The sequence below is a fragment of the Bidens hawaiensis genome, unplaced genomic scaffold, assembly GCF_021521415.1.
Source record: "Bidens hawaiensis isolate Kalapana, Puna unplaced genomic scaffold, B.hawaiensis_p1.1 tig00033848_1, whole genome shotgun sequence".
Classification (NCBI taxonomy): domain Eukaryota; kingdom Viridiplantae; phylum Streptophyta; class Magnoliopsida; order Asterales; family Asteraceae; genus Bidens; species Bidens hawaiensis.
In genome coordinates, this window is record NW_027495825.1 from 29,748 (window position 1) to 101,836 (window position 72,089).

At 35.7% G+C, this 72,089-nt stretch overlaps 1 protein-coding gene across 1 annotated transcript; it reads right to left on the reverse strand.

Moving 5' to 3' along the window:
- Nucleotides 1-29,571: 29,571 nt before the first annotated feature.
- LOC143585446 (uncharacterized) lies at nt 29,572-42,778 on the reverse strand. Its single transcript, XM_077067234.1, has 7 exons — nt 42,615-42,778; nt 31,145-31,431; nt 30,778-30,888; nt 30,624-30,706; nt 30,230-30,349; nt 29,967-30,128; nt 29,572-29,913 (listed from the first exon to the last, which is right to left on the reverse strand). The coding sequence occupies exons 1-7, from the start codon at nt 42,776-42,778 to the stop codon at nt 29,572-29,574; spliced, it is 1,269 nt and encodes a 422-aa protein (XP_076923349.1).
- Nucleotides 42,779-72,089: the final 29,311 nt, after the last annotated feature.

The following is a 72,089-nucleotide window of genomic DNA, read 5'->3' on the forward strand; positions in this document are numbered from 1 at the left end:
GGCCCATCTCCTTGAAATTGTAGCAAGTCATTTTCTTTTTCCAACAGTCAGCAGCCGCATGACCCGTACGGTGCATGACTCACACACTTTGGGAGGCGGAGCAAAGTTGCATTGGCCTTTGTGATACCTCCTACAAGTCTTGCATTGCGTAGAATTTGAATTGAACCGATTTTGGTGTCGGTTTACGCCCTTGCCTTTGAAATTGGCACTTCCTCCGGCTTTCCCTTGAGCGGTTGTTGTCTTGTCTTCCTCTTTGTTACGAACCATGCCGCCCATCAAATAACCAGCCAACTCCATTGCAGAGTCAGCAGTTTGAGGTAGGTGAGACCTCACCATGTCGCGGATTTCCCGCGGCAGTCCCCAAATATATCTTGTGACTTTGCTGGACTCAGGGTTAACCAGCTGGGGAACAAGGCGACAGTACTCATGGAATTTAGTGTTGTAGTCTCGGAGGTTTGTCCCTACGACCTTGAGATTAAGGAATTTCGTTTGAATCTGGTCGGTCTCGTGCATGGGACAGAACTTTGCCGTTAACAAATCTTTAAACTCATTCCAACTCAAAGCATACACTACTTTGTGTATCTTTTTGTTTGTAGTAGCTTTGGAATCCATTAAAAATATGTGTATACTCGTGAACCATGTATGTCCAATTATATATGAACAATAAATTAAAATACCAGAAATATATTGTTATTTGTTTTCAGGCGGGAAGGAAATATTTGTTACTCCAAAGACACAAAGCTATAATCTAAGAAGCATAAAAGGCTTGAGCCAATTAAGACATTCAGGTATATTTTATTTTTTTATTTGTCTAATTATTATTTAAATCTTACTAATGCATGCATATATGGTTGTCTTACGGTCAACTAATAATTTGTGGGCATGGTTTTGTAAAATGAAGCACTAATGATACTGATTATGTTAGGCTTAAGACGTCTCATCTCGTTCCTATGTTTTCTTTCATGTAGAAAATGATTTCATATTAGCAGAATTAATATTTTTGGTGCAGTGGTTTGAGTTGCCTTGGGCATCATTTGGTGGTCCATTTCTAATCTTTTATCTTCTACTTAGGGACATTTTGGGACTATGGCTACAAAGATTTTTGGTAGAGCTATGAAGATGAAATGTAAATGAATTCAAAAGAAGTTGAAGAAGAAACATAAGCGTTTATAATTTTTATCAAATGTCAAATGCCTAAATTGTGATACCGGTAAAAAGGGATAGGTACTGATGTAATCTTATCTACGTAAACAAATTTCTAACATTCATACATTACCAGCTCATAGGAAATTTTCCAGTTGCAACGCTCACCGTGTAATTTTCAAACAGTTATACAGCAAAACAACAATTGTGGTATATCATTGTCACCGTCGCATCGCGTGGGTTTCCCACTACTATATATATATATATATTAATTAGGTATTCCAACAACTTTCCATAATATTAATAAGTAATAAAAAATATTATTATTCAAAATTTAAACATTCCTTATCCAATACATTGAATTATTTTAAATAAGAATCACTACATTCACTTTATACAACTTTAAATATTCTAATATTCTGCTAATTCAGAATAATCACTGTTATTTGAACAATGACTTTAATGTTAGTATGTCTGTCATTTTTGAAATGAATTACATGTAAGGTCCCGTTACCAGTGCCTCATATTTGGACGTTTGATTTACTCATCAATATAGTTCTATTTATCAGAGTTAATAAAAACATACGCGGAATATAAAAATTTCATAAACATTGCATAATAAATTCATAACATGTCTTAAAACATTCACTTTGTCTTTCCAAATTCAAAACATAACTTATAAAATATAGCAGATTTTCAGATGCCAGACTCTTATTCTTCTGCCATGTGTCCCGCTCACGCCAGCTGTCGCATCCTACTCACCTGCGTGCATACTAACGCCCTGTTCTTGAGTTTTTTAACCAAGGAAATAAAAGGAAAGGAGAGGGAAGGATAAGAAAGTGAATGGAAGGGAAGGAAACTTTTTTAATTTAGGTGTGTTCTTGAGTTGGAAGAAAATTAAATGAAAGGAAATGATAACTATGTTCTTAAGTTGGATGGAAAGAAAAAGAAAATAACACTTTTACAATTTTACCCCTCAATCCCTCATCCTTAATAACACTTTTGGTAGATTCGGGTATTTGATTGGAAGTCAATTTGGGGGCTGGATTGGTGGTAGAATGGGGTTAATGGTGTATGGTATTGTTAATGGTGTTCATTTCTTGCTTCATTTTGGTCAACCTGTGGATAATGTATGAGAAAAGGTTGACTTTTTACAAGGTGGTCAAACAGAGGAGAGTGCAGGGGCTGCAGTTCTTGATTTGTGGAGTTTAGTAATTGAAAACCCCTAGTTCTGTTCTTTAACCAATCTATTAATTTGGTTCTATAATGGTGGACTAATCTGGCTCTTTCTATCCAAAAACTAAGTAGGTATTCTAACAAATAATAAAGAGAGAGCGAGAGTTATTAGACATTCGGTACCCAGATTGAAGAATGGAATAGAAAAAAATATAAACTTACCGAAAGGATTCGAGAAAAGCTGCGAGAACTGGTGGAACAAGACAAGAAGATTATGGGTGTTCTTGACCTAATAAGCAATGAAGAAGACGAAGGAACGGCAGAAGAAGATGAGTTGATTATGAGTAATATTGTAATTAGGTTTGTTATCCTTAGGTAATCAGCCCAAAAATGGGAGGATAATTTATTAGAAAAATACACCAATTTAATCCCTTCTAACTCCTCTTAATCCTTTCATTTCCATCCTAAAAAAAATTCAAAAACACTCATTTTTTAATTATCCTTAGTTTTCCTTTCCTTTCTCTCCTTTAAAAAAACTCAAGAACATGGCGTAAAAGTCAGCTTCGCTGAGTGAGTTCTAGTTAATCATACATCATACAATACATTCACTTACCTTCAATCATGCATCCGAAGATACATAATAATTACTTTACTATTTACTTTTATTTCATACTTTCATACATACGTACATACTTTATTAAGTTCATACTTTATATTTACTGTCCATTCTATCTCAGATATTATTAGGGTCTGATCCCTTCTGTTTCTATCTCAGATATTATTAGGGTCTGATCCCTCTTTCCTTTGTCTATCTCAGATATTATTAGGGTCTTATCCCTTTCTTGTCTATCTCAGATATTATTAGGGTCTGATCCCTCTTTACTTCTCTATCTCATATATTATTAGGGTCTGATCCCTTATTTCTTCATCTTCGTACATATTGTCTTTACATACCCATAACATGCATATACTTCTTTTTATCATTCATACATACTCATATGTTATACGTATAACTCACATACACATTCAACTATCATATACATACCTCCCTTGCCAATACGTGCAATATCCGAAGATCGTTCACGTACCGACAAGCTTTCATTCACATAAATAAATAACATATAAATCATACATGGCATACACTTACCATTTAAGGTAAGTGTATTAACTATCACCTCGAGTATGCACACAACCCCGAAAACATAACAAGGAAATGGGGCTAGAAACTCACCTGAATGCGGTTACGTTCACCGTTAATCGTAATCCCTTTCTTGAGCTGTGCACGGCTAACTGTATAATATTTACATGTATCAATTAACTATTACTACTCATATCATATTTCTATCTTTATATAACCCACAACGAACGGGGGTCCAGGGGCAGCGCCCCTGGCAGCGGGGTTCTAGGGGCGTCAGCCCCTAGCGGGGTCCAAGGCGCAGAGCCCCTAGCTGGGGTTAAGCTGCCAAGTCAGCTTGGAAAAATTTTATTTTTATTAACTGTCTTATCACATTTTCCATTAACATTTTAAATTATTTTCTAAGTTGGGCTTGCTTAGTTTTGATGAGTTATGGACTTAAAGTTTGTGGACTCAGTAAGGTCAGGGCCCAAACTGTCCATTAAAGCACTTAGGCCCACTAGGATCAGGCCCAAACAGAAAATTGGGTCAGCCGAGAACTCTAAGCAGAGAACCCTGTTGACCGAGAACCCAAGTTTGACCGAAATCCATGTTTGACCGAGAACTCTGACCGAGAACTCTTGGTGACCGAGAACTCTTGGTGGCCGAGAACTCAGGTCTGATATTCCCGGATCATATTTTCCAACCCTTTCTTAGCTCTGGTAATTAGCTGATGATCCATAACAAGATTTTGACACCTTCTTCTACCCTTTTTATCCTTTTTAACACCCGCCATTAACCTTGCATCAAAATCTAACCCGTTTATCTATAAAGTTCGGACCTTTATGGTGTTAAAAATGTTATAGGCTAGATCTAGGGTGTTCTTGATGAACCGTTCATAACCACGAGTCTATTACGTTCATTCTAATCATCAAGTTATCAACTTTATGTTTTATTTAGACCCGATCTAGTCTAGGGTTAAGTTTCATGACAAAACGTTCATAAAAATGTAACCTTTATTCATGGAGAACATACCTTTTGATGTTTCTAGGTTTCGACTAGCTTTAGTTATGAACCTTGACCTTGTATTTAGCTTGTATCCCAAAGATCTATCAATTAAAGGTTTGATTTTGATCTCGGTTTCTTGTTCTTGCTTGCGGCTGAATGGAAGGGTTTACGTGTGTGTTTTTATGGTGTAGAGAGAATAAGATGGATAAGTTGGATGGAAATGAAAAGATTTAGGGTTTAAGGGGTATTTATACTCCCTTAAGCCCATGGACCTAAGGCCCATCTTTCCTTTTTATTCATGATTAATCCATCTAATTAGCTTACTTATCTTACCATCCTTTATTATTACTTTATTTACTATCTTAAGTAAACTTGTCCATCATAAGAGATAATATATAAAATATTATTTATTGAAATTTTGGGATGTTACATTACATCTATACTATTTAATAAATAAAGATTTTTATAATGCCACATGTCATCACTATGTTGATACTTACAAAATTTCCACTCATCTCTCTCATATTAAATACATTTATCTTTTTAATATTTCATTTTCAATCTATACATACTATTAAAGCAATGATCAATTTCCACATGTCACCATTCTATGGTGTCCACATAGGACGTCACCTCATTGCTATGTCACCCATTACCTTTCTTAAGCATTCCAACTCATCCATTAACCTATATTTAAACCATAACATTTCTTAATTTTTTACCCCTAATCAACTTTTTCTCTCTTTTTATATTTTAGCCGGATCTCCTTTCTCCTATTCATATATTCCGACGAATATGGATGTAGATTTGTATTAATTTTCTGATAAGTATATATATTATAATAAACTTCCGATCTTGATCTATCTATTTCTGGCAACATAATTTTTTTTTTCCGGTTATTGTTTCCTCTAACCTTTTTATCTTTATTCATATTGTTAACTGATTTTATTAAAATCAGTTTAGGTTATAAATCATAAACGGCGATGAAGGTTATAAGTGGACGTATTATTTTTTTCGGTAAGTATTTCCGGTAATATTTTCTGTTGAGTTTTTCCGGCTATGTGTTACACCTTTAACAATCGTTGCTTTTGATTATTTCAGGTTATCTACCCGATTTATTTGCTCAAGTTTTCTTTTTAGTTTGTTAATCAAAATCTTATATTCCATTTTTTCGTTTTTCTGGTAAGTTTTTCCGGTTAGGTTTTCCTGATATTTGTTTTACCTATAACAATGGTTGCATAATATCAACATTAATATTCTACTTTATAATTTCAGGTGAGTGTCACGGCTTATACAATCTATTTTCCGGTGACACCTTTAATTTTCCTGTTTCCGGTAACACCTTTAATTTTTTCCGGTTACTAGTTATAATTAAAATAATCCATAATATCAATATTAATATTCGTTTTTATTATTTCAGGTAAATGTCCGACTCATATAATCTAATTCCCGATTGATCATGAGTTTATAGTATGTATAGATTTTAATTTTAATATTGATGTATATTTCATTTTTGAATATTCATGTATATTCATTTTAAATTTTGTTAAATAAAAGATAATATTATTGTCTATAGTAGATCCAAGATTAGTTTATCTGTATTTTTTTTTCCGGCGTGTGTTAATCTATTGTCCCAAAAATTTTTATTAGTTTGACTTTCCTTATTTTTTTAAATAACCAAATTATCATGAATATTGTAATTTATATACTTTAATTATCCCATTAACACATTTGATATACTTTGACTTTCCTTAATTTATAAACAAACAGATTTTTGATTTAATTTGAATTTTTTCTAAATAAATACTTGATAGTCAAAGTGAATAAGTTTATTTGGTATTCGAAAATATTCAAGTTAATATTAAACTTAATTTTAATGTTTTTTGACCATCAAGTAAATAAGTTAATTTGTTATATTTTTGGTACAAGTTAATATAAAAATAATTATCCATAATTTACATAATAATAAGTTTAATAAAATTGATAAAAAAATTAATTTCGTGTTTTGATACATTTAAAAACAATATATTATAATTACAGATTTATTTATAATTTCTAATAATATTAAAGTTTACATAAATAAGTTATTAATAAGTACATAATCTATAATCTATAAATAAGTAAATAAGTAATAAGGAAATAAATAAATAATTAGACGATTTAAGGTAAGTTCTAACACATTTGAATTATTTGAAAAGTAAATAAGGAAATAAGTAATTATTAAAACGAATAAGTCATTTGAATATTAAAGTATCCATATATTTTGGTTATATGTTGACTAAATTGATTTTCGAAACTATTGAAGTTAATATTAAAGTAAATAATGTAATTATTTTTATATTAACAATAAATTAATTGTCAAAGTTTAAAATGGAATATTGTTACTTCAAAGATTAAAGTTAATAAGTTAATGTTAAGTAAATAAGGAAATAAGTAAATATTCAAACGAATTAAAGACAAATAGTTAGATGTTTTATTGATGATGTTATTTATTGATGTTGTTATGTAAAATCAAAAATTTACATAATACGGAGTAAAAACGGCATGATTTCTCGGTAATATTATAACTACTATATGTTTGTTATAGTACAATATATTATAATTACTCATTTATTTATCATTTCTAATTATATTAAAGTTTACATAAATAAGTTTTAAATTTATACTACATAATCTATAAATAAGTAAATAAGTAATAAGGAAATAAATAAATAATTAGACGATTTAAGGTAACTTCTAACACATTTGAATTATTTGAAAAATAATTAAGGAAATACGTAAATAATTAAACGAATAAGTCGTTTGAATATTAAAGTATCCATATATTTTGGTTATATGTTGACAAAATTGATTTTCGAAACTATTGAAGTTAATATTAAAGTAAATAAGTTAATTTTTTTATATTTACAATAAATTAATTATCAAAGTTTAAAATTGTATATTGTTAGTTCAAATATTAAAGCTAATATTAAAGCTATTAAAGTAAATAAGTAAATAATTAAACGAATTAAGGTAAGTCGTTTGAATATTAAATTGATTTTAATATATGTTGACAAAATTGATTTTCGAAACTATTAAAGTTAATATTAAAGTAAATAAGGTAATTGTTTTTATATTAAACAATTACCGAATTTTATAGTTGAACTTTGACTATAATTTAAAAAACCGAATTTTAATAGGTTAAGAATTTGAATATTTTTATCAATATGACTTGACTCTAATTTTGGTAAATGTATACGTTATTATAAATTTTATAATAATAATTAATAATAATAATTTAATTTCAAATGATGCACTTACCGTTTAATTAATAATCATGATGTAATACCTTATAATTCGTCTAAAATAATCCGTTCTTATACATATAACATTTACAACTCATTTAAATTCAAAACATATATGTATATTTTACGTTTTCTATAATTCCCGCTCATGTATTACACGGGTCAGTCACTAGGTTATTTAATTCAAAAGTGGATTTTTTTAAGATGGAAATTTACTAACTATATATATATATATATATATATATATATATATATATTCTAGTCTGATATTTGTTAGAAATATTTCAAATTTGTAGCAACCAAGCAAGTCCAAGAGACTTACAATACACAGTTGACCATTCATTTCAATTTTTATAGATAGTCATCAACCATATTCAAACACATTATCTACTAATTTATGTTTTAAATTGTATTTTAATCACCATGTTTATTATCTAAAAGGATAATACTTTTCTTGACCTAATATAAGTTTTGACTTCAAATCATTTCTTAAGTTGACAACCATTAATTTACATTAAATATTATATTCTTAAACACATAAAAATAAGGCATAAAATTATTTAAACATAATTGTCAAACAAATAGTGGTTGCTAAAAAATAAGACTCGTTTTCTCTTCAATTTATACATTTTTTTTCCGTAAAATAACTATTAATGAACATGGAATGTTTTCTTAATTTATTCATGTTATTCCCATAAGGAAAAAAGTTTATTAATTATTTATAATTTTAAAGTTGAAACAAAATTAAATTTCTATTTTCGTCACTGCTAAATTAGCATGTACGAGATATGAAGAAAAATTTAATCTCCTGAGTAAATGCAATTCTCTAAATGGGTAAAAAAAATATAGCTACAAAGAAAACGGGTTAAATGGGTACATACTGAAAGAAACATAAAGCTAAATAGCACAATCTATTAAAACAATACGAGATTATTATTATATGTATTCAATGATTATTTAACACAATTTATCTACAAAAGAGTTATAAAAAATTGAATGAGAAAGCTTTTCATATTTCCTGAATGATATATATTAGGAATCAACTATATGTCAACTATACTTGAATGAAAATTAATATGTTATTGAATATTGATTAAGACTTTATTTTAAAGATCAATTAATTATTGTATTATGAAAAACTAAATTTAGATTTTTGATTGTCATAACAATTTGTTTTGTAACATAATTTTATATTATACTTATAAAAAGAATTGTCTTAAATATTGTTCATCTTTTAACACATTTTAACATTGATGTGTAATAAATGTTTTAAATTGATGTGTAAATAAAAACGTGTACTATTTAGAGTAATAAGAATTACGGTTATTGGTGTGTAATAAATGTCTTACAGAGAGTTGTTCATCTTTTGAATCAACATTGAGATAGTAGTTTTGTTGAATCGACATTGTAAAATTGTTTTATTGATTTGGAGACTAATTTCCTTTGTTTGTTATTTATTGTACTAATGGTATACGTTATAAAATAATTTAACTTTTTATTTATTTTTGTTATTCTTTGTATGTTTCTATATATGATTCAATAAGTTATAATAGCTTATAATTCATGTAAAGTTATCATTTGTTTACAAGCACAACATTTGCATTTCATTAAATTTATATGATGTTATTTCTTTTTTCTATATTGGTTTGTTGGAGGACGGAAATTATGAAGATCATGTTGGTATAAGACTGTTAATATCTAATATTTTCATGACTTTTGTTATAAACTTAAGTTTGTTTAATTAGTAACTTTATATGTAGACAATGTTATTTTCTATATCTCCAGAATAGAGATATATGATATCTTTTTGTTTGTAAATTTTATGATATATTATGGTTGCTTATATACACGTTGTTATATATCAAATTTCAACCCGTGTGCAACATGATATATTATGGTTGTTTATATAAACATAATATTATAATATACTTATAAAAAGAAATGTCTTAAATATTGTTTATCTTTTAACACATTTTAACATTGATGTGTAATAAATGTCTTACAGAGAGTTCATCTTTTGAATCAACATTGAGATAGTAGTTTTGTTGAATCGACATTGTAAAATTGTTTTATTGATTTGGAGACTAATTTCCTTTGTTTGCTTATTATTTTACTAATGATATAAGTTATCAAATAATTTAACTTTTATTATCTTTGTTATTCTTTGTATGTTTTTATATATGATTCAATAAGTTATAATATTTTATAATTCATGTAAAATTATCATTTGTTTACAAGTACAACATTTGTATTTAATTAAATTTATATGATGTTACATATATATTATGATTTTAAATAAGTTCTACCGTGTGTAACACGGGTACTAATCTAGTTTTCAATAATTCCATCCTAATTTACAAGAATTAATACCATCATAAATATTTTAATTTGTTTAATATAAAATATATTGCATTAGTTATAAATATTAGATTTTTATAAGTAACCAATACGAAACGGGTGGATTTCTTTAACCGGTTAAAATATCAAACATTGTTCATGTCAAAACAGTTAAGATTAGAATGAGTTTTGGTCCATGAGTTGGTTTATAAAAGTAGTCATTTACAACTAAGTTTTGATATAGAAAATAACAAATAAATAATTTATGATTTATGAATTTTCTAACAACTTTTAATTTCTAAAATGCGTAATGTGTAATTTTTTTACCGTATAATATATCTTAATATATGTGATACATTTTTTTTTGTATTTCACATTATGTTATTATTAAAAAAAATATTTATTCTAACCCGTGTGCTACACGGGTAACTGACCTAATCATAATAATAATGTAATCAGTCAATACCACCTCACAACCACCATCTGCAACCCTAACCAACGCTTCACAACCATTTGCAACCATAGCCATCGCTTCACAACCATAACCAAAGCATGATATTAACAAATCAAATGACTTAAAAAAACAATTTATTTACAAAATCCAAAGCATATATAATAGCCTTGAGTTTTCAAAAATGTGTTCAAAACGTATGTGAACGATTTGTACTTGCAAAGAGCTGTTAACTAAATAACTAATCACAATGGTTTCTAGATGCAAAGATAAACAAGATACTGCAGTTGTTCCTTTTGTTCATTTCTTGACGACTAAAACGTTGTATTTTTTGAACTATATAGCAGTATGGTGGTTAGAACGGTGTCATGCTGGCTCTAATTGAGTTCAATTGACAATTTATAAGGGCCAGAATAAACATATCGATTCATTCATTAAGCTGCAAAATGTGTAGTTTTTCAGCTTTAAATGATCATAAATTCATAATAATAAAAAATATATCATGTAATAACATGCCTCATTTAGCAAAAAAAAAATATATAACCATGAAGAAAACACAACCTACCTGCGCCGAAAAAGATTGGCATTTGTGATTCTTGCATCTTTACTTCTGTCACACATTCGATTCCCAAATTGTTGAAAAATATACTCTAAAATATAATTATCAAGAAAAAAAAGGTGAAATGCTATCAGAAACCATGCCTATGAACAAAGAGGACATTCGTCATCACATGCCTGATTACAGTAGAAATAATAAATTAAAAACATGTACATTCCCAGAACAGTTGAAGCTAAGATCCCAACTTTACTCACAGATCAATCATTGTTGTCGTTGAAGAGCATTGAATTAATGAACTTGTAACTTAATACGAAGGGTAAATTGAGTTAAGTTAATGAGTTAAATATCAATGTACATGAGGTTTTGATTCTAAAATAAAACAAGTTGCATACACAAATTGACTTGCAATTAATATATTGTTTTTTAATCTGATGAATAGTGGTGTAAACGAGCTGTCAAAAGCGTGACTCGGGAACAAAAGCGGCCACTAATATTGCAGGCACACGACGTTCTAATGCAAACTGAAACTGATTTTCGTGTACATCTTTTGGAGCAACCAGCATCATGAGCACTTTCTTGTAAACAAATACCCACCAAAACTTGCTATGCCGCATCCAACATCTGATGCAGCACCTGTGTGGTTGCCAAATGAAATCTCAGACCATCTTCTAAGTTATTTATAATAAGAAAGATGAGTTCATCATGACATGATATTCGGAATAAACAACGTTACAAATATTAATATGTTATCTCCGGTTTTGCAAAAAGGCCACCGGAAAACCAAATCCATTCCATGAAATCATTAATAACTTGAACTATTTTCAACCAAACGAATCCGGCTGGATTGAAAATAGACGGGCCCATATGGATGACTGTGACAACATCATGCCACATACTTAAACATACGCTGCACTTTGCATGATCTGAAATCTGAATCTAGGGAAATCTATAGCATAATAAAAAAAAACATATATTCAATTTTCATCGCCATACAATAATGTGAAATGGCATTTAACATTTACCTTTAACACCTTCTAGGAAGACTCATTCATTGGCATCACATCAAATCTGTAACTCAAATAGCCTTTGAACATCAAGATCTATAAACAGAGTTATAATCGGAGGCTAAATTTTCATTTTTCCAAAATGCAACTAAAAATGAAATAGTATACCATCTGAAACAGGCCAGGAATGAGCTGATTTCCACACGTGATCATATTCGGTGGTCTTAACATTTGAGAATACTTTGGGTGCCTTTTGACCAATAACTTTCTGGATCCGCATTACTGCAACAAAGTGGTAACAATTAAATTACATTAACACAAAAATCCAAAGTTAAATTCCGATTCACAACAGAAATAACAAATTACTGAGAATAACCAAACACATGATTCAACAAAATAGAGAGTAAAACACATACCTGTGAAAAATTGAAGGGATTGTCGCTGCTGAGGCCACTGAATTCTCGCTATTTGTATACAATTGGAAGGGATAATGTAACGGAGAATCGAAGGGATAAAAATCGAAGGAGTAATTAATCTTCTAACTGATTGAATAGAGATAATTGAATAGGTCTCCGGAGATAATTGATTGAATATGGAGAATTTAATAGAACACCGGAGATGATCTGTAATGGATGATCTGTAATGGAAGTCACCGGCGATGAACCCTAATAAATTTACAGGCGTCTGATGTTGAAGATGAAGGTTGTAAATTAAATATGCATCAGCATAACCACACAGTTTGCCATTTATTATGTTTGTCTTAGTAAATTAACTATTCATCAGCATAACCACACACTTTTATATAAACGAAAACATAAAAAATCCTACGTGTCGTGATGTGGTCGCTCCTCCCTTTTTTAGAGTCGTCAGATTTGTTTAATTTTTAAATGGACATGCATTTGACCCGAACTCATGGATATGAGTCTTACCAAACCCAGATATTTCTTAAAAGGGTTATAACATCTCATTAAATAAAAAATTATTTTCACCAAATTATTGATATAAAAATCCTATAAAATAGGGCATGCTAAAAATTAATACTTTTTTATTTTAATTTTTTTTTGAGTCGTCAGATTTGCTTGATTTTTAAATGGAGACTTCTCATGCATTTGACCCGAATTCATGGATATGGGTCTTACCAAATCCAGATATTTCTTAAACGGGTTATAATATCTCATTAAATAAAAAATTATTTTCACCAAATTATTGATGTAAAAATCTTATAAAATAGAGCATGCTAAAAATTAATATTTTTTTATTTTAAAAAAAGATATATATATATATATATATATATATATATATATATTATTTAAATTAATGTAACAACCCCAAAAATAGGGCTAGATTTTTTTTAATTTAAAATGGGGGGGGGGGGAACTTATCATTGCATACCGAGAGAGATGTCGGTGGAAAAGTCGAAGCGAACGGTATGTGAATGGGCTTCGCCTGAACCGTGGAGATAACTTAAGGGATCGGCACAATGAATAGGTAGAACCCGATAGAGGTAGGGATAAAGAACAATAATACCGTGTTTTATAACATGGGCTTGGCTCAAGTTAATTGAATAAAACTGTAGGTCTCAAAACGACCAGACGAACGGTTTTGCTCTTGATACAAAGTGTCGAGACGGGTGCGATAAAACCGAGACTCTGTTAAAACAAACGAACCCGAACCCGACAACATCAAAATTATACAGACCATTCAATAATTATTGAATTTTACCAGGTATCCAAAATATATAATCAAACAACAAATGATATTTTATGTTACCATCCAGTTACTGGACCAAACAAAACGAGAACCGACTCGCAAAATTTGTGACATGCCGTATATAACCCACAATATATAAACCCATGGTTTATTCACAAAATCCTTCAAAAGGTCACATAAAAAAATAAGATATGAACATTACATAACTTGCATTATATGAAAATTGTCTTACAATATAACAATTAATACCTAATAAATAACATTAAAACTCCTACTTCCATTTTTTAATAAACACGGTAGCCTCTTTCTCCTTTCTGTCATATTTGAATTGTAAGACTTTGTAGAAATTTATTAAAAGAACAAAACAACTAAATGAAATAAAGATATTATAAGATCTCCAAATCTGATATCAATCCCTGCTCCCCTATCAAAACAGTCGACCAACTCTGCCATCATTCATGAATCACCAAACCTGCAGTTCCAATAAATTTTCATGCATCACTCTTCATCCAATCCCCTGCTGCTGCTGCAACTGGACTTCTCTTTTAATAATTCACTTTAATGTAACACCCCGACCAAAGGCGGATTATACATCGGGGCGCCACATATTGTTTCATTACTCGTGACACTATTGGTGTCAATATTTATTAATACACATTTTATCGCGCACGCGCAGCGGGGAAAATAAAGAACATAAATCAAACATAAATCAATATATTATAAATTATAACATTCAAACATCATTAACTTGTCCTGATACATTTTAATTCTAGGTCCAAAAGTAAAAACGTCCTACGTGTCCACAAGCTCCAAAACAGCTACTGCAAACCTGAACATGTGTTAAAATAAACGTCAAACACTTGCGTGTTGGTGAGAAATCAAGTTTAATACAATACATAGATAACAATAAATCTGCGCGCAACATGTGTATGTCTGGTTTTCAACAAGGGTGTAATCTGATCGGGACCAACTCTAAGAGACAAGACTGCCAGTGCTCACAATTGAGCTCACAAACAAGACTAACTGTGCAAGTGTAACAAAAGAGAAAATCATAAACGAATGTTCTCCCGTGTTCATCTAATGGTACCATGAAAACTGCGGAATAGACCGTCCATACGGTTAATGATCCACACATACAAATAAACAGCCAAGTCTACGTCCTCAACACATGGGATACTGCGCGACTAAAGTTCATAAACAGTTTAAGACTCAAGTTTTGTATGAACACATGAACATCCCAAAGCATTTAAAATAAAAAGGGATTAGATACGAGATAACTCACTTGATAAACGATGCGGTGTAAGATAAAGCAAGAACCAACTTTAAACAAGCACAAGTTAACCTATAAATAAGATTATTGTTTTAATGATCTGTTTTAAGTCTTGATTATAAGTTAGCATAATTAATAAGTAAATTATTATATATAATATATATATATTACCGGAAAAGCAGGGAAGAACAAGGAGGAAGACGGAGGCAAGAGAGGAGACGGCAGGAGGACAACGGCAGAGAGCAAAAAGGGAGGAAGAGATAATAAGAGAGATTAAGTGTTTTGTGTGTGAAGTGTTAGGAAAATATTATTATTACTTATAGAGAAACCCTAGGAGACATAAACCCTAGAAAAAGGGGAAAAGATCTCAAAAGTAAAAGAAAAGATATCAACGGTAAAAAGTTCTGAAAAGTAAAGATATCAAAAGATATGGCAGCTGCAGGGGGCAAGATAAAGCTGACAGGGAACAGTAAAAAGCATGGGCGGATCAGATAAAGGTACTGGTCAAGCATGGCAAAAGCAGATCTCAAAAGATTATGTCAGTCACTTTATCTGTCAACCAATGGGGTTGGTGCGCATGCTGCGCCGAAAGTAACTATTCAGACATTAGATGGGTTAGGTCAACGGCTCAAAAGATAAGACAACACAAAAGCAAACGGCTAGATTTAAACAGAAGATACAAGGGTTAAGCGCGGGAAGGCTGAGTGCGCGAGCGCGAAGGCTGGCACAACAATCCTTAGCGCACTGCGGGAAGAATCACAAATCCTTAGCGTGCTGCGTGAAGAACAAGAATTCTAAGCGCATCGCGGGAAGAACATACATTCTTAGCGCATTACGGGAAGAACATGCATTCTTAGCGCGCTGCGAGAAGAGTTCTCTTCACGCATCGCAGGAACAAGATGTCTTCACGCAGGCTTCCATGTAAGGAGTCTGGCGCGTGGAGCTGCAGACATCCTTAGGCGGGAAGAACCAAAGGACAAGCAAAGAGGAGGGAGACAAGGCTTAAGGGTGGGACGGCGACAAGAGGGAAAAGAAGGCGGAAAGAGAGAAGGAAGAGGGACGGGACGGCGGGAAGAAAGAGAGAGAGGCGGGAAGGAAAATATATATTATTATTAAAAGTAAAATATAAGTATAAATAAATATTTAATCATAAAAGAAAGAGATCGGGTCAGAGAAACGGGTACCTGGGTCGGGTCGGATCAGGGCAGATGTCACAGTCTCCCCTACTTTAAGAAATTTCGTCCCGAAATTTATCTCGAAGTAGGTTGCGCAGAGAACATGTGCGGGTACTTGATCTTCATTTGATCTTCCCTTTCCCATGTAAACTCGGCTCCGCGCTTGGACTCCCAGCGAACTTTCACGATAGGGATACGACTGCGCTTGGTTTGCTTAACCTCGCGATCCATAATCTCAACAGGCTTCTCAACGAAATGCATAGATTCATCAACTTGAACTTCATCGAGTGAAATGTGAAGGTTCTCGTCAGCTAAACACTTCTTGAGATTGGATACATGGAACGTTGGATGCACATTACTGAGCGCGGGCGGCAGGTCAAGTCTGTAGGCAACTTTTCCCACACGCGCGAGAATCTTGAATGGACCAACATAACGAGGAGCAAGCTTACCCTTCTTCCCAAAGCGGACAACACCTTTCCAGGGCGACACTTTGAGGAGAACAAGATCACCAACTTGAAATTCGAGAGGCTTTCGCCTACGATCTGCGTAACTCTTCTGTCGGCTTCTGGCAGTCAGCAGATGATCACGGATCTTGGCGATTTTATCGGTTGTCTCTTGAACAAGTTCGGGTCCTGTGATTTGAGTTTCACCCACTTCGCTCCAACAAATCGGGGAGCGGCACTTACGACCGTAAAGTGCTTCAAATGGGGCCATACCGATACTGGAATGATAGCTGTTGTTATAAGAAAACTCGATCAAAGGCAGGTGTGAATCCCAATTACCTCCAAAATCAAGAACACAAGATCGGAGCATGTCCTCAAGAGTTTGAATAGTTCGCTCAGACTGACCGTCAGTCTGAGGATGATATGCCGTACTCATGTCCAAGCGAGTTCCTAGCGCAGATTGGAGAGATTTCCAAAAGCGAGATATAAAACGGCCATCGCGATCGGATATGATGCTCAAAGGAGTACCATGGCGGCAGACGATTTCCTTGACATAAAGCTGCGCGAGTTGCTCAACACGGTAGTTTTCACGAATGGGCAGAAAGTGAGCAGATTTAGTCAATCGATCCACTATTACCCAGATGCTATCATGTTTGCTTGCTGTCAAAGGTAACTTGGTAATAAAGTCCATCGCTATACCTTCCCATTTCCACGTAGGAATTTCTGGTTGTTCGAGCAAACCAGATGGGCGTTGGTGTTCAGCTTTAACTTTAGAACAAGTCAGGCACTTAGCTACGAACACAGCAATATCCTTTTTCATACCGGGCCACCAATAAGTTATGCGCAAATCCTTGTACATCTTATCAGCGCCGGGATGAATAGAATACCGAGATTTGTGCGCTTCACTCAGGATATCAGCGCGAAGATTCTCATCAAAGGGAATCCAGATGCGATTGAGATAGCAGAGAATTCCACTCAGATTAGGGACAAAGTGCGCTTCCGCGCCACACGCTAACTCGGCGCGAAGGTTACCATTACTGATGGATGCGCGCTGCGCGTCACGAATACGCGATTCAAGGTTGCTTTGGATCGGCGCAAAGTGAAGCTGCGTGCGCGGCAAAATACAGTTAAGCTGGCAGGGTTTTCGGCTGAGCGCATCGGCTACCACATTAGCCTTACCAGGATGATACCGGATCTCACAATCGTAATCGCTGATGAGTTCGTTCCATCGGCGTTGTCTCATGTTAAGTTCCTTCTGATCAAAGATATGCTGAAGGCTTTTATGGTCAGTGTAGAGGATACACTTAGTACCATAAAGGTAGTGTCTCCAGATCTTCAAGGCAAAAACAACTGCACCAAGTTCGAGATCGTGAGTTGTATAATTCTTTTCATGAACCTTAAGTTGCCTTGATGCGTAAGCGATAACCTTGCCTCGTTGCATAAGAACACAACCGAGACCTTGGTTGGATGCATCGCAATACACGACAAAATCATCATTACCCTCAGGTAGCGCAAGAACAGGAGCTTCACACAACAAACGCTTGAGCGTTAGAAAGGCTTCTTCTTGCTTCGAGCCCCAAATATACGGTTTACCTTTGTGCGTCAGAGCTGTTAAAGGCAAAGCGATCTTCGAGAAGTTCGAAATGAATCGCCGGTAGTAACCAGCTAAGCCCAGAAAGGAACGGATCTCAGAAGGAGAGGATGGCGTAATCCAGTTCTTGATTGCTTCAATTTTGGATGGGTCGACATGAATACCCATCTTGTTTACAACGTGACCAAGAAACTGTACTTCATCAGACCAGAATTCACACTTGGAAAGCTTAGCATAGAGCTGCTCGGTTCGAAGCTTTTGCAACACCAACCGAAGATGTTGCTCGTGCTCGGCCTTGGTCTTAGAATACACCAGAACATCATCGATAAACACAATCACGAATTTATCCAAGAAAGGCCTACACACCCGATTCATTAGATCCATGAAAACGGCGGGTGCGTTGGTTAAACCGAAGGACATGACCAAGAATTCAAAATGGCCATAACGAGTTCGAAAAGCAGTCTTCGGAACATCTTCATCGCGGATGCGCAACTGGTGATAGCCAGAGCGGAGATCGATCTTCGAGAAACAAGAGGCACCTTGGAGTTGATCAAAGAGGTCGTCAATACGCGGTAAGGGATACCGGTTTTTAATGGTGAGTTTGTTCAACTCGCGGTAATCAATACACATGCGAAACGATCCATCTTTCTTTTTAACGAACAACACCGGAGCACCCCAGGGCGAAGAGCTAGGGCGGATGAATCCTTTAGCAGTCAACTCTTGAAGTTGGCTGGCCAATTCTTGCATCTCAGCGGGTGCAAGACGATAAGGAGATTTAGCCACGGGGGAAGCACCAGGGACAAGATCAATACGGAACTCGACTTCACGAGCGGGAGGGATACCAGGAAGATCATCAGGAAAAACTTCAGGGAAATCACGCACAACAGGGATATCGCGAAGCTTCTTTCCTTCATCGGGTTTAACCACATGGGCTAGAAATGCAATACACTTCTTCCGCATGAGTCTTTGGGCTTCGGCGCAAGACATAAGTTTAAGACCACTGGAGGGTTTTTCGCCGTAAATATGAAGATCACCATTTTCTCGAGGTATGCGAATCAATTTCTTGGCGCAAATAACTTCGGCGCGATTCTTCGAGAGCCAGTCCATACCAATGATAACATCAAAGCTTCCAAGAGGCATGGGGATGAGGTCGATTAGAAAATCGTTTTCGTTAAGGTTAAGCGTACAATCTTTAATCACTGAGTTTATTAAAACAGTTTCACCGTTAGCCAATTCAACTGAAAAATCTTCTTTTAAAATGTTGCGCGGTCGCGCAAGCTTCTGCTCGAAGGCGCGAGAGATAAAACTTCGATCGGCGCCAGTATCAAAAAGTACAGAAGCATAAAATCCGTTAAGTAAAAATGTACCATTAACTACGTCATTATTCGCTTGCGCTTGGTGCGCGGTTATGTTAAAAGCTCGTCCACGCGTCACTTGGTTCGAAATCTGGTTCACCGGATTCGCTTGTGTGATTTGAACTTGCAGTCTCGGGCACGCGTTCCGGAAATGACTGGGATCACCGCAGTTATAGCACGACCTGGGTCGTGGGTTTTGGTAGATTGATTGTGGGTTCTGCGGGTAGACTGGTGGTGTTGGCACAATTGGATTGGCGAGAAGGACTCTACAGTTCTCAGCAGTGTGACCAGTACGGCCACATCGGTTACAAAGTCGACACGGGGTTTGGGTTGGGTGGTGAAATCTACAGGTTGGGCAAAAGGGATGGTTTCCTGTGTAAGGTTTCTTAGTTGGCGGGGCAGGGAGTGCTGGATTGGTTAAGGCATAGTTATGGACTGCAGGAGGTGCTGGGTAGGTTGACAGTGGGTTAGGCGCGTAAACTGGGGGTTGGTATGCGGGTTGCTGGACAATGGGCGGGTTGGTAAGCGCATAGGCCTTGCGCCTGCGCTTGAGGTTGTTACGGTTTGAGGGTTCTGGTTTGGTTTCTGCGGGTTCAGGGACAGTTTTGGTGGTTTTGGTCTTCTCAGTTCCCCGCAGGAACAGGGTTCCTGCTCTGACATGGTTGTCGCTAAGCACAGCGGCCAACTCGATGGCGTCAGAGAGGGTAACTGGGTTTCTGGCCCATACAGAATCTTGAATTTCCATGGGGAGACCCCCAAGGAATTTCTCGATGGCTCGGCGTGAAGGGGTAACAAGGTGAGGGACCAGTAAGCTTAGCTCGTGGAAGCGCGTCGCGTACTCGCGCGCTTCACCGCTGTATTGCTTCAAGTTCCAGAATTCTTCCTCCAGGCGCTTAACTTCGTTGGGAGGGCAGAATTCTCGCGTAAGAATTTCCTTGAATTCCTCCCATGTCATGCTAGAAGCAGCCTCTGCGCCACGCGCATGAGCTACTCCATTCCACCATGTAAGCGCTCTGGATTCCAGGACACTGGAAGCATATAGGGTTCGTCTTTCTGAGGGGCATTGGGTGTGAAGGAAAGTGTTTTCTATCTTCTCGAGCCACTGGAGCATCACGGTGGCTCCTTCGAGACCTGTGAACTTTGGAGGGTTACCCGCATTAAAGGACTTAATGTTATAACTCGAGGTGTTGGTATTGTTTTGGCTCAAAGCTTGGGCTATTGCGGCGGCCATTTCCTGGGAACGTTGCTGTCTACGCATGCGCGAGGCTTCTCTTCTCTGAAATCGGCGAGATAGCGGAGGCATTCTATAAAAGTTTTAATTTTAGTTAATATCTTGGTTTTATCGCAAAGCATAACTTTATAAAGCTTGGTTTCACGGAGTTAGATGCTATCAAAAGTTAAAGTAAAATAAATGACCCAAAATGCAGACTTAATAAAGGTAACAAATTCGAATCAGAAATCGACAATTCATGTATCACCATGACTTTCCGAATTCCCAATTTAAAATATACGAGTAAACGAGTATTGGAGATTGACGATTCATGTATCACCATGACTTTCCAATCTTCAATATAAAATATACAAGAAAATGAGTATTGGAGGTTGACAATTCATGTATCACCATGACTTTTCAAGTCTCCAACCTCAGAACATAATCGTAAATGGAAATTGAAAATCAACTATTCATGTATCACCATGACTTTTCGGATTTTCAAATCCCACAAACGAATATGTAAGTAAAATCAATAAAAATCGAAATTCAACCAAAATCGAAATATCGCGAAATAAAACATAAAATCATATACTGCGCAAGTGCGAGCATATTCATAAATAACGAGTAATTAACAATAAGCGCGCAAACATGAGATTTCTCTCATGCGCGAGAAGGGACTCTTAGGTATTCTAGGCCGTTACGTCTAACCACCTATCCTAAAGTCAACGAGCTCTGATACCAATCTGTAACACCCCGACCAAAGGCGGATTATACATCGGGGCGCCACATATTGTTTCATTACTCGTGACACTATTGGTGTCAATATTTATTAATACACATTTTATCGCGCACGCGCAGCGGGGAAAATAAAGAACATAAATCAAACATAAATCAATATATTATAAATTATAACATTCAAACATCATTAACTTGTCCTGATACATTTTAATTCTAGGTCCAAAAGTAAAAACGTCCTACGTGTCCACAAGCTCCAAAACAGCTACTGCAAACCTGAACATGTGTTAAAATAAACGTCAAACACTTGCGTGTTGGTGAGAAATCAAGTTTAATACAATACATAGATAACAATAAATCTGCGCGCAACATGTGTATGTCTGGTTTTCAACAAGGGTGTAATCTGATCGGGACCAACTCTAAGAGACAAGACTGCCAGTGCTCACAATTGAGCTCACAAACAAGACTAACTGTGCAAGTGTAACAAAAGAGAAAATCATAAACGAATGTTCTCCCGTGTTCATCTAATGGTACCATGAAAACTGCGGAATAGACCGTCCATACGGTTAATGATCCACACATACAAATAAACAGCCAAGTCTACGTCCTCAACACATGGGATACTGCGCGACTAAAGTTCATAAACAGTTTAAGACTCAAGTTTTGTATGAACACATGAACATCCCAAAGCATTTAAAATAAAAAGGGATTAGATACGAGATAACTCACTTGATAAACGATGCGGTGTAAGATAAAGCAAGAACCAACTTTAAACAAGCACAAGTTAACCTATAAATAAGATTATTGTTTTAATGATCTGTTTTAAGTCTTGATTATAAGTTAGCATAATTAATAAGTAAATTATTATATATAATATATATATATTACCGGAAAAGCAGGGAAGAACAAGGAGGAAGACGGAGGCAAGAGAGGAGACGGCAGGAGGACAACGGCAGAGAGCAAAAAGGGAGGAAGAGATAATAAGAGAGATTAAGTGTTTTGTGTGTGAAGTGTTAGGAAAATATTATTATTACTTATAGAGAAACCCTAGGAGACATAAACCCTAGAAAAAGGGGAAAAGATCTCAAAAGTAAAAGAAAAGATATCAACGGTAAAAAGTTCTGAAAAGTAAAGATATCAAAAGATATGGCAGCTGCAGGGGGCAAGATAAAGCTGACAGGGAACAGTAAAAAGCATGGGCGGATCAGATAAAGGTACTGGTCAAGCATGGCAAAAGCAGATCTCAAAAGATTATGTCAGTCACTTTATCTGTCAACCAATGGGGTTGGTGCGCATGCTGCGCCGAAAGTAACTATTCAGACATTAGATGGGTTAGGTCAACGGCTCAAAAGATAAGACAACACAAAAGCAAACGGCTAGATTTAAACAGAAGATACAAGGGTTAAGCGCGGGAAGGCTGAGTGCGCGAGCGCGAAGGCTGGCACAACAATCCTTAGCGCACTGCGGGAAGAATCACAAATCCTTAGCGTGCTGCGTGAAGAACAAGAATTCTAAGCGCATCGCGGGAAGAACATACATTCTTAGCGCATTACGGGAAGAACATGCATTCTTAGCGCGCTGCGAGAAGAGTTCTCTTCACGCATCGCAGGAACAAGATGTCTTCACGCAGGCTTCCATGTAAGGAGTCTGGCGCGTGGAGCTGCAGACATCCTTAGGCGGGAAGAACCAAAGGACAAGCAAAGAGGAGGGAGACAAGGCTTAAGGGTGGGACGGCGACAAGAGGGAAAAGAAGGCGGAAAGAGAGAAGGAAGAGGGACGGGACGGCGGGAAGAAAGAGAGAGAGGCGGGAAGGAAAATATATATTATTATTAAAAGTAAAATATAAGTATAAATAAATATTTAATCATAAAAGAAAGAGATCGGGTCAGAGAAACGGGTACCTGGGTCGGGTCGGATCAGGGCAGATGTCACATTTAATGTCAATCACAACTCACTCACTATCATCTGCCAAATTGTTCTCTGCTTTATCTCTTGAAGAATCCAAATATGCAGTTCAAGAACAAGAAGCCTGGTAATTGGTTATCATCCAACCCAATCTATTTCCATTCCATTGTAATCCTTCTATTGATTCTAATGATGTTATAACGAAAATCCCAGCCCGAACCTTTTGTCCTTCTGTTCCCGGATTGATCACAGTTGCAGCAAGCCCAAAACCGTGAACCCTGTTCAATCGATCAAGGTATCTGTGACTATGTATTAATCTTTCTTTTTGTTTAAATCTAAGTGTTTTGAAACCCTGGTATTGTCCTAAAAATGAGCCGCCCTATACAAGAAAAATAATGTCCATGTACAGGCCATTAAATCGTTTTCAGAAACCGAACTCGTTACTAGTTATAAACTGATTTTATAATCATAAAACCCCAAACGAGGAACTCAGTTTTTAAAATCAAACAAACGAGATACAAAGTAGAACCATTTTTATCTTATAAAGTTACAGAAGTATATTAAGAGGTTGACCCGTTTGTAAAATCCATAACATACCAGAACCGGTGGTATCCATAACCAACCCGGAACCACCAAAACCTCCATTTTCATGTGTGAAACGATTTAAAAATGAATCCAAAGCCGTGAACTAAACCACCCAATTTTGTCAAGATTTCTAGAACTTGCAGAAAATATTACCGGGTTAATGATCTAAAATTATACCTTGTACAGCCCCTGTACCGTGGCTGGATTTATGGCCAACTGGTAATTCGTTTAAGTGTAAGCTAGCCTGGAAACGAACCCGACAAGTGATCTCATTAACTTCTGGAGATTAAACCTAATTTCCAGAAGTTAAACATAATTAATTAAGTCTTGAAACATGGTATAAACCAGCCCCAAAAGATATCACTGAAAACGGGTATTAAAAGTCTTTCGAACCGACACTTTGGTAACTTATTTTAATGAGAAGCAAGTCATGCAACCTAAATAACATTATGACATTTTGTTACAGCCCTAAACATAATATTTTGATGGTTTACAATCTGACCTGAAACTATTTTAAGGGAACGATCGCTTTAAAACCGAACTAGAACCCAAACGGGCCAAAACCGGGTCCGTTAGCGAAACTGTAGCTACGAACAATAAAACCCACGAGATGTCAAAACAACCTATTTTTATTTATTATAACATGTCCTAACTCGTTAGGTGACGAAAAGTGAGTTTTTGTTAAAAATATAACGAAAGGGCATTTTTGGAAACCGGTTATTTCTCAAAAACTGAAAGTATAAGATTGTGTTTTTCGAACAAAGGATTATGAGTTCAAATGGCTAGATAAAAGCTATAAATGTTTAAAGGGAAAATGTATTTACAAAATGGGCCTGTTGGCATGCTTAAACTCATTGTTTCATTTGAAACCGACAACGAGCCGGCTTTTAAAGACTAAAAGACTAGAGAAATATAAAATGGATATTTTTCCAGAAGTTATATAATTAAAATGATTTATTATAATGTTATAAACCATTTTCAATATTCAAAACACCCCCTTTTTGTTAAGAAATAGCGTTTAAACGCGAGCTATGGTAAAAACGACGTAACGCGAACGAAAGTTTTCATTTTTCTGAATTTTAACAGTAAGTATAAGTTAATAAAACCATGATTTTAGTTTTACTTATCATACAAAAACTATCTAAGCCTTTAACTTGGTTTTTGCCAAAAGAAACGTTAAACGAAGGTACGAGGACTAAAACCACACAACCCAAAATTTTCTGAAATGTCAAACCTGAAAAGAAATCGTTTTATGATATATATAATTATGGAAAATGAGAAGTTTCAATTACAAAAGTATTCGTTTAATTAAACTAATACATTTCGTTAAAAACCGACACACCAGTGATAACCGGTATTGTCAACGTTTGTAAACACATGACATGGTTGATTAAATAAAGAATAATTAAACTTTTGATATCAATGAAATGTATATAGCTTCTAGGGTCATATGGTAACCTGAAACCTAACCGAAAACCCGAACTTTCCAAAAATGGAAACTTTATCGAAACCCGACAAATGAACCAAGGTAACTAAAACTCTCGGAAGCTGAATTATATACCTAAACACAAAACATCAATCTTATTAAGTTATTTAAGTACAAACTTCCCATAAAAGGAAATTTTACTCATCAAAGAACCAAATGAAACACTTAGAATTAACTAGTAACACAATACCAATAGTGAATTTTACATTGTTCTTCGATAACTTATTGTTGATTAATATATATACTAGGCGTACGCATACTTGGTGATTTCTAGCATAGTGCAAGCTCATTGATTATCTTTCATATACATATTGCAGACTGAGGTGAGTTTCGTGCTGCCCTTTTTACTTAAACTTTTTGGGCTGGATACATGCTGGTTTTACTTATGGTGTGATGTTTATCAAGATGTGTTTTACTGCTAAATTTTTGTCCCAACTTTTACACAATCATTAGCCCGAGGGAATGGGCCGGAGGCTTGTATGGGTAGTACTATTTGGGAGACCCCCACGCACAGTGACCCTGTGTTGGGTAAAGCACACTGAGATCTGCGGATCGTTGCGGCATATAACCTACGTGTTTGACTATTGCTTTTAGCAGGGTGATACCGGGACGGTTTAACTTCTAGTATGAGTTGGGGATGCTTATGCTAGTTGCAGGTTTGATTGTGGACTTGATTGATGTGCACCATGCTTTATCCTTACATACACGCAAAGTTGCGCGCTTTTATAAATGAACTATTTTATGTGTATGTGAGCTAAACTCACGAACTCACCAACTTTTTAGTTGACACTTTTTAGCATGTATTCGGGTACTATGGGGATTAGCAATATGGATTAGCTTTGTAACGAGAATGCTTATGGATAGAGGCGTATACTGAACATGAACAATGAAGATTAGATGCCAAGAAGATTAGTATAACCAACCACGGGATTGTAGCAGTGTCAGAGAAGAGATGGTTGTGTAGTTACACATTGTCATAAATACTTGGTGCAAACGTTATAACATATTTTTATTAATAATATTCCGCTTCTTACACTTGGTACCAATTTGTCCTTAAAACTCCCGGGCCCCTTTTGGCAGGGTGTGACAATTAGAAAACTAATATCACCAAATATTTGATATAAAAATCCTATAAAGTGGTATATACAAAAAATTAATATCTGATTTATTTAAAAAAATATATATTATTTATAATTAAAAACCCAATTTTATAGTAAAAAAAGTAAACGTGTCTCGAGTCTTATCAAACTCATATATCTTTTAAACCGGGTTATAACATCTCATTTATTTATCATTGTGTTTTAGCCATTGTGCTCAGCATTCACTTAAGGTGTATAAAATAGTATTATGTTCATTGTGTATTACGTTTAACTCATCATGTTATATGTAGATTCCATTGTATTTTATGTTTCAGGTCATTGTATTATATGTACTTACCATTGTGTCTTATGTTTCAGGCCATTGTGTTATATGTATTCATTATTGTGTTTTACGTACTATAAAGTTACATAAAAGATAAGATTGTCTTTAAATTTAATTTAAACATAAAGAAATAAACAACAAATAAAAAGGAAATAATATTTTTTTGAAACCTTCTTCGATTACTCCTTAGTTATCAAAAGTAACATTTGAATAGATGATGTGTGCTGCGTTACTTTAAGGTTGAGATTAGATAAGCAACAAAATCTATATAAAAAAACCATAAAATATCATAAATATACAACCATATATCGTAGGATGACCCAACCAAAATAGTAGAGAATAACATTGTCTACATATAAAGTTAATAGTAACACAAACTTGAGAATATTATCAAAGTCACGAAAACAGTAGATATTAACAGTATTATACCAGCATGATCTTGAAAATTTCAGTCCTAAAAACAAAATCATCCTGCTTTACAACCTGAAAAAAACAAACAAACCATGGAACGTAATTAAGTATTAAACCAAAATGTTAATGTATGACTTTATATTAACATAAATATCTGCCGACTTATGTTGAACTAACCAGAAAATGTGAAAATGTAACAATTAGCATATAAATACAGACAATCATAAAATTTAGAAGAAAACATTTTAAAATAATAAAATTTAACATAAATTTATAACCAAAAACAAAACAAATGCATCAAAATAGTCATCAAAAATCAAAAAATATTGAAACTATCATATTAGAGAAACACACATATTAACCACTAAAACAAAAATTAAAAATAAAGATTGTCTTAATAGAAACTTAATACTAACACAAAATAAATATAAACATAAAAGGGATATTCCAAAAGAAGATCTAAACACGTGGAAGTTAAATTAACCAACCATCAACTTCTACCAAAATTCCACCAAAAAATGCAAACTGTCATCACAACCTAACAAACAAACAAAATAAATGATTATACCAGTTTATTGTACTTTTTGGAAGTTTTTATTTAAGAAGTAAATTAATAACATAAACAAACATAACAAAGTAAACAATATAGTAAAAATTTAGACTTATCAACTAAATAAGTAACCTATTGAATTTGTGTTACCTTAAATTTCATCTTCAGAATCCAAAGAGCTTGCAAGATCATCAAAATCGAATTCATAGTTTTGACACTCTAACAACCATTTAACCTTCTCACTGACTTCATTCTCCAAATCAAATTGCGTCCTTTCTTTTCTCACATTAACATGCTTAAAATGATCCAAATCTCTTAAAAGATAAAAATAATTGGATTGCAATATTGATTTAGGCTTAACAGTCTTTTGTTGCCCATTGATAACCACGTTATTTTGGAAAGAATAAAAAACCACTAAATAACATTCACCACAGGAATAAATTTTTGACCACTCACTAAAAGACATAACAGATTGAATATTATCCTTGTGGATTAAGGAGAGGTCGCTAAGAACAAACTCAAATTTATTCAAATTGGTTGAATATTTCCAGTTAACAATGGTTGCCATGGTTGAAGAAATTGAAAAAAAGATTGGTATTGATTGAAGAAGTTATGGTCTTTATATTGATCTTCCAAATTTATTTTATTAATCATCATTAGAAACGGCGGTTATATTGATTCAAGAAGATTCATGATTAACCCTATATTTTCAGACTATTTATGAACATGAAACCTTTTTTTTATCTAGTAAATTGATAATGTAGATAATGTATATCAATTATAACGGAGATAAAATATAATGTATGACCTGTTTAAAAGTTTTAAAACTTAAATTTCTAAAAAGATAAAACATATATAAGAAACATATAGAAAAATATACTATAATGAATGGAAAATTAACATACAAACATATACATGTAGTTAGACAAAATAAAATAATACAATCCTTATATTCATCAAAGTTAAAGGTAATTAAAACATACAAACCTACACCCAAAAGTAGTATTAAAACCTCATAGTAGGTTTCCAAATATTTCCTTATACACAACGTTTTTTGTTTCAGTAATCAGTTTGGATTCCTTATCTAACAAACAATTTTAATACCTTCTCAAGTCTTAACTCTAGACAAAGCAACATAAAGCTGGCCATGTGTAAAAACTGGGTCCTTTAAATATAATCCAACACGCGCTAACGATTGTCCTTGACTTTTATTTATATTCATTGCAAAAGAAACGGATATAGGAAATTGTCTCCTCTTTAACTTGAGTGGAAGCTTCTTATCATATGGTGTAAGACTTATTCTGCTAAGTAAAGTATGATATCCAATATTAGTACCAGAAACAACCTTCGCTTCAATGACGCGTTTGCCCAAACTAACAACTTGTAGTCAAGTTCCATTGCACAAACCTTTTTCCTGATTAATATTCCTAAGTAACATAATAGGAACTCCCACCTTAAGTAACAAACGATGGATTGGCATTCCAAACATCTGTATACCATTATGAAAATCAGGAGAGTACAACGTGGGATCAAAATCCTCTGATACACTTTCAACCTCGTCGATACTATCTGAACTTAAGTATTCCATTTCTTGACCCGGAAAATATGCTAACATACAATCACTAATCTCTTGAACCACCTAATTTAAGGGAGAAAGCAATGACGTTCTTGAAAGTAAGTAAGATCATTAAACCTTTCTAACATAGAAGGATAAACAAAGTCTACTAAATCAGACATATGATCAATGGAATGTTTTATTAGAAGATCATCTAGAATTGATATAGTTGCTTCACTATCATTCGGACCACCAAGATTACCTTCACCAATATCCAACAACCAATCAGCTAATTGCTTAATCTCTAAATTCTTTGACATTTGAGAACCAATAGTCAACCTCATGTTCTTAGTTAGTTTCAAAACCTTACACTTTGACCATATGTAGGAAGAACCAATTGTTGCATTCACATAATTGTTTCTTGTTCCATTCTGTACAACAGGTAAAATCTGTCTGAAATCATCACCTAGAACAACTACCTTACCTCCCACAATGATTCAGAAGTGTTGGCCAAATCACCTTTCATAACATCTTTTAGGGTTATGTCCAACGCTTCAAGTGCATGTTTATGAATCATGGAAGCTTCATCCCAAATTATTAATGATGATTTCTTCAATAAGTCAAAAACATCAGTATTTCCTTTAACCTGAGAATGTAAAATATTTAAAAAGTAAATTATATAATGTAATTAAAAAAGATAAAATTAACTTTAAATTAATCACTACCTAATGAAATTATAATAACTACCTGACATTGGGAGTCCTCGGTCAGATTGATTGGAATGAGGAATCTTGAATGAGTCGTTCTACCACCTACCAATAATAGAGATGCTATTCCACTTGAAGTAACATTAAGAACAATTTCTCCCTTAAACCAAATTGAGGCAGATAAAGTTTTCCTTAAGTATGTTTTGCCAGTACCGTCATAACCATACACGAAAAAAACACCACTTTTATTTTATGTTTCCATGAGTTAAATATTTCGTTGTAAACGCCTTTTTGTTCATCAGTTAGAGACATGTACAAATGTTTAAAATCATTTGTCAAAGCATCCGTATCATAAGATAGTTCTTCCATCATAAGAGGATTCAGTGAGGTAGATATAGATTCCTGATCTGGAAACGGCATGTGTGTATACCTACGTAGAGATGAATTGTTTGATACCGAAACACTTCAATCTCCAGTAATGCCAAGTTCTTTAGTTGCTCGTCACTAAGAGTCAAACCTAAAAAATAAAAAATAAACTTAACGTTAACTAAACCACAAACACAAGTTCACATATATATCAAAACTAACTTGGATTCTTGTGTTTCTTTTGTTGATAATAAAGAATCCCATCGACTAAGAAATGCCATGTATTATCCCAAAGGTAATCAGGTCTTAATAAGGAGCATGTTATAAGCATTGCTGCAAATAAATTTCGTAGATAATATCCGTTTGCGGTATAGCTTCCTCTATTTCTTCAATGTACTTCTTATCATCATTTAAAATCCCTCTTATAAAACATGCATCTCTAAAAGAATCACAAACAACACCATCTACTGTTCAAATATCTTCAAAACATTTGGGTCCTTTAACCTTGTTTAAAAGAATTTTTAAGTAGTAGGCCACGTCAAATGATGTATGAACGACATGAATTCTACCAATAAAAAATCCAAGTTGCCTTGGTACCCATTTCGGTGGTACTGTTTTTTCCATACAAACTGTGTTGGAAACTCAACATATGATAGCTTCCTTGCAGAATGATAGTTTTTATTGGCTTCCATCCAACCAGTAAACATTGAAGCTGAATTTGAAGTCTTGGTAAGTACATCTTCAATATCTTCGCCAGGATCATAAATTACTTGTTGTTGACTAGTTAAATGAAAAGGAAGTCTCGTAACAGCCGGGACCCTATAATGAACATCAAAAGCAAATAGTCTCCAAACAGCCTCACCTACAAAAAGATATCTACAATCGTAAAAATCTTCAATCTCATCTATATTAGGATCTTCATTTTCGGGTCTGTTATTTTGGACAAGGGAAATTGTAGCTCGATCTGGACCCTTATTTATATATTTAAACAAATACTTGATTGATCCGTCTTGATTGCACCATTCGACATGTATATGGGCTTGATACTTTCGCAATAGAACTTTGTTGTAAGGTATTATCTAACTTTATACCTTTCTTTACGACGTAACGTCAATTATCTCTTCTTTTATAAACTGGAAAACCTTTTGAATCTATACTTGTCTCACTTTGAAATCTTTAAGGGAAATTCTTGGAACATTCGCTATCAACCAAGCAGCTACAGCTCGAGTTAGCCTCACCACAAGGACCATGAAGCATATGATCGGATACAAGCTGGTATAGGTCTGGTTCAATGACCTTGTCTGGAATTTTACTTAAAATAAACTGATCTATATGTGATGGATTATGAGTTTATTCTCTGGATCAATGAATAAGAAAATATGGGTATGAGGTAGGCCACGTTTCTGAAACTCAATTGTGTAAACGGATACATTTTTAATTAAACAAAAGAATAGAAAAAATATAAAATAAATAGCTTAAAAATAAACTAAAAAATATGAAAAAAGAAATTTAATTGCGAAACGAACCTGCTTTAACCTTCCAAAACAAAGACTTATCCTTCAACAACTTAATCACTGAATCAAGCTTCATCTTAAAATTCTGACATAATATATCTGGCATGTCTTCAAAATTTAAATTGGTATCCTTTAAAAAACGCTTCACTCCTGGCCAACCGTGATTGCACGTAATGGTTAAGAAAATATCTAGATAACCGTACTATCTACAAAGACACATAGCGTCCAAATAATTTTGCATCATATATCTACATCCACCAGTAAAAGATGATGGAAGAATTACACGCTGCCCAGATGTAGAAACATCTGAACTTCCTGTTGTTTTAGGGCTGCGAAGGCTTTCGTATGTGTCACACCTAAGTTCACTCTGTTTACCACGTATAAAATGTAACCTTGACTCTCAACCATGGTGTATTTGTCTACAAAAAGCCGCTGAAAAAGCCTTCTTCAGTTTAAGGGTAGTGAAAATTGGTTCAGCCTATCTTGTAACCTATATGCAAAGAACTCTCGCATGGTGCACTTCTTAAGGGCAGCTGTAGATGAAGGATCGACATTCCTATGAGGAATGTCTACCTTATAACCATCCTCACCAAAGGATAAAGCAACGGATATTGGAGAGGGGGTAAAAAAAGGATGAAGTTCACTAATTCGTCGAAGACCACCAGAACTGGATTAACTATTATATCATTGTTGTCCATGGTATAGAATTTAAGATTGTACAACATCTCTATAAATCCACATATTGTGTCACGATATAGGATTTAAGATTTTACCACATCTCTATCCATACATACACAACAATTTGTCCAACATACATACTTTCAAAAACAAATATACAAGATTGTTGCAACAATCACAAAATAATTTTAATATTTTTCGTAAACCCAATATCCTTAGTAAAAAAGGTTTAAGATTGCCTTAACAATCTCAGGAAATCTGTTGTAATATTGTGGGAATATGGGTCACGTTTTATATTAAAATTAATAAAATACTAACGATACTCTCGTTATTAACATGAGTAAATAAGCAGTACAAATATCGTAATACATAATAAATTTAAACAATGAAAAACATAACAAATATGTTAACTGATTCAACTCAAGAACTCCATATAATAAAGTCTTCAACTTGTTATTCAGCAACATCTTCTTGTAATATCCCTGACAAGAATTTAAAAATAAAATTTTCATCTTTTACCACAACGGCTTCTTGTAAGGCCCCGGTCCCGTGCGCCCTACTTTGGCGTTGGATTTACTCATAAACACATTTCTATTTATCAGAGTCAATTAAAACTTTCACATAATAATAATAATAATAATAATAATAAAAGTCAATCATTCATTACAAACATTCTTAACTTGTCATTTAAACATAACATAAAATATAAAACGTCATGCCAAATCTTCAGATGCCAGCTTCCTCAGTTCCTGTCATGTGTCTCCCTTAATCTAGCTGTTTCAGTTTATTTACCTGCGTGCGTATTAAAAGTCAGCTACACTGAGTGAGATCTAGTTAATCAGGCAACACACAATACATTCACATACTTATTCATTCGTACCCAAAGATACATATTACTTACTTGTTTATCTTTCTTTTGTACATACATAAGTATATACCTTCTTTCTTTCTTTCTTTCATTCATTCTTTACTTCTCTCATTCTTTTATATTTTAATACTTACTATAATTACTTACACATTTTAAAGAGCATTACGCCATACTTCCTCGAGTATTATTAGGGCCCGGTTTCCTTTTCTGCCGCGTATATTATTACGGTCCGGTTACCTTCTTCCTCGATTATTATTAGGGCTAGGTTCTCTTCTTCCTCGAGAATTAGGGTCCGGTTCCCTTTCTTCCATACAGCCATACCATACCTTTCTATATATTCTTAATTATAACTTCCATACATACTCTTGATCTTTTCTATAGCATACATACATCATTCATACATCATATATCAAACATTCACATATCATACACTTACCAATTAAGGTAAATATATTAACTAATTATATTGAGTATGCACACAACATTGAAAACATAACAAGGAAATGGGGCTAGAAACTCACCTATAAGTGATTCCTTTCAGAGTTAATGGTAACTCCTTTCCTTAATTGGGCGCGGCTAACTGTATAATAATTACACGTATCAATTAACTAGCCATATCCATATCATATTTCTAGGTTATTGTAACCGCTAGCTACGGGGGTCTGGGGGCAGCGCCCCTGGCAGCGGGGGTTCTAGGGTCCAAGGTGTAGAGCCCCTGGCTGGGGTTAAGCTGCCAGGTCAGCTTGGAAAAATTTTATTTTCATTAATAAGTATTTACTAAAAACCTCATCAGAAAACGGAAGTTTAATTATTTAATCAAATCAAATCTTCATTTTAAACATTACCTTTCATTATTACTTATCTTAGTTTATACATCACATAAGTCCATATCTATCGTTTACGTAAGTATACGCTGTTTATCATTCGTTTATTCATAAAATAATTAATTCTGGCATATAAGTTTATTATGGCGTATAAGCTGTCCAGCGTATAAGCCTCCCCCAGCGCATAAGTCATACACGGCGTATAAGCATGTACATATACGCTCTATACTTAGATGGCGTATAAGCATATACATATATGTTGCCATGCTTACACGTTGCAATACACTTACGCGTTGCAGAATACATATACGTTTCATGGGCTTATACAATATACATACATATGCGCTACATACATATGCGTTGTTTTCCTACTTATGCGTTGCGGGTATACATACACGCTGCTTATACATATACGGCGTGTATACTTATACGCCACATAAGTTATGTTCAACTCTTGTATACGCGTTTTCGGGCGTTTTCTTTGATTCCGGCGCCGCCAGCCGTTGTTAACCACCATGGTTGATCGGGGTTTGATCGCTTATGATCTAGGTAGCTTCGGGGTGTCCAGATATGAGCTAATCTGACCCTTAAACTCGTTTTTGGTTGATTAAACACCCGAATAAAGCTAGATCTAAATCCAAACGGCTTATACGGCATCACAGGACTAGGGTGACGGGTTCTAATATGTTGGGTTAGCTGAGATATATGATTTCTTACCTTCGGTTGGTCTTGGATTGTTGAATATATTAGAGTAAAGAGTGTTTGGCTTAAGTGTGTGTTTTTGAAGGTGTAGGTTATGGTATATAGATGGACGGAAATGGAAAGGATTAGGGTTTAAGAGGTATTTATACTTCTTAAGCCCATAGACCTTAGGCCCATATTTTCTTTTTAGTCCATAATTAATTAAACCCCACTATCCCTTTTATCTTATTATTTTATTACTCTCTCTACTAACTCAAATTACTTCCTCCAACGAAATTTATATATTAATATTATTATAGGAAATTTCAGGATGTTACAAGTATTCCCTCCTTAAAGAGGTTTCATCCCCGAAACCTAACTCTTACTTAAACAAGCATGGGTAAAAGTTGCGCATCTCATCCTCAACTTCCAAAGTAGCATCCAATCTTAAGATTTTTTTTTTTGAACGGCAAATTAGGATCACTCAGTTATCATGAGGCAATTAAAGATGAGGAAGAATTCCTAAAACAAAAAGCTAAAGTCAATTGGTTAAAGCTTGGTGATTCTAACACTGCGTATTTTCACAATTCTTTGAAAATGCGAAACCATAGATGTCGTATTGATACTATAAGTGATGTTCAGGGCCATTTATATGAGGGATTGGATGTTCCTTCGGTGTTTGTTAATCACTTTATGAACCTTTTTGGTTCGGATATGCAACCATTGACAAAACCAGATAATCAGATTTTTACTACTAAGCTCTCGGCCTCTCAGGCGGAGCTGATGGTTAGACCTATATCCGATTTGGAAATCAAGGATGCTTTTTTCTCTATTGGGAATACCAAAGCGCCGGGGCCTGATGGTTTTTCCTCGGCCTTCTTTAAAAGTTCTTGGGATATTGTTGGGAAAGATGTTTGTTTGGCGGTTCATGAATTTTTCAGAAAAGGAAGTCTCCTTAAACAGGTTAACCACACTATTATTGCCCTTATTCCCAAAGTGACCACCACTTTTACTCCTAATGATTTTCGTCCCATATCGTGCTGCAATACTTTATATAAATGCATTACCAAGATTATCTCGGTTCGTATGATGAAGGGTTTGGAGTCGTTAATTGATATCAATCAGTCTGCGTTTGTTCCTGGGCGTAGAATTTCTGATAACATCCTTTTGACCCAAGAATTAATGCATAATTATCACACTAATAAAGGTCCGCCTAGATGTGCTTTTAAAGTTGATATTCAGAAGGCTTACGATACGGTCAGTTGGGACTTCATTTGTGATATTCTATATGGGTATGGTTTCCACGATAGGATGATTCATTGGATAATGGAATGCATAACCACTTCTTCTTTTTCGATATCCATAAATGGGAACTTACACGGGTTCTTTAGTGGTAAAAGAGGTCTAAGACAGGGTGATCCGATGTCTCATTATATTTTCACGCTGGTTATGCAAGTTCTCACGTTAATTCTGCATCGAAAGGTTCGTATTGAACGCTCGTTTCGTTTTCATCGTCATTGTGAAAAATTAAATATTATCAATATTTGCTTTGCGGATGATTTGTTCTTGTTTGCTCGAGGTGATGTGGATTCTGCTAAAACTATTATGGGGGCTCTGAATGATTTCAAAGATATGTCCGGGCTTACTCCTAGTGTTCCGAAAAGTACCGCGTTTTTCTGTAATGTTTCGAATCGCGTTAAAAGTGGGATTTTGAATATTATGCCCTTCGTTGAAGGTAGGCTCCCGGTTAAGTACTTGGGAGTTCCTCTTATTTCTACGAGGCTAAATTACCGTGATTGTAAGATGTTGCTGGATCGTATGGTTAATCGGATTGGTGATTGGAAGAATAAAACTTTATCTTTTGCGGGTAAACTTCAGCTGGTCAGGTCTGTTTTGTCATCCTTATATATTTACTGGTCTGCTGTTTTCTCACTTCCTTCTAGACTTATTGCTGATCTTGAAAAACGGATTAAAAATTTCCTTTGGGACTTTGGACACAAAAAGGGAAAGCATAAAGTTTCTTGGGATATTGTTTGTCAGTCGAAAAGTGAGGGTGGTTTGGGTATCCGGCGTATCCGGGATGTCAATAATTCTCTTCTGGTTTATCATATTTGGAGTTTAATCAATGATCGTAATTCGTTGTGGGTTAAATGGATGCATGAGTATAAAATAAAGGGGCGAAATTTTTGGAGCTTGCAGATTCCTAACTCTTGTACTTGGGGGTGGAGGAAAATTCTTCAGTTTCGTCCCCGTATTCGACATTTTATATGGCATGAAATCGGTAATGGGAGATCTACTTCAGTTTGGTATGATAAATGGGATGATTTATGTCCTTTAAGTGATTATATTAACCCGAGAGCAATACATGGGGCTGGTTTGACTTTAATGACCTGTGTCAATGATGTTGTTCATCATAATAACTGGGGATGGCCGCCTGATTGGATTTCGAGATTCCCTATTCTTTCGAACTTAAAGGAGGTGAGTATTTATCCGGAAAAGAGGGACAAGATCGTGGTAATGGATGAGAATGGGACTTCAATGAATTTCTCGGCTTCAGGAATATGGCAACTTCTTCGAATACCGGCTGATAAGGTTTCTTGGATGCATGTTGTTTGGTTCTCTCAATGTGTTCCAAAACACTCATTTATGATGTGGATTGTGCTTCATGATAGATTGAGCACGCAGAATCGTATAATGGGATGGAAAATTGGTGGGTATCCAAATCATAACCTGTATTGCTGCCTTTTATGTAATGGAGAGCCGGATTCTCGTAATCATCTCTTCTTTGAGTGTAAGTTCTCTTCTGAGGTTTGGAGTATTGTCAAAATGAAAGGTAAGTTTCAGGGGTGCATGAATGGTTGGGCGAATATTCTTCAATATGTGTGTCAATTTGGAATGTCCAACTCTATTGATAATGTTATTAATCGGCTGTTACTTGGGGCTTCGGTTTACGTAATTTGGAAGGAACGAAATAACCGGCTTTTCAGGAACTCTTTGAAGACTCCAATGATTGTTGCTGAAGAAATCATTAAGGGTACTCGCCTAAAGCTAATGACTCTAAAGTTCAAGAATTCTGAACGGGTCAATCGGGTTCTCGATGATTGGCACTTTCCGAGAGGGGTTTCCCACCAAATTGATGATAATGGTTGATTTGTTTTTGTTATGTTTGTTTCTTTGGCTCTTGTGTAGGCTTTAGCAGTGTTTACCATTGTTTGGTGGTTTTGGTTTTGTTTACTCTTGTATGGCATGTCATACTTGAGAACTAATATGGCACTTTGTCATATTACTTGTACTTTGTTGGTTGTGTGGAATGAATTTAACCGGGTAAAACCCTTTACCCAAAAAAACTTCCCAAGTAGCATCCGAACATTTGCGATGCTTCCATATCACTTTCACTAAAGGAATCGCTTTATGACGAAGCTGCTTTTCCTTACGGTCCACTATCTCAATAGGTTGTTCGATGTAGTTCAACTGTTCATGAACCTCGATGTCTACCAACGGCACGTGGGACGTGTCATCAGCTAGACACTTCCTTAGATGAGAAACATGAAAGGTAGAGTGAATCCCTTCTAACTCTTCCGACAGATTCAGTTTATAAGCTACCTCGGTCACGTGTACGGAAGTAAACAAAAGATAGCTAAAGATTTGAATAAAAAAACTCGGTCACGTGTACGGAAGCATATCTGGGTTAACATGGGGTTACAAGATTGTGAAAAGTTAACGGTTCACGGCTTTACTTCCGAGTTAATTTGTTCGTTTCTGTTACGGACTGCAGGGTTTGCAAAAAAAATTAACAAATAAATAAATAATTTTCACATGGGTATTTATGGTATTTTCGGTTTATTTTAGTCAGTTCCTTTAATTGAACACAGGTCAAAAACACTTTCAGACCGAGTTTTGAGCATATGACTGTTGTTTTGTTCTTTTATTTTCTATTTTCTTTAGTTATTTGTATGTGTTTCAGAAACTTTTTTTGTGTAAACTGCCAATCAATAACTAAACCTATAAGCAGATTAAACGATTACTTAGGTGAGGGGTGTTTGTTATTTGGTTATTTAAGTTGATTAAATTGAAACCGAGAAAAAAAAATCCTGTTTATTAAAATAAAAAATCGTTTTTTATTTTAAAATTAAAAAACATTTAAAAGATTTTGATGTAAACCCAGATTAAATTGAAACCCATAAAAACAGATTAAATTAAACGCAGCTATGAAGTAATTTTTTCATTCATTTTTGCATTTTATAATAAAAAAACAATTAACTATTCGTTTCATACTATTTTATTCTTGAAAGCTTGATGAAATAAATTTTCAATTTGGTTTATGTTAAGAAGTTTTATGGTTAGAATATCGTTTCAAAATATGAAACTATTCAAGATTTTGTCTTTTGGCTTTGTTTAACTTTTTATTTTACATGTATTTGAAATGCAGAGTCAAATTTATGGAGGATTTTGACGTTTGGCTTCCAACAAGTCATTGGATATTTTTGAAATTTGGATTAAACTGCTCATCCGGATCTATTTATGTTCTTTGATAATGAAAACGTAACTAGATTGTTCGCGTTTGACCTTTTGTTTTGTCCCGGGTCAAATTGTATAGTTTCTTATGGATACACAAGGGGTTGAAACATTGTTATGGTAATGCATCAAGTTAATAAATTTCCTTCATTTCATATCCAGCTTATCAAATAGTTATCTCTTATGCCCCTTGTCATATATAATAATAAACTTTTTGTAAGATATCACATGGATAAAAAAAACTAACGGAAGTAGTATATAACATGTCACGAGAGATTAATACACTAGTTGAAGACAATAAGCATGTTGTAACTTGTCGCTCCCGCCGCATCACGCGGGTATCTACTAGTACATACATACATACATTCATATATACATACATTAATAAATACACACATAGATACATTCATACATACATGCACACATACATATACCCAGACATACATACATACACACACACACATACATGCATACATACACACATACCCACATACATACATACATACATACATACATACACACACATAGATACATTCATACATACATACACACATACATACATACATATATATATACATACATATGAAATTTTTTTATAGTATTTGGTTTTGAATTTTGATAAGTTATGTTATATATTGAAAATTATATTGTAAACAAATTTTTTTATACCTTTGAAAATTTAAAAGAAAATTATAAAAAAGTTATTGAAACCAATTTTATAACGATTATTATAAAACTTATGTTACTTATCTAAATAATTTATGCCGGCCTTGACAAAACAGTTGTATAATGCCAATTTTACAAAATTTTATGTTAAAATAAATATATTTGAACTAATAAACACATGAAAGTAATGATAAAGATTTATTAAACCTTAGTTCATAACATATAAACACAAAAAATAATAATAGTAATAATAATATATAAAATAAATACTATTAATGAAAAATAAAGAGCATTTAAAATATAGGAAATTGTTGTGTATTATTTTTATTCTTTTTAATCAATTTACACTGATTTAGAGACACTTGTTTATAATTTGTATAATATACACTGGTTAAATTTAGTGCCCTTGTTATGGAACAGATTGTTGGGCCATCAAGAAGGCACAGGTGCGGAAGATGGAGGTAGCAGAAATGAGAATGCTACGTTGGATGTGTGGGCACACAAGGCTAGACCGAATAAGAAACGTTGTGTTTCGCGAGAGATTAGGGGTGGCGAACATAGCAGACAAGATAAGAGAGTGGAGATTGAGATGGTTGGACATGTAAAGAGAAGACAGACGACGAATCCTGTTAGATCCGTAGAAAACATTACTATAGAGGGGAGGAGGGGTAGAGGATGACCGAAATTGACTTGGGATGAGAGAATTAGGCATGATTTGATAGACCTAAACCTCTCCGAGGACATGGTTGAGGATAGGAATTCGTAGAGAAGTAGAATTAAAGTTAAGGATTTTTAGAGAGAATTGAATACCTTAGGGCTTAGACTTAACTTATTTAGGTCACATACCATAATGGTATTTCCCTTACATATATTATTATTATTATAATTATTATTAGCTTTTAATAGCTGTTAAACTGTGATCTTATTATTAATATTATTATAATTAATTAGTAGTAGTTTTTATATAACTGTTAAACTTTGATTTCCTTTATTTTGCTTCATACACATGTACTTAGAGCCGAGGGTCTCTCTGGAAGCCACCTCTTTATTCCTTTGGATAGAGGTACGGTGTGCCTACATCCCACCCTCCCCAGACCCTACTTATAGCTTTGCTGTCGGTGGGATTTTACTAGGCATGATTGATTGATTGATTGATATATGAAAAATCATGAACATGTCCTTCCAATTAGCCTAACTGTATTCAGTGTGGCCAACCACTGAACTCCCAATACTAAATCTGCCCCACCAATAGAAAAAGGATAAAAATCCTGAACGACTTTCAGTTCATTGACTTGTAATGTGAGATCCTTACAAATTCGACCACATCGTATAAACTCCCCGTTTCCAATCTGGACACCAAAAGAAGCCACTGTTTGGGTGGCCAGTTTCAGTTCCTCCACCAAAACATCCGAGATAAAATTATGTGTGGATCCCCCATCGATTAAAATAAGTACTTCGGTGGAATGGAGCATACCTTGAACTTTCATGGTGGTAGGGTGACGTTTCCCAAGAATAGCGTGTAAACTGATTTCGGCTACTTCATCAGAATCATCGCTGGTATTAACAACTTCGTTATGGGGCTGCTCCACAAATTTCTCCTCCACTTCTAGTACCCGTACCCGTTTTGCATCGGTGATTCGGCCCGTATTTATCCCCGCATCTGTAACACTCCCCCAAGCGTAACGTGATTGTTTTTTTGCATCTGAAATTCGAAGGGCTGGTTTTGGGTTGATGTTGGAATGGGCTGGTACGTAAGTTGAATTTTTGGGTTGGTTTTGATGTGACTGTCCAGGTTCCTCCCTTCCCGGAACGGGTATGGTTGATTGATTCGAATTCAAGAGCGATGCTCACAGCCTTGTAAACTGTTCTGGGTTTCTGTATTCTTACATCAGCCTTCAATTCTTCTTTGAGGCCATTGAGGAACACCCCTAGGAGGCAATGCTCAGGCCAGTTAGAAACACGAGAAGAGCGTTTAGCAAATTCTTGTCGGTATTCCTGTACCGTTCCCGTTTGTTTTATACTACATAAGTGTTCATCTGGATTTTGGAATTCAATGGGCCCAAAATTTTTCTGCAGGGCTTGAACTAGTTCCTCCCAAAATTCAACTGTTTGATTTGCGGACAACCAAGAATATAAATCTAGGGCATCTCTCTCTAAGTACATCGATGCAACATCTACCTTTTCCTCCTCTGAAAATATTTTTCAGCCTTAAGGATCCAACCACCAGGATCTCCTTCACTAAAGGTAGGGATATCAATTTTAATATATGGACGATACCTGTGATGATGCCCAGAAGATTCCCCCTCTTCATACCTTCCATAACCACCACCTGATCGGTCTCTGTGGTTTGATTGGGATTTGAGGGCTGCTACATATTTTTGCAACTCGTCAATAGATTCCGCGATGGCGGCTAACTGTACTGCAATTGGATCTGGTGGATGGCTGGTGTCGCCTGAATTACTCCGGGTTTGTACCATACTTTCGATTTCCCGGCAATGGAACCAATGATAGATATTAGAAAATAAAGCAGGCTAATTTATTGAATTGAAATGATAGGCCAATTCGAGAAGGCTAATCTCCAGTACAATACAACATGAAAAACTTCAAATACAAGAACAAGAACAAAAGATAACGTAGCCTGCTATTAAACATATTAACTGGTGTGTTAACTGCCCCTGAAATTAGGGATGCGAACTGCTCAAACTGCTCTTGGTCATTATAACTTTCCCACTACTTTGCTGACCCAGTGGGTCCATCTAGGATCCGAAAATTATATTAAGCTGACCCAAATTGACCGCTTTGACCCGATTGCTTTTCCTCGCGTACACCTTGAGCCGGCGGTTCGTATCATAAAGACAGGAGGTGTGATCCGCAAGTGGGACATTTACTCATTCGATGTCCTTTTTTTGGAAATATTATCCGGGAAGGAATCATATGGTATGAGCAGGTCTCTTGCTAAACGGCGCGCACAGGAAAGTTATATATTAGTGAGGAGGAAATTATGCAGAAACTAATATGTACCTCCTGATCCACGGAATCAAGTGTCCCCACAGTCTCACCTCATTTTCTCAAAGTTAGCATAAATATTCTTGCTTAGAGGAGCCATCACACAACCCAAATATAGACAATATTGTTGCTGAACTTGAGAAAGCCTTATTTCTACAAGTCAATATTTTAAAGTATAAGCTTCTAACGCCATACTGTATTAACACACACACGTGACAATCTAATTGATCAAAGAGAAGCCATCACCGTCACAACCTTTCAAGACATGTTAATTGGTATAACTTATCGTCCAATTAAAATGGGATCATCAAACAAAGCTTAAAAAAACGGTTCATATACAAATCATTTACATGTTTTTCTAATTTATAACAAAGAGTTCAAGAAGTTGTATTTACATAATAACATTCATACACCAAGAACACAAAACAACGAAAACTGTTTGATGTTTTCAATTCAACTCCGTTTTGCTCCCGGTTCAACGCCCACCAATCGAATCCCACTTAGAACCATAGTTGTTTTGAAGCGGGCTTCGCGCCAACGGGCTGCCAGGTGGACTCTCTCGATCATACCTATTATTCCCATAGTACTCATCATAAGGCGAACCCCTTTGGTAACTCATATGCCCACCCGATCTACTTGACCGTGCGTAAGGATTTGGCGCGTGTTGGCTATGGCTATAGTAATCGGTTAATCCGGGTGACCTCATCCTCATATGATGGTCAGGGCTAGAGTTCTTATGTGGGCTTGGGTCTAGTGGTGGTTTGGGATGGTGGTGCATGTGGTGCAGGTGGTGGGGTGGTGGTGGTGGCGGTGGTTGGCGATGATGGTAATAAGGGTATTGCTGGCTGGGTTGGGGACTCGCACCAAGGTTGCATAGGTTAGGTGAGCTACGGGCTCTAGTCATTGCACTAGAAGCTGTTGTGGGGACTGATGTCCCCATAGTGGCTTCTGGTGGCGTTCTTGGGGAAGAACATGCAGATGAAATTGTGAAACTTGTTTGACTAGTGTTAACCGCGGACGCTTTAAAAGCATCATTATTATTATTATTATTATTATTATTATTATTATTATTATATATTGGTGGCGGGTTGAATATAATACCATTGACGGAATTGATGTACCGCTGCTCGAGAGACGGGCGGTCCATCGGCCCGATCGGGTTGTCAATAACGATCGGGCTTGTCGGAAAGAGAAAAGTCCGGAGCCGGGGTGTTCCGATGAGGTTCTGGCGGTCGTATTCTTCAAACATGTGGTGGAGATCTTCGTCGGATTTTACCGAAACTAATGCATCAAGCTCCTCAGGGATTAACTGATATTTTAGTGTTACATCATAACCTTTTATTATGCAATTTAATTTCTTCATAAGATCTGTTAACATTAACAACAGATCAAATAAATTCCTATTTATTCATACATCATAAAAATGCAAATAACAATAATATAAACCTAATAATAATAATAATAATAATAATAATAATAATAATAATAATAATAATAATACCGGTGAAGGTAATGTAGCGCGGGACGGAGATGACGCGGGTCTCACCGCCGACGTATTTAAGGTGGCCGTCGACAGGGCGAGGGAGGATCTTCCCGCCATGGCTGCAAAGAAACTTGACCTTGCTTCGCGGAGAGCCTGCAGCGGATCCCGGTAAGGAATTCGGCAAAGAATTTGAGGTCGATTCAACGTCACCGGACGTCGACATATATTCCGTCAACGTATGGTGTACGTAGAATAAGATGGTATATATATAGAAATTATGTATGTAAAAAAATTATACACAGGAAAAAAGAACGAAAGTTGGTTATGGAATCCACGTAAATTGAGAATACCAATCCAACCCATGGAAATATGGAATTATATTTGCTTTATTTTAATACTACACTTGACATTAACATGTAAAAAAAATATTAGATAAAATATTATATTTTAAATATTTACTTTACACCTTAAGCCTAAAAAACATAAATCGAGGTAGGGATGTTGAAAATAATCTGAATCTGTATTTGAATGGTCTGAATATTATCTGTATTCAAACTATCTGAAATTTTGGAAATCTAATTTCCGGATATTGGAAAATTCGGATTCTGATAACAATTTTGGGATTTTTCTGATAGTTCCGATATCCTAACTATCCGATATATTAAATTAATTCTTTTAAATATTTATCATATAAACATATATAACATTTAAAAATCCTATCAATATTCACAAATCTAACGCCGCATCTACTTCTACTTCTCCAACGCCTCGCATTTGAATTCGCCGGAGGACTCTACGCCGGAAGCCAACGATGACTATGAAATGTCGGAATCTACATCGAACGGGTTGGACTCTACGTTGGACTAGTCTGTCGGTGACTCAAATGAACGGAATACGGTTGGAGAGAGGTGCTTGTGGTGTTAAGGTTTAAAATTGAGAAGAGAACACTATGGCCGCGATAGATTGAGTGAGCAGCCATTGTAGCAAGTGCAACTTGCATTCAGTGCAAAAGGTGTCTTCTTATTATTGTCGATTGTAGCCATGCTTGTTTGGATCGTGGACCTTCTACACAAGAAGACAAGCCCAAAACTCAATTGAAAAACAAATTAGTCTTTTTTTTTTTGGATATCCGTTTCATTATCCAATTGGATATCCGAAGATATTTGAAATGGATATCCGAAATTTCGGATTCGGATAGTTGCTGATACACGTTTAGTTGTCTCAGATTTTGTATACTAGTTTTGATATTTGGTAATACTGTAGGGACTTTATGTAATTATTATAAGTCCATTCGCTAGGGTTGTCTAGCGAATTGTAACAACTCGGGTTTTAACTTATTAATCATGACCCGACCCGTTACGATGTTTGGAAAAATTTTATTAATGAAATACCGCGTTTATCAAGTAATTATTATTTTATTCTTAATTGTTTATTATATTTATTTATTATATATATAAATTAACTTTCAAGATATTACAACTTTTACCCATTTGTGTTTCCCTTTTCATAATCAAAGGACCAATTTGCAAATTCTGAATACTATAATCAATTAACCCATTTACCCTTTATCCAATCCCACATCCGTGATCGTTTTGCGAACCCGTATACCCAATTTGTAGCTTGGACCTCAATTATCGCCACCAACAAGGAAATTGAATCAAAATTTATGTTCGGCACATCGACAATTGTAATTATGTTAAAACAATCAAATATGATACAGATTGCTCAATATATTAACCGTGTTTACTTGTTAACCATTATACAAGATATTATACAGTGTAACCCAATTAAAGGTGCAGAATCAACCCTTATACCATCGCGAACATTAACCCTCTGTTGAATTATATTATCATCGTTGTTTTGATCGTGTTCCTGAGTGCGTCTGAGCCGGCCGCTGTTTCTTCGTAACTAAACCCTCATATATCATCATACAAGGTAATTGATTTATGTTTTGAGTTCGTCCTTGGTCACTGATCAAAAACCCTAACACTATATAATCAAACTTTTAACATATTAAACAATTGGATTTGTTAGGGTTTACAGTCTGACTTGGAGTTGTGTCTGTCTGTTTGTAATTTATTGTTATAAAGCTATAACCAACTGACCTGGTATATCAGTTGGTTGCATGTTTATGTTAAGGATTATGTAGGCTGTAGGGTGCGTGTTCGAGCCCCTCCAGACCCATGTTTTATGTATTTTTGGCAGTTAACTTTTTTAAGCGAATATAATATTAATTTTAACCATTTAATTCATATTATAAATATTATAGATATAATAAATATTTATTATTTAATCAAAAGCAACAAGTTTAACACGATGTTTTTCAGAACAATCAATAAAAGCCTATGTATGAATATATATATATATATATATATATATTATGATATGATTTAAATATCTTATTAATAAAGATTTTGAGTAAATAAAAATTATTTACAAATACACTAAATATATTAAAAATAAATGGTTAAAACAATCTATTTTTTCTATATATAAGTATATATTTTTATAAGGATTTTATTTATAAATATGTATGTATCGTAATTAAATATATATCATATGTTAAAAGATTTATTAAATAAATCAAAATTAATAAAATTGATAATAAATCTATGTAATGTTTAACTTCCATAATAATATACTCAATCGTTAAGAATTCCGAATCTTTATCTAGTCATTTATTTATATTCGTTTCCGCAATTATTTGTTACTTAGGATTTCTCGACGGTAGTTCCTGTAGAGCGTGGTTTACCGTTTTCTTATTGAATCATTCCCGCTTTGCTTAAATTGTTAAAGTGAGTAATCACTCCCCTTTTTTACTTATTTTAAATCTTTTGGGTATATATGCGTATTTACAGTATATATCAATTATCTAGTATTCGAAACATCAACTGTTTAATCCTTGTGTGTATATCACTTTATGCCTAACTTTCTATTTGCTTACTTGCTTTATTTGAATACATTTCGGAGAGTTCCAACATATTCATATTATAGTATGATCATACGGCCGTCGTAGTGGCTGGCGTCCAATCGCATGACAATGGTTTCACAGACAACTCATTTTTGGTAACCAATCCCGATCGCATGGCAACGGTTTAGCCCTTTCTTTATATTTGTTTGAATTTGTGTACATGCTTTGGTTAAATTGTTTATCTCACATGAACAGTTTGCATTTTCTTTATTATTTATATATTTCACTTAACTGGTGTTTTACTCACTCAACCTCGTGTTGACAAAACCTATTTGTATTTTCAACGTATATGCAGATCACCGTATAATTTGATTGACCAGGATCTTTTGAAGAAACTTAGGCTCTATTATGCTAGAAAGAAGATATCAAGCTTAAATTTTCATTTTGTCTTATTTGTTTTACTTATGGATTGATGTATATGTTTATTTGAATCTTGTTGGAACATTTGGAATTAATTAATAGATATTGTCACTTTAAATATTTCATGATAGTACCTTGAGAGCTGTGAGCAATGACGGGTGAACCGTAGGGAAGCCGTTAAGCGAGCTAAAATATATAAATGCATATGCTTAACCAATTAGTTTCATGGAATTAATTAACTACGGTTACTCGTATAATGAGGAGATAGAGGATGAAATCACGAGAACGTGGGCGAAAACGGCGAAGAAAACGAAGTTGAAACGAGAAAGATATGAAGAAAACAAGAAAATGAAAAAAATGAGAAAGAGCTCCACCGTGGCCCACGGTGTTGACCATGGGCCACGATCAAAATGGCACCAAAACGGCAGATTTCACCGTACCGTGAGCTCTTCCTGCACCATAGAGACCACCGTGGCCCACAGTGGTGACCGTGGGCCACGATCCGGAGTTGTAACTGCCGATTTTCTTTGTTTTTAATCCATTTTTCCTTGTCTTTTCACCTATCTATCACTTGAGAACGACCTAGAGGAGATTTTGGGGTTCAATAACATTATTGTGAGTGTGGTAATTATTAGAGACTTGATTTTGATTCATATGCATACTTTGATTGAAGGAATGATGAACCGAATTATGTTTGGCTGATTTCCTTTGTGTTCTCTCCCGAATTGTAAGGTTTTCCATTGAATGTTTGTTAATTGTTTATGTTATTTGTGGGATAGTAATTTGATCTTATGATTACATTGCTATGGTGATTGTGAGTTGGATTAGTAATTGTTAGTATAGTGTAATTCGTGTTCTTGACTATCAGTTGTTGGTGCCATAGGCAATCGAGATTTATTGGAAGGGAATTAGGGATAGCTTTATAAAACTGATTATCGGGTGACAATCTTGCGTTATTACAATCCAAGTACTTGGTTCTCTTTTATCACAATCAAACACATACTCACGAACTATGTCTATGTAGTTCATCCCAAAAGCAAAATCAACATTATCAATCTTGGAAACCTGAAATCGGGAAAGAGCATTCTTTTTATTGAATAAGTTAATACTCGTTATTTGTTTTCAGTTCTTTTTGGTAATCAAATCAAACAACCAAATCTTTGAATATATTTTCTGCATTTAGTTTAATATAGAAAAATTGCAAAGCTACTTATTACAATGTTTTCCCCGAACTCCCTGTGTTCGATACCCACTTACTGCTATCGAATTAGCTGTATTTGGTTTATTTTTGAGTGAGTCTTGGACGTCACGTAAAATTTTGGCGTCGTTGCCGGGGAGTAGTGCGCAACGTCTGTTAGCTTTTGTAGTTTTCTTTGTTATTTTTGAGTTTACGCTGGTTGTGTTAGTGTGCAGGTACTTACAGGTGTATGCATATTAGATTCTCTAACAATTCATCACCACTAGTTTTTGATCCTGAGATTGAACGAACACTTCGAAGAAACGGAGTCCTACTTAGGGAGAGCAAGCTTCTTGGTTCTCCAACTGCATCAAACAACACCTTGGATTCACCAGCTCCTACTTCGGGTCAAACATTGCCATCTGTTAGGATGAGAAAATGGCTAAAGGAAGATTGGAAACTTCTCAACCTCTCTGAAAAAAGGCTAAGTATGGATACCGAGCAAGCTCAGACCTCCCAACAAGGTTTTACTTATTCTAGCAAGGTATTTTGCTCTCCGAGCAAGGTTATCTTCTAGAATTCCTTTTAAGTGTTAAACCGAGCAAGGTTCACTTTTTCTAGCGAGGTAGTTCTTCAAGTCAAGCAATGTTTGTTTTCCTAGCAAACCCTTGGCTAAAACCAAGCAAAAACCAAATCTAGCAAGGTTTATTCATAATAAACAGTGTTCCCAGCAAGCTTCAAGGAAGTTGATCAAGAAACATCTTAAGGACTTCTTTCGAGCAAGGTTCAACTCCTAGCATAGTTACAGTGTTACTAGCACACTATGGTTTGCTCAATAAGTTAACTTTAACAAAGAGTTGAAGGGCTTCCTGGAGAACAAGTTTGCTAGTGGGACTATATCGAGCAAAGTTTGATATGGTCAAGAGGATTGAAGTCTACTAGGTGAATATTTTCTTTGGAAAATATTCCAAGTAAAGTATGCCCGGAGAACTGTTTACTAGCACACTTCATGGTTACCAGGTCTGCTCGACAAAGATACATGCTGCCAAGCTTGCCCGAAGACCTGTTTTACACTTAGCATTTATTGTAATAACTTTAATTATGTACGAATGATTAGGGTTCCAGATATGGAATGTCAGGTGTCAGGGCAGACAAATAAAAAGAATAAATTAGGGCACGCCTATGACACAACACACGACACCTAGACCTTTCTCTTGATATTGATTGTGACGGCTTTCTTTATCACGTACGGACAGCATCTATCTAATGAATTAAATCTAATGAATTAAACGGTTCCGAGAAAGAAAAAAGGGAACGAGATCGCAATGAGATTTTCATCTCAAAAAGGGGGATATGGCGAAATTGGTAGACGCTACGGACTTAATTGGATTGAGCCTTGGTATGGAAAAACATTCCATTCTGAAACACTAATTGATTTCCTATTGTTTCTGACATATTATATTAATGAAAATCTTTTGAGTTATTGTGAGTGTTTGTTACCTTTGTGTCTAGAAAGAAACATTTAGTGTGTTAGTGTTTCCGCCATTAACATAGCTATTGTTCTTTCCTAAAATAGCAAGTCGTTAACCTTCTTGTCGACACTATATGTGTGGGTTACGACAGTGAGATATTGAGTGATTGAGTTATATATTCGGGACCGACAAGTGGTATCAAAGCCTGTTTTGCTATCCGGGTGAAGAACTGCTGTTGTTTAGTGTTGATTATTGCTGATTTGAAGACGATGAATGACGTCAGCTGACTACTGTTTCATTGATTGGTGATGTCAGCTGTCCTGTTTTTCATTTCTCAGATCTACAATTTGTTTGAGGTTTAAAAGTGTTTTCTCTCTTTGATCTTCTTTTCTTTGTTATTATCTTGCTCATATCTGTCCAGATATATCAGATATGAGGATTTCATCCACAAATCTGATTATTTTCAAAAGGGAATTTGAGTTTTTATTTGTTATGTTTTTCTTTGTTGTTCAAAATATATTATAAAAGACCAAAAAGATATATGGATATGATGAGCAAGAGGTGTCTACTAACAAATGGAAAGTGCTATTCGAAGAAGCTGTCTGTTACAATGATGTGGAGATGTGGACTTCGATCAAGAATGGACCCTATGTGGATGATGGAACAAAAAACAACCCGACTGGTGAAGCTAGAATGAAGAAGGTTGATGACAGATTATTAGCCATGCTTAAATTGGGTTTATCTTGGGAGATTCTAACCAAAGTGGCTCACCATACAACTGCTAAAGCCATGTATGATGCTTTGTTGGAAATGATTGAGGGCAACACAGAACTGAAGAATATCAAGAAAGAAAGGCTGAAGCAACAACTTGATCGATTCAGGTATAAAAATGGTCAAAGACTGAAGTCTGTCTTGGATAGATTTTTGATTATTGTCAATGAAATCAGGACAACTGGTTATGATTTCACTGATTCTGATTTTCTTTGTTGTTCAAAATATATTATAAAAGACCAAAAAGATATATGGATATGATGAGCAAGAGGTGTCTACTAACAAATGGAAAGTGCTATTCGAAGAAGCTGTCTGTTACAATGATGTGGAGATGTGGACTTCGATCAAGAATGGACCCTATGTGGATGATGGAACAAAAAACAACCCGACTGGTGAAGCTAGAATGAAGAAGGTTGATGACAGATTATTAGCCATGCTTAAATTGGGTTTATCTTGGGAGATTCTAACCAAAGTGGCTCACCATACAACTGCTAAAGCCATGTATGATGCTTTGTTGGAAATGATTGAGGGCAACACAGAACTGAAGAATATCAAGAAAGAAAGGCTGAAGCAACAACTTGATCGATTCAGGTATAAAAATGGTCAAAGACTGAAGTCTGTCTTGGATAGATTTTTGATTATTGTCAATGAAATCAGGACAACTGGTTATGATTTCACTGATTCTGATTTGAACACAAAATTTCTTTCATCTTTGTGAAAAGAATGGTATACTACAAGCAAGTTCATAAGGTAGAAACCAAACTTTGCTGAACTTAAGTTGGATGATGTGATTTGCTTCCTGCAAGCAACAGAGATTGAAATGATTGAAAATGAAATAATCAAGGAAGATAGACCCTGCTTCCAAGTGATCAATGCACTCATTGCACCTATGGGAAACTTATCCACTAAGAGTCAACAACAAATTCCCATTATTGAAGAACCTATTGAGCATGGTGTTGATACTCCAAGAAGCTTTGTTGCTGGCAATTCAAACAGTCAATTTGGACAATCCAGATTCAATGTCCAATTGATTGATGACAATGACTCATCATCTGTGGCCAGTGGGCATGCACCATATGGTGATGTTAATGTTGGTCAAGGAAGTGAATATCAAGCATTGTTTTCTATGTTCACTGATTCCTATGATGCATTTGTTGCCAAGAACATGATCCACACTAGTGTTGTTCAATATGATCTTGAGAAAATTGATGCTGATGACCTAGAGGACATGGATCTAAAGTGGAAAGCTGCAATGTTGGCAATGAGAAGGGAGAGATTGTACAACAGGACTGGAAGATCATTGGTTTAAGGACCAAATGATAGAATTGGAATTGACAAATCCAAGGCTATCTGCTACAATTGTCAGTCACCTGGTCATTTTGCTAGGGAGTGTAATAAACCTAGGCAATTCAACAACAATCAAGGCCAGCAGTACCAGCTTAGAACTCAGAACCAATATTAGAACAATAATCAAAGTCACCAAAGAAACTTCAACAACAATTTCCACAACAGCAACAACTTCAACAACAGTTACAATAACCAACAAACTCAAAAGTTGTTCCCCAAAATCATAATTATCAAAGAAACAACAATCAGAACACTCCAGAAGCTCCTACAAACAAAAACAGAAACAATGTCAACAATCCTCCAAGGAATCAAGGCAATGTGGCAGTGACTGTTCAACAGCAAGAATGAGACTTTGATTGGAGTGATCATGCAAATGAAATTGAAAAGGCAAATATAGCATTTATGGCCAAAATTGAAAATGAAGCTAAATCATCCACATCTCAGGTATATTAAAACTCAAAACTTGAATTACTTGAAATGATCGAATCACTAAGAATGACAGTTGGAAAGCTTGAAAGTGAATGTTTCAAGAAGTAAAGTATAATCAATGTGTATGAGGCCAGTGACATAACCTATGAAGAAAGATTCAAAAGTCTTGAGCAAGACTGCCCGGACAGTTATAGAAAACAGTCTAGGTATGTGCCCTGGCTTGATGGATTGAAGAAGATGGTTATTGAAGAGAAAGTGAAGAATACCACACTTCAGGTTGAAAATGACTTCTTAAAGAATCTACTTTCAACTGGAAACATCTGTGGAGAGCTTAACAAAATCAAAGAAGAAGACAAATATAAGGTAGTTCCTCCACCTTTTAATGACAACTATTCATTGAATGTTGACAAAGAAAAGAGAGATGCATATCTTAACCAGTTTAGAGATGTGTTCAAAGATAAGGAAGAATTCCTTGAAATTACAACATGGTAGAAGTAAGTGAAGAACATGAGTTTGTGATGAAGAAAAAGAAGAATAATGAAACTTCTGTTGGTATACAAGTCTCAGAAGATGACTTGAGTGAATCAAGTGATCAATGCTCAGTTGAAAGTGGCAAGTCAAGTCCACCAAGTAAAATCCCTATGTTACCAAAGATCACACCCAAAATGAGAAGACATCATGAACAGATGAGAAGGGAACATGTGTCATTTGACATATGTGAAGGACAATGGTGTCAAAGGTTAGCTACAATGCTGTTAAGCCACCAAGTAAAGAAGTTCTGAAGAAGAAAAAGGGTAATGACAAGAAGAAAAAAGAAGGAATTGTTACAAGTGAACAGTTTATTCCAGTTTACCCTGTGTTTTCAAACCAAGAATTGTTTGTATTGGTGAAGTTGAAACAATGGAAGAGTATGAGAGAAGAAAATAAAGATTCAAAGGAAGCATTGAAGATCAACCAATCAATTTAGAAAGAATAGTGTTTGTGAAGAGCTCAGTTGAAAGGCTAGAAATCAAAATTGAAGAATTTGAGCCATTCTCAATTGACTATGATGGTCTCAAAACTCAGAGAACAATTGGTATTGACCCACCAAGACCAAGTGAGAGATTCAAGAAAGGGAAATCACATAAAAGTTTTAAGGGAAAAGTCTGGTGTAAGAAGTGTGATGAATATGGTCACCACACAAACTCTTGTCATGAAAGATTCAGATTTAAACCAATTGATGTTCCAAATTCCATCAAGTTTGGACAAGATTTTGGTCTCTACAAAATGAAATATGGTGAATACCGGGTAAATGCAAGAAGTCTGTTGATCATGTTGAAAGCAATGCTAAAGACAACGGTTAGAAGAAAGCTGAAACAATTAATAAGGAAGTCAAGAAAAGTGTGGTTCAACCAGAGAAGAAGAAGACTTCAATGAACAAACAACCTATTAGAATTGTCCCTAACAAAGACTCCAAGTCTTTGAAGTCTAATGAAACTGATAGGTCACCAAGAAAAGAAAAGAAGAGCAAAAAAATTGTGTACACAAAGAAAAAGCCAAGAGAGCTAAATGTCGATGAGAAGTTTTTGTTGAAGCATGGTTATGAACCCCAAGGGTTTCTTTGGAAACCAAGGAGTGAGATTCAAGTGTCAAGGGCGACACATGTGAGTATTGAAACAATAGAAAGAGATTATGTGGTTGAAGAATGCAATAGTATCATTCCATATGTGAAAAGATCAAATGAAAATGGATATGAACCAGATGAGTCTGAGTCTTGTGAAGTTGGCTATGAGGATCCTAAACCCATTCCCAATCTCAATGCAACAACCGTCATTGTTACTGATGATTTTCAAGCTAATGATCCTTGTATTGCATCATCTAACTAATCAATTTTATTTGATTTATCCAGGAACAGTCCACAACTATCAATGATATATGGTACATGGACAGTGGATGTTCCAGGAATATGACATGTGACAAAAGGTCTCTAGTTAACTATGAAGAAAAATTTGAAGGCCCGGTTGCATTTGGAAGCGATGAAAATGGAGGGAAGATAGTGGGTAAAGGAATTCTGACTAATGGCAAACTGTCATTTGATAATGTCTTTTATGTGGAAGGATTACAATATAACCTTTTGAGCATCTCTCAAATGTGTGATAAAGGTTATAAGGTTGGATTTGATGATTCTCATTGTTTCATCCTCAAACCTGAATTTGTGATTCTTCCAGATATGATTATGATGATGGCTCCTAGAAATGGTAACCTATATGAATTGAAGATGAAGGATGCAGTTTTTTAGGGGTGGAACCTGTTTTGTTTCAAAAGCCACTGAAAATGAAACCAAATTGTGGCACAGAAAGGTTTGTCATGTTAATCTAAAGAACATGAACAAACTTGTTAAAGGTGAATATGTAATTGGTCTACCTACAAGGGAGTTCAAACTTGATAACAAATGCATTTAATGTCAAAAGGGAAAGCAACACAAGTCCTCACACAAAGCAAAGCTTGTGAATTCAATTGACAACATACTAGAATTGCTTCACATGGATCTTTTTGGTCCTGTGAGTGTTCCTAGTATAGGGAAGAAAAGGTATTCCTTAGTGATAATTGATGACTTTCAAGATACACATGGGTTTATTTCTTGAATACCAAAGATGAGGCTGCTGATCTTATCAAAAATCGAGTTACAAGGATTGAGAATCAGTTGGATGTAAGGGGGGAGATTATGAGAAGTGACAATGGAACTGAGTTCAAAAATGGGGTTATGGATGAATTTTGCAATTTAAAAGGAATACTACAACAATTCAGTGCCCCTAGAACTCCTGAACAAAATGGAGTTGCGGAGAGAAGAAATAGAACACTCATAGAGGCTGCAAGGACTATGTTAGCAGATGCTTATTTTCATGTTACTTTTTTGGGCAGAAGCAATCAACACAGCCTGCTATGTTTAGAACATGGTACTTCTTAACAAAAGTCATGACAAGACTCCTTATGAAATCTTGTTTAAAAGAAATCCCTACATCAAGTTTCTTAAACCTTTTGGTTGTAAGTGATCACTTTTGAATACCAAGGACTATCTCAACAAGTTTCAATCTAAATCCTTGGATTGTTTCTTTGTTGAATATTCAATACACTCAAAAGCTTATAGAGTCTATGTTAAAGATCATTTGAGTGTGATTGAGTCCTCTGATGTGATATTCAATGAAAATCAGTTTAATACTGTAGATGGAACATCTTGGCTATTTGACCTTGAGAAACTAATCCAGTCTTTCAAGATTTATCCTGAAGCTAGACTTTGATGAAACCTTTTACAAGACAAGTGTACATGTGGAAAATTCTGCAAAGAATATTGATTTGGACAAACTATGGTCCAAGGTTGCTGGTAAAAGGACTGAATATAAATTCAGTAAGGATCCCTCAAATGCTGAATTTGAACAAGTTCAAGATCATGATCAAGTACATGTTTTTCAAGACAATCAAGAAGTTCAAGATGTTAATTTATTGAATGAGGAAGATTCTAGCAACCAACAAGAACTGAGTCAAGAACAAGCAAACAAAGAAGCAAGATTTGAAACTTTGTTTCAAAACTTGAACATTGGAAATAATGTTGCATCTTCTACACAACTGACTACTAAAGAAGCTCCTGAATTCAATGATGCAACAACAGATTTGATCATTGATGAACCTGATTTAAATAATACAAACCTTGACTCAGATATGTCTATTGATCATGTTGTGCAAACTTCCTATGTTGAAAGAAATCATCCACCTGAAAATATCATTGGGGATATCAATGAACGAGTAACTAGAATTGCATCTGAATCTGCACATCTGTTTGTACTCATGCTTTCTATCCCAATTTGAACCCAAGAACATTGTTCAAGCTTTAAAAGACAATAGCTGGGTAGAAGCAATGCAAGGGGAGTTGGCTCAATTCGAGGATATGCAAGTGTGGGAACTTGTAGATAAGCCAAGAGTAAATATGCCATTGGTACCAAGTGGGTTTTCAGGAACAAGTGAGATGAGAGAGGGATTGTTATAAAGAACATGGCCAGACTAATTGCACTAGGCTGCCGACAAGAGGAAGGAATTGATTTTGAAGAGGTCTTTGCACCAGTAGCAAGACTAGAAGCTATCAGAATTTTTCTGGCCTATGCTGCTTCTAAAAATATTAAGGTGTTTCAACTGGATGTTAAATCTGCCTTTCTTAATGGAAAGATTGAAAAGGAGGTGTATGTGGCTCAACCTCCAGGTTTTGAGGACCCTGATTATCCTTACAGAGTATACAAGTTAAACAAGGCTTTGTATGGATTACATCAAGCTCCAAGGGCTTGGTATGATGAGTTATCAAATCACTTGCTTGTTAATGGCTTTCAAAGGGGAGCTACTGATAAGACCCTTTTCTACAAAAGGAGAGGAAAAGATTTACTCCTTCTACAAGTTTATGTAGATGACATCATCTTTGGATCTACCAATGAAAAATGGGCCATGAATTTGAAGAAGTTATGAAATCTAAATACTGCATGAGCTCCATGGGTGAAATGAATTTCATTATGGGTCTTCAAGTTCAGCAAAAAAAGGATGACATATTCATTTGCCAGTCAAAATATGTGCATGACATTCTAAATAAGTTCAAGTGTCAAGATCCCAAAACTGTTTCAAATCCAATGGACACACATGAAAAGATGATTGTGGATGAAAAGGGGGAGCCTGTAGATGAGCATGAGTATAGAGCAAAAATTGGTTCACTGATGTATCTGACTAATTCTAGACCAGATATTATGTTTTCTATATGTGTATGTGCAAGATTCCAATCATCTCCAAAAGTCTCTCACATGACTGCTGTCAAGAGGATCTTTAGATACTTGAAAGGAAAACCTGATTTAGGGATATGGTATCCAAAGAACCATTGCTTTAATCTAATTGGTTATACAGATAGTGATAATGATGGCTGCAATATGAGTAGAAAGTCAATATCTGGTGGATGTCAATTTCTAGGTGACAGGCTAGTGTCTTGGCAGTGCAAGAAATAAACTACAGTGTCCATCTCAACTGCTGAAGTTGAGTATATAGCTGCATCTGCCTACTGTGCACAAGTTCTTTGGATTCAGAACCAATTGCTGGATTATGGTTTGAATTTCTTGAACACTCCTATTTCATTGATAATACTACTGCACTGTTTATTTTTAGAATTCCAGTCCAATACTCTAAGACCAAGCACATTGACATCATACATCATTTCATTAGAGATTGTGATGAGAAAGGTTTGATTGAAATGAAAAGAGTTGACACTAGTGACAAATTGGCTGACCTATTCACCAAGCCACTAGATAGAACCAAATTCAACTTTTTCTTGATAGCTTTGGGTATGATCAACTCTGATGAGGTCTGATTAATGATGTGTGCTCTTTGTGCTAACTGATTATCTTTAATGGTCTTGAGAGTGAAAGTTGTGCTTATTTGCATGTTTAACTGATTTGTGCTTTAAATGATTATCTGTGTGACTTATGTGTTTTTCTGATGCTTAAGTTACTTAAAATTAGTAAATGTGTGTAATATCAGGATAAATGAGTTTAAATTTGATTTATAATGATAAATCTATATGCTTATTTGATATTTTGAATTACTTCCATAATTTAATCTGATGATGTGTTTAGGATAGGATAGACTTTGCATAATCTGTCATTGATATACATTATGTGGAGTCTGCTTGTTTTTAAATTTGTCATTAATGTTCTAATTACTTTTGAATATGATGCCTATTGCTTGAGTCAAAACATAACTTTTTGTGTCAAACTTGTGTGCTCCATTGATCATTTTGCAAAAGAAGTTTTTCCAAGATAATGTTTTGACAAAAATGAGGAAATTGAATGGTGTAAGAGACATGATAAGATTATTCAGTTCAAGCTTTAAAGAAGCTTAAAAATATTTTTAGTGAAAATCAATCCAACCTTCTGGGAAATGATAGTACATCGGTTATTTATACTGATCTTATGGATTTAATAGGCTAAAAAGACAGTTAGTACAATCATTAATATGCATGGTTGCTTTCCATGATGTGTAAAATCTGAGGTGAAATATACATAATGAAAATGCTAATCTTAATGTGGAGATACATTGTTGTCTGTGAATGTTTCAAGATAAATCTCTCCGAATGATAGGCAGAAAAGTGACTACCCAGTCATACACGAGCCTGTTGCTATTTGGTCACCAAAATGATTCATTTTATACATATGACAAAGAACAAACGTGGACAATGTTTATTTTTACCAACCAAAAGTTGAGATGTTCACAAATTTTATGAAAATACAAACATGAGGACTACCGGGGTGGAGGCAATAATATAAAGGCCTGTAAGTCCGACTTGCGTGGCCTGTAAGTCCAACGTTCAGCCTCAAATATGTTTGAAGTTTTGGAAAAGAAAAATTTAAATCAATTTAACTATTCTGTTTTAAAAATATTTTGACCAAATATCAGGAGGTTGAAGTCAAATTGGGGTGATCTGGGGAAAGCCAAATAAGCTTTGAGAAGAGATATGAGGCATCATAGCACAATTAGTGTTGTCCATTTTTGAATTATGCTAATTAATTGAACCTTAATGCATATCACCAATTAGCAATGGAAATCATGCTAAATCTAGACCTGCTGTTAACCTGTTTGATATGTCATAATAATGCTGAGAATGAAGTATTGAGAGGCAACTAAACCGATATGATCCCATGTTAAGATCTTTTCAAAAGAAAATGAAAGGAAATATAACTGAAATTTGATCTTAATGCACCATTTGCTCTTAAACATTGAATTTTAATGATATAATTGTGTAAAAATGGTTTAAGGCAAAAAAGAGTTGCATTTTACCTTTGAAAAGGTCTGAATTTGTCAATTCTAGCAAGCTTTAATGAACTTTGAACTTTCTAGCACACTTTGTTGTCTTACAGGTTGTCTTACTCATTCTAGCAAGATTTACACTAAAAAAAGTTTAAATATGTTGTTTATAGCAAGCTATAGGTTAGGCTGCGAATTTGAGGAAGCCCAACAAGGATAAATTCTTGGTTTACCCAAGATTTCTTCAAATAATATTCAACCAGGAACTACAAGATTTGCCAACAATTGAGACAACTCATTTGCTGCAGGATCCCAATGTGTTTAAAAGAATTGAAAGGTTGGCTTCCACAAGTCATTTCAATCCCGATGTTGAGTTTGATGTGCTACCATGGTTGTATAACCATGATTTGGAGATTATGCCGGTTCTAGAGTCACCTCATGTGACATTTGAGGAGGAAGAGGAGAGTGAGATTGATGGTGATGATGACTCAGATGATGGAGATGATGTAGGTGATGGAGGAGGAGTGAATGTGATCATGGAGGAAGTTATTGAAGAGGCTGTTGATGCACAAGCGCAGGGGGAGATTTTGAACCAACCCTTACCTACACCACCAGCCTCACCCAATAGCCCACCCAAACAACATATCCCATCCATACCACAACACCAAACACCATCCCCACCACAAGAAAATGATCCTTTTATCCCATTCCCACCCATACAGACCCCATCACCACCAAGCCAAACCCAAAGCCCACCCTTAACACAAATCCTAAACCAACCCATTATCCCAACCCAAGACCTACCCTTCCATGAACCATATATTCCAGAACACATCCCAGCACATCTAATAAACCCGCCTAGCACACCCTACCTTTGAAATTATCCACACCTACAAATCCTTACTATCAATCCAAAACATAAACCTTTTACCCTCAACCAACACAAACATAATTGAAAGCCCACCACATGACCAACCCCAAACAACAATCCCTGACCCCCTTCCCCTGGTGCTTCTTTATTTAGCATATATATGGATGTGGTGATTGAGAATCCTGGATTGAAAAGAAGGAATGCTGAATTGACAAAGGAGAATGATGATTTGAAATCACAGTTGGCACAAGCACATCTCAGAATTCAAAACCTGGAGGCTGAGGTTGAGAAGACCTCATGTGTACCAAAACAGGGGAGAATCCTCCTGTGGCAAATGTTGTTATTGATGAGGTTATGAGAGTGGATGGGAATGTTGAGGAGGATGTTTTGAAAACTCTTTGTAATTTATATGGAGGTAGTGAGTAGGAGAGTAGTGAGGAAAGGAGGATAAACGATGATGGTTATGAAGGTGATGAGTCTGACGGGGGAGAGCAGGAATATGATGTAGATGATATGAATATTGAGAAGGTAGTTGAGAAGGAGGTTGCTGCAGATGTCAGTGTGAATATGGATGGAACTGAAACTGAAGATATGGACTGAGGCCATAGCAAATGATGCTATTGGTACTGAGCCACAAACTGAGGAAATTATTGATGAAGGAGAAGAAACTAAAGAAATTGTGTTGACTGATTCTTATGTTGAGAAAGTTGTAGATGAGGATTTGGAGGACCTAATTGATCAGATTGAAAATTTTCCCAGTGAACCAGAAATGGCGAGGGAAACTGATGAGGAGAGAAGAAAGGCTAAGGGGAAAGCCATTGCTGAAAGTGAAGAACAATTGCATCCCCTGGAAACTCAAAAATCTATGGATGAAGTACTGGATGTGAATGAAATTGATGAACAAGTTGCCAAAAGGCATGCTGACAAATTTATGAATGAGATATTGGAAAGAGAAACGATTGCAAAATCATTAACTGAGGAGGAGTTTGTTCAACAAGAAATTCTGATGGAGGAGGCTCATATTTCCAAAACCTTAAATGAATAAGGGGAACTTGATCAAGATGTAATTGAAAGCTTGATCAAGTTGAAGCAAATAGAAGAGGTTGATAATACCCTTGATGTGGTTATTTATAATCTGAAAAAGGCTGAAGAAGAGGCATCAACTTCAACCACCGCTGAAAACATCACTGAAGAATCAAATAATCAGTTGGTAACTGATCAAGTTGGAGAGTCATTGACAAGAACTGCAACTAAAGCTTGGATCAAGGAAGTTGAACATGACAAAGAAAAACATCCTGAAAATTAGGATCATGAAGAATGGGGAAACTGTAATTCAAACAGATTTGAAAAGAAATACTCAAGAAAGAGAAGTAGGTATGATGGATGAGATGACGATAGTGATGAACCACAAAAGAAGAAAACTGACAAGTCTGACAAACCTGAATATTTTGTAGAAAGTCCAAAAGAAAAGGAAAGCCCTGTTCAGGCTGTTCCTTTACAAATTGTCATGCCAGATGATTTTGTTAATGAACCAAGGATTGAAGCTCTGGATGACTTCTCTGATGAAGCTGATGACACTGTTGACTCCCCTGACATAACAATGACTGATGAACATAGGGAGAACATACAGTCTATGTTGGATGAAGCAAGGAGGAATAATCCAATAATCATGGGATTGATGAAACTTGGTTATAAGTTTGAATCCTTGGCACAACTGACTGATGAGGAGCTGCAAGAGTTGTTGAATGGTGAAGTGAGGGACGTAAAGAAAAGAATGGAAAAGAAAAATCATGATTCCCTAAAATACAGGACTTACTTGAGAATGCATGGACTTTCTGATAAAGATTTAAGCAAGATGCAATTTGATGAGCTGGAGGATGCATATCTAACAACTGTTGAAACTGTGAAGAGAGTAGAGTTGGAGAGATTGAAGAAAGAAACAAATCAGAAAGAAAGGATTGAAAGACTATTCAACAAGTACGATGGCAAAGTTAAGTATATAATTGACCATGGAGTATCTTTTAAAATTGCAGATAGTCTTACAAAGGAACACGTGGAAACTCAATTTAAAAGATTTTCAAAAAAGGATGAGTCTAAAAGATCTACCAAAAGGCCAAGGGTTGTTACTCTAGCTGAGAAGGAGATGGCTGTAAGGAAGAAGAAATGGGAGGATGAACAACTAAAACTCCTTGATAGATTGAGGGAAGCTAGGGGGAGATCTGAAGAAACCCAAGGCATGAGGAGAAATGAAATACTAGCCTTATACAAGTCTGAAAAAGAAAAAGATGATCATGAAAATGCTGAGTCTTCAAAAGCTCCCAAGGTTCCTCCGTTTGTATTTGTGAAACAGGAACCAGTCGAACACCTTGAGCCATGGGATGATGAGAACAAGATCAAGACCCTTAAAGGTTTGATTCTTAGCAAAGGGCAGCTGAAAGTGTATTTGACAACCTTGGAAAAGGTCAAATGAAGGAATTATTTTATGAAAAAAAGGCTTAATGGGGGAAACTAGAGGCTGAACAAAGAGACCTTAGGAACTTTGATTGTGGACCTAGGGGAGAATGATTTATCCCTGTAGGTCAACTAGGAGGTGATGAGGTTTTGGGCATGATAATTAAACTTGCCAGAGAAGGAGGTGAAACATTTCTAGAATTGATGATGATGCCCAAGGAGATGGTAAGTGCTATGTTTGAAAAGAAATTTGGGCATGTGAGGGTCCCTGTCACAAAAAAGAAACACATTTCAAGACCCTCAGCTGTAAGTGTCCCAATTCCCACCACCAGAGCCTCTCTTCAACGACAACAAAGGCCACCTTCTGATGTGGACCTACCAAAGAGGTTGTACTATGATTCGCAGACTGGTACACTAAAAATAATCATGTCTAGTGGTGATCTGAAGGAGGTGATATTCAGAGATGATTTCTTGCAGTTCAAGAGAGATCAACTGGCTGAGATGGCAACTATGAATCTGTATGAATACTATGACAGACATAGGTTTGCAAAAAGACAAATAAATGATTTTTCTAAACATCTCAAGGACCAAGCAACAAAGGGGTTCCTCATGCTTAACAATAAAAGAAAATTGGAACTCTCTAAGTTTGAAAAAACAAAAGGTTGAAGAGGATGAGGGAGATTTTACTGAAGAAACATTCAAGGAAAAGAACAAAATCAAGAACCCTCTTGCAAACATGATGGAGTGTATTAATATGAGGCGGCATATTACAAGACCAAATTGTGAAGTCTAGAGAAATGGAAGGATTACGAGCGTAGATGTTGATGATAAAGATGGATCCTCCATTCTCAGAAACTCTGATTGACGGGCCTTGGGCGTCATAAAGAGGGACACTGACTTGGAATTCCTGCATGTGGAAGATCTCAATGATATAATCAGATGGACTGTTCCCACTGATCATCCTAACCACAGGCAGTTGTTCATCTTTGAGGAAAGTGCCGCATCAGTCAAGTTGGCTAGAAGACAAGAAGCCTCAAGCTCAAGGAGATAAAGATTATTTTTATAGCTTAGGTTTGCTTTGTAATGTCCATGTGACAGAATTTCCAACTTATAATATTCTTTGATTATGATATGTAATTTTCTTTTGAAATTTGATGTGTATTTTAGCTAAGTTTATGTAACCTTAGAGGTGTTTTGGTACAGTTGAGGTTGTTCCAATCTAGGGGAGATTGTTGGAATGAAAAAAAGGCTAAAGGAAGATTGGAAACTTCTCAACCTCTCTGAAAAAGGCTAAGTATGGATACCGAGAAAGCTCAGACCTCCCAGCAAGGTTTTACTTATTCTAGAAAGGTATTCTCTCTGAGCAAGGTTATCTTCTAGAATTCCTCTTAAGTGTTAAACCAAGCAAGGTTCACTTTGTCTAGCAAGGTAGTTCTTCAAGTCAAGCAATGTTTGTTTTCCTAGCAAAGCCTTAGCTAAAACCAACCTAAAACCAAATCTAGCAACGTTTATTCATAATAAACAGTGTTCCCAGCAAGCTTGAAGGAAGTTGATCAAGAAACGTCTTAAGGACTTCTACCGAGCAAGGTTCAACTCCTAGCATAGCTACATTGTTACCAACACACTATGGTTTGCTCAATAAGTTAACTTTAAGAAAGAGTTGAAGGGATTCCTGAAGAACAAATTTGCTAGTGGGACTATATCGAGCAAAGTTTGATATGGTCAAGAGGATTGAAGTCTGCTAGGTGAATATTTTCTTTGGAAAATATTCCAAGTAAAGTCTGCCAAGAGAACTGTTTACTAGCACACTTCATGGTTACCAGGTCTGCTCGACAAAGATACATGCTGCAAAGCTTGCCCGAAGACCTGTTCTACACTTAGCATTTATTTTTATTGTAATAACTTTAATTATGTACGAATTATTAGGGTTTCCAGATATGGAATTTCAGGTGTCAGGGCAGGCCTATAAAAGGAATAATTTAGGGCACGCCTATGACACAACTCATGACACCTAGACCTTTCACCTGATATTGATTGTGACGGCTGTCTTTAGCACGTACGGATAAACATTCCATTCTGAAACCCTAATTAATTTCCTATTATTTATGACATATTATATTAATGGAAATCTTTTGAGTTACAGTGTGTGTTTGTTACCTTTGTGTCCGGCAAGCAACATTTAGTGTGTTAGTGTTTCCACCATTAACATATATGCTGTTCTTTTTTTTGGGTAAAGGGATCACCCGGTTAAATGCATTCCACACAACCAAAAAAGTACAAGTAATATGACAGAGTGCCATATTAGTTCTCATGTATGACATGCCATACAAGAGTAAACAAAACCAAAACCACCAAACACTGGTAAACACAGCTAAAGCTTACACAAGAACCAAGTAAATAAACAAAACAAAAACAAATCAACCATTATCATCAATTTGGTGGGAAACTCCCCACGGAAAGTGCCAATCCACGAGAACCCGATTAACCCGTTCAGAATTCTTGAACTTTAGAGTCATAAGCTTTAGGCGCGTACCCCTAATGATTTCGTCCGCAACAATCTTAGGAGTCTTCAAAGAGTTCTTGAAAAGCCGGTTGTTTCGCTCCTTCCAAATAACGTAAACCGAAGCCCCAAATAACAGCCGATTAACAACATTATCAATAGAGTTGGACATTCCAAATTGAGACACATATTGAAGAATATTCGCCCAACCATTCCTGCACCTCTGAAACTTCCCTTTCATTTTTACAATATTCCAAACCTCAGAAGAGAACTTACACTCAAAGAAGAGATGATTACGAGAATCCGGCTCTCCATTACAAAGAAGGCAGCAATACAAGTTATGATTTGGATACCCACCAATTTTCCACCCCATAATACGATTCTGCGTGCTCAACCCATCATGAAGCACAATCCACAACATAATAGAGTGTTTTGGAACACATTGAGAGAACCAAACAACATGCACCCAAGACACCTTATCAGCCGGTCTCCGAAGAAGATGCCATATTCCTGAAGCCGAGAAATTCATTGAAGTCCCATTCTCATCCATTACCACGATCTTGTCCCTCTTATCCGGACAAATACTGACCTCTTTTAAGTTCGAAAGAATTGGGTATCTCAGAATCCAATCAGGCGGCCAACCCCAGTTATTATGAAGAACAACATCATTGACACAGGTCTCTAAAGACAAGCCAGCCCGATGAATAGCTCTCGGGTTAATATAATCACTTAAAGGACAAAGATCATCCCATTTATCATACCAAACTGAAGTAGATCTCCCATTACCAATTTCATGCCATATAAACTGTCTAATACGGGGACGAAACTGAAGAATTTTCCTCCACCCCCAAGTACACGAGTTAGGAATCTGCAAGGTCCAAAAATTTCGCCCCTTCATTTTATACTCATGAATCCATTTAACCCACAACGAATTACGAGCATTGATTAAACTCCAAATATGATAAACCAGAAGAGAGTTATTGACATCCCGGATACGCCGGATACCCAAACCACCTTCACATTTCGGCTGACACACAATATCCCAAGAGACTTTATGCTTTCCCTTATTGTGACCATAGTCCCAAAGGAAATTTTTAATCCGTTTCTCAAGATCAGCAATAAGTCTAGAAGGGAGTGAAAACACAGCAGACCAATAAATATATAAGGACGACAGAACAGACTTGACCAGCTGATGTTTACCCGCAAAAGATAAAGTTTTATTCTTCCAATCTCCAATCCGACTATCCATACAATCCAGCAACCTTTTACAATCACGGTAATTTAACCTCGTAGAAATTAGAGGAACTCCCAAGTATTTAACCGGGAGCCTTTTTTTGGGTAAAGGGATTCACCCGGTTAAATGCATTCCACACAATCAAAAAGTACAAGTAATATGACAGAGTGCCATATTAGTTCTCATGTATGACATGCCATACAAGAGTAAACAAACCAAAACCACCAAACATTGGTAAACACAGCCAAAGCTTACACAAGAACAATGTAAATAAACAAAACTAAAACAAATCAACCATTATCATCAATCTGGTGGGAAACTCCCCGCGGAAAGTGCCAATCCTCGAGAACCCGATTAACCCGTTCAGAATTCTTGAACTTTAGAGTCATAAGCTTTAGGCGCGTCCCCCTAATGATTTCGTCCGCAACCATCTTCGGAGTCTTCAAAGAGTTCTTGAAAAGCCGGTTGTTTCGCTCCTTCCAGATAACGTAAACCGAAGCCCCAAATAGCAGCCGATTAACAACATTTTCAATAGAGTTGGACATTCCAAATTGAGACACATATTGAAGAATATTCGCCCAACCATTCCTACATCCCTGAAACTTCCCTTTCATTCTTACAATACTCCAAACCTCAGCAGAGAACTTACACTCAAAGAAGAGGTGGTTACGAGAATCCGGCTCTCCATTACAAAGAGGGCAGCAATACAAGTTATAATTTGGATACCCACCAATTTTCCATCCCATAATACGATTCTGGGTGCTCAACCTATCATGAAGCACAATCCACAACATAAAGGAGTGTTTTGGAACACATTGAGAGAACCAAACAACATGCACCCAAGACACCTTATCAGCCGGTCTCCGAATAAGATTCCAAATTCCAGACGCCGAGAAATTCATTGAAGTCCCATTCTCATCCATTACCACGATCTTGTCCCTCTCATCCGGACAAATGCTGACTTCTTTTAGGTTCAAAAGAATTGGATACCTCAAAATCCAATCAGGCGGCCAACCCCAGTTATTATGATGAACAACATCACTGACACAGGTCTCTAAAGACAAGCCAGCACGATGAATAGCTCTAGGGTTAATATATTCAATTAAAGGACAAATCTCATCCCACTTATCATACCAAACTGAAGTAGATCTCCCATTCCCAATTTCATGCCATATAAATTTTCTAATCTGAGGACGGAACTGAAGAATTTTCCTCCATCCCCACGTACACGAGTTAGGAATCTGCAAGCTCCAAAAATTTCGCCCCTTCATTTTATACTCATAAATCCATTTAACCCACAACGAGTTACGCACATTGATTAAGCTCCAAATATGATAAACCAGCAGAGAGTTATTGACATCCCGTATACGCCGGATACCCAAACCACCTTCACACTTCGGCCGACACACAATATCCCAAGAGACTTTATGCTTTCCCTTATTTTGACCATAATCCCAAAGAAAGTTTTTAATCCGTTTCTCAAGATCAGCAATAAGTCTAGAAGGGAGAGAAAACACAGCAGCCCAATAAATATATAAAGACGAAAGAACAGACCTGACCAGCTGCAATTTACCCGCAAAAGATAAAGTTTTATTCTTCCAATCTCCAATCCGACTATCCATACAGTCCAGCAACCTCTTACAATCCCGGTAATTTAACCTCGTGGATATAAGAGGAACCCCCAAGTATTTAACCGGGAGCCTTCCTTCAACAAAGGGCATAATATTCAAAATACCACCTTTAACACGGTCCGGGACATTACAGAAAAACGCGGTACTTTTCGGAACACTCGGAGTAAGCCCGGACATATCTTTGAAATCATTCAGAGCCCCCATAATAATTTTAGCAGAATTCACATCACCACGAGCAAACAGGAACAAATCATCCGCAAAGCAAATGTTGATAATATTTAACTTTTCACAACATCGATGAAAGCGGAACGATCCATCAATACGAACCTTTCGATGCAGAATCAACGTGAGAGCTTGCATAACCAGCGTGAAAATATAAGGGGACATCGGATCACCCTGTCTCAGACCTCTTTTACCAATAAAGAACCCGTGTAAATTCCCATTAACTGCTATCGAAAAAGAAGAAGTGGTTATGCACTCCATTATCCACTGAATCATCTTATCGTGGAAACCATACCCAAAAAGAATATCACGTATGAAGTCCCAACTGACCGTATCATAGGCTTTCTGGATATCAACTTTAAAAGCACATCTAGGCGGACCTGTATTAGTGTGGTAATTATGCATTAATTCTTGGGTCAAAAGGATATTATCAGAAATCCTACGCCCAGGCACAAACGCTGACTGATTAATATCAATTAACGACTCCAACCCCTTCATCATACGAACCGAGATAATCTTGGTAATGCATTTATATAAAGTGTTGCAGCACGAGATGGGACGAAAATCATTCGGAGTCACAATATTAGTCACTTTAGGAATAAGGGCAATAATGGTGTGGTTTACCTGTTTAAGGAGACTTCCTCTGCTGAAAAATTCACGAACCGCCAAACACACATCTTTCCCAACAATATCCCAAGAACTCTTGAAAAAGGCCGAGGAAAAACCATCAGGTCCCGGCGCTTTGGAATTCTCAATAGAGAAAACCGCATCCTTGATTTCCAAATCGGAGATAGGTCTAATCATAAACTCCGCCTGGGAGGCCGAGAGTTTAGTAGTAAACATCTGATTATCCAGTTTCCTCAATGGTTTCAAATCAGAGCCAAAGATGTTCGTAAAATGATTAACAAACACCGAAGGAACATCCAATCCCTCAAATAAACGGCCCTGAGCATCACTTATAATATCAATGCGACCCCTATGGTTTCGCATTTTCAAAGAATTGTGAAAGTATGCAGTGTTAGAGTCACCAAGCTTTAACCAATCAACTTTAGCCTTTTGTTTAAGGAATTCTTCCTCATCCTTAGCCGCCTCATGATAAGCCTTAAGATAATTACTCTGTTCCCGAATCAACTCCAAATTAGTAGGGTCAGTGTCAAGGCGGGTTTGACAAGCATCCAGACGGGTTCTTAGGTCAGTAACTATCTTATGGAGATTGCCTTGCCGGTACAACAAAGAACGAATAGGGTGTTTTAAGTTCTGGAGTTTCTTTACCACGCGAAACATGTGATACCCGTTCACCTCAATATTCCAGCCTTTAGCAATAATATCATGATAACCCGGTTTTTCAATCAAGAAATTAGGGAATTTAAACGGTTTAGGCTTACCTTTAATAAGAGAGGGGAATTTCAATAGACATGGAGAGTGGTCTGAAATCCGGTACGGAAGGAACACCGCCGAAGAATCATTAAAAATCTCCAAGAATTTAGAGTTTCCCATCACCCTATCAAGCTTTTTAAAATGGCCCATACCCGTTTTCGGTTTATTGCTCCAAGTGTATTTGAGTCCGACCCCCTTTATATCCTCAACTTCAATGTTGTTAACACAATCACGAAAATCAATCATTCCAGTAGAAATTTTGGAAGAACCATGCAAGCTGTCTTCCAAACTAAGAGCACAATTAAAATCACCAAGTAAAGCCCAAGGTTTATCACGAGTGAGTTGTTTATGAACAAGAAGATTACGCCATAACTCCCTTCTTTTCAAATAACAATTCTCAGCATACACGAAAGAACCATACATCACCTTGCAATCAAGCTTAAACTTTAACTGAACGTGAAGAACCTGATTCGAATAATCAATAACCATAAGATCAACCAAATCCGTATTCCACCCCACAATAATCCGAGTACCTTTATCACAAACACTACCATTGCTGGTCCAATCCCAATTATTACAGATCTTCTTACAAACATCAAAAACTGCGTTTAATTTGACGTGAGACTCAAGAATAGCGCATACCTGAATATTATTATCTTGTATTACCTTACGAACCTCTTTTTGTTTAAGAGGGCGGTTCAACCCTCTTATATTCCAAGTGGCGATGGTACCCATTAAACACCCAATTCACCGGGTGTGCTTGCACCCTCAGAAAAAATATCCGCTTTCATAGCTTTAGCCACATCCGTAAACAACTCCTCCACATCATCATCATCTTCATCACTTTCCGACTCGTCCGCCAACTTACCAAACCTGTTACTGGTTTGGACAGTATGATTTTCCTTTAACTGGACCCCCTTAGCCATGGAAGTTGTAGGTTTACCCACAGGATAATTATTGTCTTGTTCTTGAGCGGATGGTTTATTTATAGTTTGTGGCACAGCAGGTTTAACCACCGGTCGGTAGACAAGATTATGTTTCTTGATTTGCGTATTAACTTTTTTCTTTCCCTTCACCCTCTGGAAACCATCATCATTAGTGACTTTCGTTTGTTCGTCATTTAACTTTCTATCGTGAACTTGTTTCGGGCACTGGGCGTTCGAATGGCCAAACACCTCACATAAAGAACATCTGGGGGGCTCCCAATCATATTCAACTTTAATCTCCGAGATCTTATTTGTCTCCCCCCACGTATCCGGAACAGCAACAACAAGCTTCCTTTTAATCTCCTGATTTGCATGGAGCTCAACCTGTACTCTAGCAAAACTACTTCTTCCCCACGATTCCTTACACATATTAGCAGTATAAGAGTCCATACTTATCGGATCCCCAATTCTTGACGCGAGCATACTTAGACCCTCCTCAGTAAAGGCACCCAGGGGAATGTTTTGTAATTTGACCCAAACCGGAACAGACCGTACATCCTCCTTCTCCAAATCTGACTCCATAGTCCAAATTTGGAGAATAATGGGAACATTCCTAATCATCCAAGGACCATCCTCAATCAACTTCATCATCCCAGCTTCCGTATGGAACTTGAAAAAGAAAAACCCTTTCGCATTCATCATTAGTCTCGTAAGCCCATATTTGTTCCAATTTTTCTTAGCAAAATCCTCAACAAC

Coding starts and splice junctions, on each gene's coding strand:
- LOC143585446 (XM_077067234.1), bottom strand. CDS start 42,778: ATGGTACAAACCCGGAGTAATTCAGGCGACACCAGCCATCCACCAGAT. Junction 30,707..30,777: donor AAAGAAACACAAGAATCCAA/GTTAGTTTTGAT, acceptor TTTATTTTTTAG/GTTTGACTCTTAGTGACGAG. Junction 30,129..30,229: donor CCGAGGACTCCCAATGTCAG/GTAGTTATTATA, acceptor TTACATTCTCAG/GTTAAAGGAAATACTGATGT.